The sequence below is a fragment of the Onthophagus taurus genome, unplaced genomic scaffold (genome assembly GCF_036711975.1).
Source record: "Onthophagus taurus isolate NC unplaced genomic scaffold, IU_Otau_3.0 ScKx7SY_15, whole genome shotgun sequence".
In the NCBI taxonomy this organism is placed as follows: domain Eukaryota; kingdom Metazoa; phylum Arthropoda; class Insecta; order Coleoptera; family Scarabaeidae; genus Onthophagus; species Onthophagus taurus.
The window spans coordinates 1,097,304-1,161,228 of NW_027248940.1; the positions used below are offsets into that span (position 1 = coordinate 1,097,304).

General features: G+C 31.3%; 1 protein-coding gene across 1 annotated transcript; it reads right to left on the reverse strand.

Annotated features, from left to right (window-relative positions):
* Positions 1-29,284: 29,284 nt before the first annotated feature.
* LOC111417960 (inter-alpha-trypsin inhibitor heavy chain H4-like) lies at positions 29,285-60,234 on the reverse strand. Its single transcript, XM_023050393.2, has 7 exons — positions 60,163-60,234; positions 59,218-60,109; positions 50,990-51,764; positions 29,996-30,334; positions 29,905-29,946; positions 29,630-29,851; positions 29,285-29,565 (listed from the first exon to the last, which is right to left on the reverse strand). Exons 2-7 carry the CDS (start codon positions 60,091-60,093, stop codon positions 29,363-29,365), a joined length of 2,457 nt encoding a protein of 818 aa, XP_022906161.2. The 5' UTR covers positions 60,094-60,109; positions 60,163-60,234; the 3' UTR covers positions 29,285-29,362.
* Positions 60,235-63,925: the final 3,691 nt, after the last annotated feature.

A 63,925-nucleotide genomic window follows, 5' to 3' on the forward strand; every position in this document is an offset into this window, starting at 1 on the left:
GTATCTGAATGAATGCAACAAACTTCAAGGGGTTATTCTTTAGTGAATTTTAAGGGTACTTTGATATATGAACCATGGGCGACTTCGGCTCCCCTAAGGAGCTACACCAATATTACACTAATATTTTTTGTATGCACATGATAAATACATTAGAAAAATTTTACATAGGTAGATGAAAGTGTCCTAAAATTTTCTTGTTTCTCTAAAATTTTTCAAAAAACGACTAATTTTTAAGAAAAAAAATAATAAAGCAAACACTGCCCGTTAAACAACGGGGTTATCGATCAAAAGTTGGAATGAATTTTTAATGAAAAAATCTTAGTAGGTTTTGCAATCTTTGTCAGAAATATTTTTGACGTTTAAATGTCAGTGTTTTTCAAATTAGTTTTTAAATAAAGTTCTATCACATTTACGCTCGTTCACTCGACGTTTCAAAATTTTAAATAATGGTTATTTATTGTATAAGTGTTTTAGCTCGAGCGTTTAATTTTCTTATGTGAATAAAATACATTTAAAACACGCATGCAATACAACGTTTTATCCACAATTACACTCGTTTAGAATCAGAATCGCCAAAATTTCATCTGATGTTATTAAAACATGATTAGACATTTCACTCTGACAGCGGCTGTCACCTCAAAAATCATTGCAATTAACTAAAAAAACATTGGAGGTGTTAATTGTTGCTATTTATTTTCGATTGTTTATCGACTCCATTTGTAACATATTTGTAAAAGTGTGAAAGTTGTAAAGGTTGTAAAGGTAAAGTTCGTGAAAAATGGATGAAAGTGATATGAATATTTATATATTAATATAAATGTTAATGTTAATATAAATAATAATAAATAGGATGTGATTGATTTAAGATTGTATTTTTCATTATTTCACTAGTGGATAAAGTGGTACTTTATACGGTTCATAAGTAGATAAAACTTCAATTATCCACAAACACCTTGTTTGTGGATAAAACAATAATAATAGTAAGAAAACCACTGACATTTAAACATCAAAAATATTTCTGACAAAGATTGCAAAGCCTACTAAGATTTTTTCAATAAAAATTCATTCCAACTTTCGATTAACTATTTTTGTTTGCTTAATTATTTTTTTTCTCAGAAATTATTAATTTTTCGAAGAACATCAGAGAGACAAAAAAGTTTTAGGATACTTTCATCTACCTATGTAAATTTTTTTTGAATGTATTTACCATCTGCATAAAAAAATCTAGGCATAAATTGAACGGGGATAACAAATAGGGTCAAAACGTGCCCTATTATGAGTTAAATATATTCCCCAAAAATTTTCCTAACGTTTATGGTTTTTGAGAAAAAAAATTAATCTAAAATTTTCCGCCATTTTTTAAGGGGCGTAGCTCCACAAGGAGTCGAAATCGCTCATAGTTTATATAAGAAAGTACCCTTAAATTGCCTAAAGAATCACTCCCTGAAGTTTGGACACGTTATTCAGATACACCTGTATATAAAGATCTCTTGTATAAATACAAAAAAAGAGAAATTTTGAAAAAAAGAAAATTTCACTATTTAAATCAAGTTTTTAAATAGAAAAATGTAGACGTATTAAAAAGTTCTAATGCAAAGTATTATGGGGTTGATTTTTTCAACCGCTTGTAAAAACATACAGGTGTTCCGCAACGATTGTACAAAACTACATCAGCGTATTCTATGATCAAAAATAAACAAAAAAAGCCTAATAAACATAGGTCCGAAAATGGACCATTTTCGAGATATTCAAAGATTTAGTTTCATAAGTTGATATTGTTAACATCATGAATTTAAATTTGTTTTTATAATAATTAAGTTACTATGATTACGATAAGTTGTCTAATCAAAAAAAAATAATAATACTTCACGGAATTACTATTTTACTATTTAATTTAATAAAACTAGAGATGGCGGATATGGTATATTGTTACGGACTAGCTGAAAGAAATGCGTCGTTAGCAGCTCGTCATTACGCGCAAAGGTTCCCGAACAGACGATTGCCTAATAGTCACACCTTTAGCAGACTATTTCTCAGATTAAAAGAAACGGGAAACGTAACCCACAGCCATTCCACGGAGAGTCATTACACAAGGCCGGTGGAATTAGAAGAAGCAGTTTTGAGAAGAGTCGATGAAAATGCCTCAACCAGCATTAGAAGAATTTCTGCACAAGAAAACATTAACAAAACAACCGTTCACCGCATTTTAAGGGAGCAGCTGCTTTATCCTTATCATTACAACACCGTTCAAGCTCTAACAGAAAATGATGGCGAAAAAAGAGAGATTTTTTGTAGGTGGGTCATACAGGAAGAGGTAGTAAATGTCGACTTTCCCATAAACATTGTATTTACGGATGAAGCAACATTTACTCAAAGCGGAATTTTTAATATTCATAATGCGCACGTTTGGAGCGATGAAAATCCCCATGCAATACTAGAAACTCATCATCAGTGGCGATTCAGTGTTAATGTATGGGCTGGAGTTATAGGTGATCAGTTATTAGGTCCATTTTCTCTTCCAAAGAGATTGACAGCCGATGCCTACATACATTTTTTACAAAATGACCTTACAGAGGCATTTGATGAATTACCTCAACAAATTCTAGAAGATTGCTACTTTATGCACGCGTTACTCGAGCATACTTAAATAACAGATTTGGCAATAAGTGGATTGGCCGAGGAGGGCCACCTCGTTCACCAGATTTAAATCCGTTAGATTTTTGGTTTTGGGGACATTTAAAACAAATTGTTTATTCTGAAGCCGTTCAGAATGTGCAGGATTTGACACAGTAAAACAAATTCCTGGTATCTTTGAACGCATTAGAAGTTCATTTAGAAAACGTATCCGTTTGTGTTTAGAAGTAAATGGTGCGCATATTGAACATTTATTATGACATGAATCTTTTCCAATTTGTTAAATATTCGTTGTTTTTATGCTGGTTGAACGATTTTCTTCGACAATCTTTGTTCTTGTTTTGTTAAATTATTAATGAACTGTATTAATTAACTTAATATTATCTTATTATTTATTAAACTTTATCTTAACCATCGTAACCATGGTAATCATATAATTACTGCATCTAAATCGTTAGAATTAATGATGTTTACAATAGGTCAGCTTATGAAACTAAAACTTTGAATATCTCGAAATTGATCCATTTTCGGACCTATGTTTATTAGACTTTTCTTGTCTGTTTTCGATCAGAGAATACGCTGATGCAGTATTGTACAATCGTTGCGGGACACCCTGTATAAGGATTATAAAAATCGTCAAAAAATGTCACCTTATTAGTTAATAGTTATCTGCCAAATTTCATCCTTCCAAATTCCTCCATAATGGATTTATTAAAGAAAAACCATTTTTTTCCCCTAATTTTAGAGGGCTGTAACTTGGAGGAAGAGTAGTATTGACCAAAAAGTTATATGAAAGACCCCTCTTAATTTTCGCTGAAAAATAGTAGAGAAAAAAAAATAGTAGTTAGTTTTTGAGAAAACAATATTTGAATTATAACTGTTGATATCCATGTTGCAAGTTTCGTTTAAATATTAAAATAATAAACAAATAAATATAACTTCTTATCTTGCGAAATTCAATTTATTTTAACGGAACCGGTTTCGACTAGTTTTACTTAGCCATCTTCAGCCGAATGGTCAATAAAATAAAATCAACATCACAAAGAGCAGACATATAAAAAACATTTTAAAAATATGAAATTACACTTTAAAATACAATATATAAATAATTAAACTGTAAAAAGACAAAAACTATTTTTTTATACACAAGTTCCTACACAAACGACATATAAAATAACACTAAAATGAATTACCTTTAAAACTTGTATGTTTTGCAAGATAAGAAGTTATATTTATTTGTTTATTATTTTAATATTTAACAATCTTTGAAGTTTTGATAACATTTTCTATGTTGCAATTTTCATCGATAACTTTCAAAATGCGCTATAAAATTAATTTCTTGAAGGATCCTTGTAGAAATATCACCAATTATTAATTAAAGTATCCTCTATTTAATGCAAAAAGCCGTTTTGAAAAATCACTTTTAGTTTCTGAGAAATAAATTTTTGAAATGATCGACAATTTTTTCGAATTTTGCAATTTTCGCCGATTAAGATTTAGAAATTCGTATAAAATCCAGTTCTTGGAATGTGAGTATGAAACTTTCCCAAAGTGTTAATAAAAGTGTCCTCTTTCCAATAAACAAACACGTTTTAAAAAATAACTTTTAGTTTTTGAGAAAACAATATTTGAAGTTTTGATAAAAATTTCGATGTTGCAATTTTCATCGATAACTTTCAATATTCGTTATAAAATTAATTTCTTGAAGGATCCTTCTGGAAATATCACCAATTATTAATTATAGTTTCCTCTTTTTAATGCAAGAAGCCGTTTTTAAAAATCACTTTTAGTTCTTGAGAAATAAATTTTTGAAATAATCGACAATTTTTTCGTATTTTGCAATTTTCGCCGATTAAGATTTAAAAATTCGTAAATAAATAAATTCATCGATAATAATCAAAGATGCAGAGTTGGATTTAAAAAATCATAACAACCTTATTTATAGGAATTAAGAAATTGTTTTTGATATCTTAAGTCTTCATTAAATTTCCTTTAAAATGTTTTTTATTTCAATTCAATATCTCAATTCGTTTTCGAGATACGACTTTTAAAAATTTTGTTTCATCGATAATAATCAAAGATGCAGAGTTGGAGTTAAAAAATCATAACAACCTTATTTATAGGAATTAAGAAATTGTTTTTGATATCTTAAGTCTTCATTAAATTTCCTTTAAAATGTTTTTTATTTCAATTCAATATCTCAATTCGTTTTCGAGATACGACTTTTAAAAATTTTGTTTCATCGATAATAATCAAAGACGCAGAGTTGGATTTAAAAAATCATAACAACCTTATTTATAGGAATTAAGAAATTGTTTTTGATATCTTAAGTCTTCATTAAATTTCCTTTAAAATATTTTTTATTTCAATTCAATATCTCAATTCGTTTTCGAGATACGACTTTTAAAAATTTTGTTTCATCGATAATAATCAAAGATGCAGAGTTGGAGTTAAAAAATCATAACAACCTTATTTATAGGAATTAAGAAATTGTTTTTGATACATTAAGTCTTCATTAAATTTGCTTTAAAATGTTTTTTATTTCAATTCAATATCTCAATTCGTTTTCGAGATACGACTTTTAAAAATTTTGTTTCATCGATAATAATCAAAGATGCAGAGTTGGATTTAAAAAATCATAACAACCTTATTTATAGGAATTAAGAAATTGTTTTTGATATCTTAAGTCTTCATTAAATTTCCTTTAAAATGTTTTTTATTTCAATTCAATATCTCAATTCGTTTTCGAGATACGACTTTTAAAAATTTTGTTTCATCGATAATAATCAAAGACGCAGAGTTGGATTTAAAAAATCATAACAACCTTATTTATAGGAATTAAGAAATTGTTTTTGATATCTTAAGTCTTCATTAAATTTCCTTTAAAATATTTTTTATTTCAATTCAATATCTCAATTCGTTTTCGAGATACGACTTTTAAAAATTTTGTTTCATCGATAATAATCAAAGACGCAGAGTTGGATTTAAAAAATCATAACAACCTTATTTATAGGAATTAAGAAATTGTTTTTGATATCTTAAGTCTTCATTAAATTTCCTTTAAAATGTTTTTTATTTCAATTCAATATCTCAATTCGTTTTCGAGATACGACTTTTAAAAATTTTGTTTCATCGATAATAATCAAAGATGCAGAGTTGGATTTAAAAAATCATAACAACCTTATTTATAGGAATTAAGAAATTATTTTTGATATCTTAAGTCTTCATTAAATTTCCTTTAAAATGTTTTTTATTTCAATTCAATATCTCAATTCGTTTTCGAGATACGACTTTTAAAAATTTTGTTTCATCGATAATAATCAAAGACGCAGAGTTGGATTTAAAAAATCATAACAACCTTATTTATAGGAATTAAGAAATTGTTTTTGATATCTTAAGTCTTCATTAAATTTCCTTTAAAATATTTTTTATTTCAATTCAATATCTCAATTCGTTTTCGAGATACGACTTTTAAAAATTTTGTTTCATCGATAATAATCAAAGACGCAGAGTTGGATTTAAAAAATCATAACAACCTTATTTATAGGAATTAAGAAATTGTTTTTGATATCTTAAGTCTTCATTAAATTTCCTTTAAAATGTTTTTTATTTCAATTCAATATCTCAATTCGTTTTCGAGATACGACTTTTAAAAATTTTGTTTCATCGATAATAATCAAAGATGCAGAGTTGGAGTTAAAAAATCATAACAACCTTATTTATAGGAATTAAGAAATTGTTTTTGGTATATAAAACCTTCATTAAATTTGTGATTCTCCTAAAACCTCAAAAACGCATCTTTACTTTAAAATTTTTTTTACAAAATCGTTTTGGTACCAAACTTTAATACATACATAAACATTTTTGGTGAAAGGGGAAGATTTAAGTTATAATTCAGTACAAGACTCACAGTTATGAAGTGGACAATTCCTTATAATTCAAGAGTTAATGGATTATTGAAAGAAACATTAAACTAAAGTATTAAACTAAGTTTTATATTAGTATTTCAGAGATTAATACATCAAATACACCATTAGCATTAAATCCATTACCAAGAAAACTATTAACTTTGTTGCATTTACAACGAAATTCTCTTAACCACATTGGATTTAATGCATTTGTGATTCACTCAGCAAAGCATTAACATGTCGAAAACGCTCGGTTTTTACCTCTTAGAAAAGTATTTTTTAAAATGTAAAATTTGGCCCATTTCGCGAGATTTACGAGGACTCCACCCAACAATTTTGGTTATTACTAACATAATATGGATGATATATCCTTTATTTCTGGAAATTATAGGTTGGTGTTAATTAATAAATTTTTTTTTTATTTTGGTTTAAATATTTTTGCAGATTTCAAGGCGGATGTTGCTAAATGCATGTTTAACGTGCAAGTTCTTGCAACGGCGGGGCTTGTTATATCCTATAACATCCAGGTATTTCGGAATCGCGATGCTTTATTTAAAATGATTAATCTATTAAGCCATGTTTCAAACAAAACTAATTTTCTTGGGAAAAACATGAAAACTTTATTGTATATTATTCATTACGCCGCATTTATTGCTGCGCATTGTTTGTGTTATTACGTTATGATTGAGAAAGGATGTGGTGAATTTTTGACCACTAAACATTGCTTTATAGTTGAGTATTATGCCCCGTTTCAGCTGAAACATTGGGGGGTCACGTTGATAATGTTATTTCAAATATACTGTATGAGCGTTATGATTAAAATGTTATTATTAGGCGTGTTGTTTTACGCGTATTCGTTCGAATTATTAATCACGACTACTGAAAATCTTATCGAGCTGATTTCGAAAGCAAATTTCACCAAAAGTAAGAAAAATAACTGCAAGCTTTTGCGACCTATCATCTTGTATCAACAAAGTATGTTCAGGTAATAATATTTACGATTATTTAACGTCTTTGTTAAAGGGTAATTAATGTTTTAGGGTGTTTCAAGTCACCAAACATTTTTTTATTAACTTTTTAGTCCCCGTAAAAATATTTGGTTCAATTTGTTTAGCGGGATCTATCACGGAATTCGCTTTGGTTTGAATTATCACTAATTTGATAATTCATAAATATATTAATATAAGTATATTTTAGAAAAAGAACTTAATAAGTATCTTCGTGATTGTAGCGAACTTCTTAGGGCTATTTATAAGTCATACAATTGGACAAAGATTTACTACAGCGGTAAGAATAATTTTATACAGGGTGTCTCACGTAACTGGTTCGTTAGAACTTTTTTAGGTTCCAGTCTTTGATTATATATAATATGGATTGAGCTAACTGAATATATCTACTAACAAAAATGTTGCTCAAGGTGAATAGACGCAGATGGAAAGCGATAATGTGAAAGTGTAACAAAGATAAATATATTATATGTCAGTACGCTTCTATATCTATCTCACTTCTATCAGTACACCCATTATATGGCAGTACGCTTCTATGTCTATCTCGGTTCGATCACCTTGCGCAAGCTATCTCTCTCGTTGGCTCAATCCATATTATATATAATCAAAGGTTCCAGTATTTGTACAGTTTTGAAATTTTGGTAGTATGCGTTGTTCAGTCGGAACTTTCAATCTAAAATATTTTCAAGATGGCTGCCACTTCTGGTCTACCCGGAATGCTATAATTTTTATTACACCTTTTAATTGTACGTAAAAAATTATGTTGACTTTCAAATTTCACCATGCTCTTTAAAACCCTATATCCCAGCCAACGTTCATTGAAAAAAAAGCTCTAAATTGGCACACGATTACTCTTCAGATGCTTTCAAATAGATTGTCATATATTGTATCAGAGTATCTTACACAGGGTGGTCAAAAATTGAATTACCGTTTCTCCATATTCAATGGAGAGAAAGTCGAAAATTTTAAATGGAACGCCCCATATTTTATTAGCCTACACGAAAAGGAATTTAATTCTCTACAATTTATCTATAAACATTCCTATACCTATTTATTGTAGTTTCTCTTATATTCGTAAATTTATCAGAAAATGCAAGAAACCGTTTGTATTTTTATTAGAAGGCCATGATATTTTGACAGTTTTTTATTTAATTTATTTCTATTATTATTTGTATTATTAACTACGATTGATAATCTTTTAGTTTACTAGCTTTTACTTACCAAAAATAACAAACAGAGGATCAAATAAATGAAACTATTAAAACAAAAAGTTAATGAAAAAAATTAGATTTAAATAAAAATATAAATTTATACTATAAATTTGTTATTACATTGAATTTGGAAATGCAATAAAATACGATAATAGTATATTATTCAACAAGCGTATAATGGCGGCTGTTACCCACGAAGATGAAGTTCGTGGGTAGATATACAGGGTGTCTCAGCGAGACCGGTCATTAGACGTTTCTGGGGTTCTGGCCAAACAAAAAATTTGAGAATGCAGACTTAAGTATTATCAATTACGTTTTCTTCATCTAAAATATTTTCAGATTTCTAATACTTCCGGTTATACCAGAAGTCGCCACCTACTTTATTTTTTTAAATGGAACACCCTGTATATTTTTACATACTTGGATTTGTCTGTTTTGAAGGTTTATAAATAACTTTACTTTTGCAATTTGATTCGGCTGTTCTCGAGTTATTCGAATTTTTCTAAAAAAATCTGCTCCAGCGGACATTTGTTAAAAAAAATCATAGAACACTCAATTTTTAAGATATCAATTTAGGATTCAGAACATGCTTAAACAACATGATGGAGTATGTTTTGGTACCGAGAACGGCTGTCTAGATCGTTTGGTCACTTTACTATGACACGTTAACTTTTCGAAATTTGGAAGCACCATAACTTAATTTTTTTAAATGGCACCCCCCATATTTTATTACTTAGTCGTCTTCGGCGTCTCATTTTACATCTTTTATATTCCATATGTCCTATGCCTAACATTAATAGTTTGAGAAATAATTAGGGTTTTTTGAAAAATGCTCACATATCATATCGATATTAACCTAGTGTGCCATGGAAAACAAATGTTTAATGACTTATTGATAAACGTCAAAGTCTGATTTACGTTGTTTGATGCTTGTGAGTCTGAAATCAGATAAAATGGATATTAATAACGTAAATAATGTTTATACAAATGAAGAAATCCATAATTTATTTTTTGTGCACGAAAAGTGCAACAAAGTTTTTAGTAGAACTAGCAGAATGTTTAATGAAAATTATCCACATTTATCACCGATGACAATAGGTAAATTTAGAAGAATAGAAGCATTTTTTGCATTTTGGACGAATTAATCACGTGTTACACTGAGCAAAAAATGTAATAGATAATGCAACGGAAGAGGTGAATACCTTGGCTTATTTCGAGCCCAGTCTCAACACCTCAATTCGAGCTGCCAAAGAAGATCTGGGAATCATACTACGAACTTTGTCGCGCTTTTCATGCATAAAAAATAAATTAAGAATTTCTTGATTTGTGTAAATATTACTTTCGTTATTGTTATCGATTTTAACTCTTTTCAGTACTAATATTAAGGGACATAACAGATAATTATTTGCTCACATGCATCAAGTGGCGTAAACAAGTGACTCTTTGACAAGAACTCATCGAGAAGGCTTGTTTTTCATGGCACACTAGGCTAAATATCCATATATGTGTGCATTTTTCAAAAAACCCTAATTATCTCCCAAACTATTAATGTTAGGTATGGGACATATGGGATATAAAAGATGTAGAATGAGACACCGAAGACGACTAAGAAATAAAATATGGGGGGTGCCACTTAAAAAAATGAAGTTATGGTACTTCCAAATTTTGAAAAGTTAACGTGCCATAGTAAAGTGACCAAACGTTCTAGACAGCAGTTCTCGGCACCAAAACATACTCCATCATGTTGCTGAAGCATGTTCTCAATCCTAAATTGATATCCCGAAAATCGAGTGTTCTCTGATTTTTTGAACAAATGTCTGCTGGAGCAGATTTTTCTGGAAAAATTCGAATAACTCGAGAACGGTCGAATCAAATTGCAAAAAGTAAAGTTATTTATAAACCTTGAAAACAGACAAATCCAAATATGTAAAAATATACAGGGTGTTCCATTTAAAAAAATAAAGTTGGTGGCGACTTCCGGTATAACCGGAAGTGCAAGAAATCTGAAAATATTTTAGACGAAGAGATCGTAATTGATAATACTTAAGTTTGAATTCTCAAATTTTTATTTTCGCCAGAACCCCAGAAACGTCTAATGACCGGTCTCGCTGAGACATCCTGTATATAGATAATTCAATAGTAGTAGATAAAATATAAATATTAAAATAATAAACAAATAAATATAACTTCTTATCTTGCAAAATTCAATTTATTTTAACGGAACCAGTTTCGACTAGTTTTACTTAGTCATCTTCAGCCGAATCTACAATTATATTTTAATTACAATTTAATAATTAAAAGTTAAAATTCTTATAGAACTTACGATCAATAAAAAATAAAAATCAACATCACAAAGAGCAGACATATAAATAACATTTTAAAAAATGTGCAATTACACTTTAAAATATAATATATAAATAAATAAACTGTAAAAAGACAAAACCACATAAGTTCTTACACAAACGATGTACAAAATAACACTAAAATGGATGACCTTTAAAACTTGTATGAAAAAACACATGCCAAGATAGAAACAGGTAAACGAAATGAAAATGCGGCGATTTCGAAAATAAAATCAAATATTTCTTAGACATTGAAAAAGCGGTGTAAACTTCATATCCAATTGATCATTTAACATGATGTAGTTTTTATTTTTACTGTGTTTTGCAATTTCTAATGCTTCCAAAAGATCTAAGCAAAAACCTTTATCACGTTTGTGAATAAGTTTTATATTTTCATAATTTATTTTGTGTCCGGTTTGTACTGTATGTTTATACACGTTAGAGTTGCATTCTATTATTCTGTTCTCTAGCTTTCGTCCTGTTTGTCCCACATATATGCTGTTACAATTATAACAATTGATAGAATAAACTCCACATTCCTTAAGTATGTTGTATTTATTAAAGTGAAAATTAGATAATAGATTCAGAATAATGAATGCAATGAAAAGACTTTTTTAAGCGATAAAGTGAAGTGATTGAAAGGAAGTGATCTGTATATTTTATTATGTGTATCTTTCGTAAACAAAGGATCATGTTGTGCTTTAATTTTGTTAATTAGATTGTTAATGATTCTTACAGGATAGTCATTACTTTTAGCCAATTCAAAAATGAAATTCAATTCCTTATTTTGATTTACTGTGGAAAGAGTCTATTAATGAGAAATCTAAAGCTTGCCATTTTATTCGAAAAAGGATGATTTGAATCGAATGGGATTATTGTAGAAATTGAAGATGGTTTTCTATAAACATCGAAATGTATTGTGTTATCGATTTTGATTATAGCTAAGTCCAAAAAGTTCAAGATGTTATCTCTTTCTAATTCCATGGTAAATTTTAAGTTATCGTGAAGTTGATTAATAATATGATTATGAAACTCGTTTAACGTGGTTAGATCTCCCTCCCAAACACAGAAAATATCATCAACATATCTTAACCATTTGACTATATGTTTTTTATGTGGGTTCAAGTTGTTTAGTATATATTCAGTTTCATAATGATCGAGGAATATATCTGCTAATATACCAGATAAGGGCATATCCAATTAAAGTCAACATATTTTTTTACGTACAATTAAAAGGTGCAATAAAAACTATAGCATTCCATTTAAAATAACGAAGTTGAGGTCTACTTCCGGTAGACCGGAAGAGGTGGCCATCTTGAAAATATTTTAGATCGAAAGTTCCGAATGAACAACCCATGCTACCAAAATTTCAAATCTCTACGAATAGTGGAACCTGAAAAAGTTCTAACGAACCAGTTACGTGAGACACCTGTATACAAATACATAAATATACAGTATGTCCACGGAAAAGGTGTTGAATAGGAAAAACTTTTTTATTTTTAATTTTATCGAAAAAAATTAATTTTGGTAAAAAATTTTGCTAGTTCTTAGAGTAAGATTGGGATAGACACATTTAACATATTTTATATGCGGTGTTCAGAAAATTGAAAAAACTTAAAATGGTACAGGAGTAAAGTGCTTTTATTACAGAAGGTAAGAAAATAAGTTACTAGGAATAGTTGCTCAAAAGTAAAAGGTAGTCTCTAATACCAATTTTCGAAAAAATCGGCTTATTTTTATTTATATGTGCTCATTTTTGTACTAGTAGGCGTTGATAGTGACAAGCTTTATTGACACTTAGCTTTTATACTTTATTAACTGTAGTATTGTCAGCTTAAAATACTTACATTACATTACATAGAATACATATCGGGTAGGCGGACCAACCAACCTTGCACCGCGACCCTAAGGATCTATTGTACCTCGATAGATATCGTTATTAAATTTCACCGTGCAGTCCAATGCTCTTAACGAACATTAATACCTTGCTCGGCGAAAGGTCATTCAGATCTTTTGAGGAGATAAACTGCGGCCCAAAAATCGAGAATCTGATACGGTTAACGGCAGGGCAGTGGCATAAAACATGCTCAACCGTCTCTGCTTCCTCCGCACATAGTCGGCTAAACCCAACAAGTTGAGGTGTGCTTTTAATCGGCAGTGCCCAGTAAAAACACCCATTAGAACTTTTATGCTCTTTAAGGGCAAGTTCTAAAATATTCCCGGGTTTGACAGTGGCGATGTTAATAAACACCTTAGCATGTCTCATTCCAGGAGAACTGGTCCACAATAGGCAAAGTCTCTCTTCAGCCCTTCAGTCCAATCCTATATTTGGCCATCGCAAATGATACACCAACTGCTGGTTCCGGCCCCACAAACGCTTCAGCGCTGCCATCTCGTGCTAGCTTATCTGCCGCTTCATTGCCAGCAACCACAGAGTGACCCGGGACCCAGATCAGAGAGACTCTGTTATCACAACTCAGTGTGTTTAATGTTCTCTTACAATCATTAACCAGAGCCGACGCCGTTTTCACGGCTTGCAGCGCCTGAAGAGCGGCTTGACTGTCTGAGAAGATTCGTACTGTCATGTTCTTCACCCCTCTTTCAAGAAGGATTTTAGCACCCATGTCAATAGCAAATACTTCCGCCTGGAATACAGTACAGTACGTATCCAGGCTGTAGGCTTGCTTAATTCGAGGTGTCTGGCAGTATACTCCTGCTCCTACCCCTTCAGGCGTTTTTGATCCATCTGTGTACAAGCAAATGTCTGCCCGAACCAGAGAATTTTCATTTTCGATCCAGGACTGCCGCTCAGGCAGTACAATCTGGTATCGAGCATTAATCACCGATAGTGATACCGCCAAATCTGACGGTATTGATAGCACAGTATCAGTACTTATAATGTCTTCCGCAGCCCATTGGTAGGACATGTCGGAACAGTTTTGAGCATATTGCTTAAATCTGTAAATGGTTATTCTAGCCACTTTCTCTATATGCAAATGCAGAGGAGATAGGCCAAGCAGAACCTCCATTGCTAGAGTTGGCGTTGTGCCTATCGTACCAGAGATTGCCAATCCAGCTACTCGTTGAATTCGTGAAAGTTTACTGATAACTGAAGTCTGTCGAACTTTCCTATACCAGGCTGCTGCTCCGTATGTGATCATAGGTCTAACCACAGTCACATAGAGCCAGTACAGTCTTTCAGGGGTAAGACCCCAGTTTTTTCCACAAAGACTGCGACAAGTCCACAAGGATAGTCTAGCTTTGTGCAAAACTCCCTGCAATGACAGGGTTTTGTCTAGGATTACTCCTAGATATTTGACTTCCTTTGAGAAAGGAATTTCTTCACCTTGGATAGTTGGGCGGATTAGTCCATCCAACTTTCGCTTCCTGGCGAAGGGCACAACAATTGTCTTTTGCGGGTTTATTGAGAGGTTCTCTCCCTTACACCAAGCGCAAGTGGTATCTAGGGTCACCTGGAGGACTTTAGATATCCTCGGCAAACAGGTTCCTTTGACCATAACGACAATGTCATCAGTATAAGCTTGTATTTCCACACCAACGGCTTCGACTATCGCAATCAGATCGTCAACTAGGAGGGACCAAAGCAGGGGAGATAACACCCCTCCCTGCGGGCAGCCACCTCCCGGCCTGAAGCTTATCGTATCACCGTGGAGTGAAGTAGAAACTATTCTACTATCTAGCATATTGCGGATCCAACCCGCTATAGTTGCTTCCAGTCCCCTGTCAAGAGCAGCTCTTTCAAGAGATTGTGGTATTTCTCTATATCCAGAAACGCACAAACCAAGATTTCTTTATCTTGCAGCGTCCTGGATACTCTACCAACTAAGTTGTGTAGAGCCAATTCTGCTGATTTTCCCGCTTGATAAGCATACTGGTGGCGACTCAGTGGACCAGATACCAATGGCACCGTACGGATATACCGTTCCAGAACTTTTTCAAGGGTTTTCAGCAGAAATGACGTTAGGCTGATGGGTCGAAAGGCATTAGAAGTAGGGACCGAACAGTCCATTCTGCCGGCACATATTTCCAGGCGACACTCGCTCTGAAAATTTTTACCAAAATTGGCAACAACAAAGACCTCCCCTGCTGTAACAAAGCAGGAAAGATATTGTCTTCTCCAGGCGATTTGAACGGCTTAAACGTTTGAATTGCCTGGTCCACGGATGTGTAAGTGACGACTTTTCTAGCCACACTCCAATCCGTATTTGAGGGGGGCTTTGCCTTGCAGGAATAGCCCGCTGTGGCATTATCGGCCCTCATCATCAGGCTTCCTGGGAAGTGAGTCTGCATGAGAAGCTCCAACGAGGCTCTGCTAGAGTCCGTAAAACTACCGTCAGGCCGCCTAAGTGAGCCCAGGGGTAGTGCCGGATCTCTAGCGAGAATCTTGTGAATTCTTGCACTGCTGGGTGTGTCTTTCACTCCCTCACAGAACCTCCTCCAAGACTCTCTTTTTGCCTTACGTATGTTTTTGGTGTAATTCGTTAGAGCCTGTTTATTAGGGTGTCCCTTAAATTTCAATTTCTATATATTTTTACGCATACCTTCTAAAAACTTTCGTATTGACCTAATATAGTCTAGAAATAAATATTAGCCCGATTTATAAACGATAACCCGTGCCGACTTGAGTTTTTAACTTGTCCATACATGTTGCGCAGGTGCAGCGCTGCGACCTGTTACTGCGAGTTTCAATTGTCATTTCATACGTGATTTCTAACATTATTAGTGCGTTGTTGTTTATTGTGTGAAGATGTCTGTGGAATTACGAAGTGATAAACAAAATATTTACCTTATCGGACTGCCAAGCCACCAGATAAATGGTGCAAAATTATCATCTAATCGACAAGTTCTCACCGTTTTATTTTACAATATTCGTGAAGTCAAGCTGACTGTTAGTGAAAGTGCGAATCTTGTTATAAGAGAGTGCATTATATTTTGGGAAAAAGCCCAAAAAAATTCCTACGAAGGCATTTCCTAACTGCGTGAAGAAACTTGTTGATTTATATCATGTTTGGAGGGAGCTGCAAAAAAACTGTAAGAAAACTCAGGTGACGATCAAAAACCGTGAAAATAATTTTGTAAAAGACCTTGATAACTTATTTGATATTGCACATGCTGATGCCTTCGACAGAATGAAAATAGAGGAAGACAAAGAATTTTTAAGGAAACAGAGAGAGCCAGGTCGGCCGGGATGCTTAGGTGGAATTGACAAAAAAATGGCGGAGAAAGAAGAACGAGTTAGGCAAAGACAATTGAAAGAAGAGGAAAGAAAGGTAAAACAAAGAAAGTTATTGGCTGTTGCATCTACTTCTTCGATAGATAGCTTGGAATGTCTTGAGAATTCGGATGAGGAACAGATTTCGAACTCTGAACTTAGTACTCAGATTCCTTGCCCTGAAAAAAGTTCTAAAAGAGGCACGAAAAGTTTCATAACTCCTAAACTGGTAGCAGCTTTAGATCGATGCCAATTAAGCATAAGGGACTCAGTTTACATTCTCCATGCGGTTGTAGAAGCGCTTGGTCTGAACAGCGATGATTTCCCTATTAACAAATCCTCTATTCAGCGAATTCGTACTCAGGCGAGAAAATCCAGGGCAGAAGCAATAAAAACTGACTTCCAGAATAATTTGCCTGACGTAGTCACAGTCCATTGGGATGGAAAACTATTACCTGGATTGGATGTACGAAGTTCAAAAGAAGAACGCTTGCCAATTATTGCTTCATTTGACGATAGAGAACAGCTTCTTGCAGTACCAAAATTAGAGATTTCTTCTGGAAAACATCAAGCTAAAGCCATTTCAACTGTACTCTTTGACTGGAACCTCCATGATAAACTTTAGATAATGTGCTGCGATACAACAGCTTCAAATACTGACCGTTTCAGAGGAGCTTGTGCTGTTTTGGAGCAGACTTTAGAAAGGGAATTGCTGCTTTTTGCTTGTCGTCATCATATTTATGAGTTGGTCCTTAAGCTGTTTTTGAAACCAAGGTAAAGCATATTACAAGTAGCCCAGATATTCCAATTTTCAAAAAGTTAAGAGATAATTGGAAAAATATTAACACCGATAACATTGAGCCACCTCTGAATTTCGTTAAAGCACATATTGCTGAGACAAACATTACATATTTGTTAACTTTTTATAAGACTGAACTGGAAAAACCTTTTATTAGAGACGATTATTGGTTGAACTATGCGTTGTGTTCTTAGGAGGAGATACAGAGAATAAACTAAAACTCAGCCCCCCCGGAGCTTTGCATCAAGCGCGATGGATGGCGAGAGCGATCTATTCTATAAAAATATGTTTGCTTCAATCGCAACTTAAAATTACTGCAAAGGACAAAAATGCTCTACAAAATGTTTGCTTATTTATCGTCACCTTGTATACTAAACCTTGGCTCGAATGCACAGTGGCAATTAAAGCACCTAACCAAGACTTGTGCTTTTTGAAAGCTCTAAAAGAATATGAAAAAGTAGACGCGACAAGTTCCAAGGCATCCATAAGCAAGTTTGTTCATTATTTATGGTATTTGGGTGAAGAAACAGTCATGTTATCACTGTTTGATGAAGAAGTTGATTCCAAAACCAAGACAAAAATGATAAATAATTTAAACAGAGACGAAAGTTCACATTCCGCTAAAGGCTATGTCCCATCGAAGGAACACAAATACCATGTGGTGGTATTGGCGTCACATCCAACAACAACTTGCAGGTTATTCCTCCGGCTGTAGGCAATTATGTCTCGCACAACATTTTCCGTTCCGGGGAAGTATGCCGAGCAGATGACAATTTCTGTCCAGCCCTTCTCACCTCGGATTCTCAGAACCGCAGCCACACAATCGCGGTCGCTATGCTCTGAGATAAAATACTTATTATTATATTAAAATACTTACTTTGCAGCAACAAATTTACTTGGTGCAATGTTATGGGAAACGCTAAAAATGTTATCGTCGAGGAATTTAATGAAAAATTCCCCAATATGTATGTTTCTGAGACTACTTGCCGTAAAATAATTTTGAAGTTTTTAAGCACTGAGTCATTATTGCGAATATCTAAAGAAAAGAAGAGATACGCTGAAAATAATGCAAGCACTTTGTTGGTATTACATTCAGTAGAAGAACACCCGAAATTATCATTAAGAAGAAGAGCTAAAAATGTCTAATTTGTTAAATAGTCGCAAGATACATCAATACAAGCCAGTTTTTAATCATGTTTTGGAAGTCGACGATGAAGCAAAACACATATGTGGAAGAGTTTTGCACTCTTTAAGAACGTTTTGGAGTCTAACCACAGCAATTCCAGACTTTTGTTTATAGCATGGCATCATTTTAGTGCGATTTCTGATATTTTCTTGAAATTTAGACTCGTCCAGAATAGTTCCCAACATTTGGTAATAGATTTATGTTTTTCCAGTATCATAACTAAAGATAAATATAATGGGAATGTTGCTTACATGCAGTCGGGATCTTCAAATATCAAACACCACATCATTTTATGGAGAAGAGTTTTGAACTCTTCAAGAACGTTTTGAAGTCTAACCAGAGCAATTCCAGACTTTTGTGTATAGCATGGCATCAATTCGGTGCAATTTCTGATATTTTCATGAAATTCAGGAAAGTTCCTGGCATTTGGTAATGATTTTACGTTTTTCCAGTATCATGGCAAAACTTCTTCATGCAATCTAGAATCCTCTCAGTATATTTACCGACTTTGTCTTACCGTTTTGAATTCGATTAACTTAATTTCTGAAATGTTTGTGATGTTTAGACTTTGACTAAACCAATTTCAAACTTTTTTTGGTGTTAGGTCCTTGTAGGTCCAGATTAGCTTTTTTAGTCTGAAGTCTAACCGGAATATTTCGACTTTTGGTTGCAATAACGCATCCATCCAATACAATTTGATACAATTTCTTGAATTATGGAAACTTGTTAGTGGCAGTTGGCAGTGTGGAAAGAGCATTTCATAAGAAAATAATGTTTTCTGATGAATCAACTTTTTCGACCAATGGTATTGTGGCTTCGCAACATGCACGATATTGAAGTGACTCTAATCCGCATTTCCAGACCACTGGATTGAGAGACAAGGACCAGTTCAGTGGCCTCCTAGGAGTCTAGATTTAACATTAATGGATTTTTTCCTATTGGGCCGATTGAAACAAATTGTTTATCGCGCACCTCAATTAAATGCCACTGCTGATCAATTAAAGGATGCGATTAGAGATGCTGTTGCTTCAATATCTTTACGTGAGGTTAGAAAAAGTTTTGATGAAATACTTGTTGAAAGTAGGCCGATTTTTTCGAAAATTGGTATTAGAGACTACGTTTTACTTTTGAACAACTTTGCCTAGTAACTTATTTCCTTATCTTCTCAAATAAATGCACTTTACTTAATTACTCTTGTACCATTTAAAGTTTTTTCAATTTTCTGAACACCGCGTATAAAATATGTTAAATGCTTCTATCCCAATCTTACTCTAAGAACTAGCCAAATTTTTTATCAATATTAACTTTTTTCGATAAAATTAAAATTAAAAAGGTTTTTCCTATTCAACACCTTTTTCGTGGACATACTGTATATATGTATATATATAGGTTAGTAATATATCAGAAACAATTTATAACATGAACTGGTACGACGCGGACGTCTCAACACGAAGAGATGTGGTGACTATGTTGTGTATCAGCCAAAAAACGCTCACTATGGAATTACCCCTGTTTGGGAACTTGTCACACATAGCAGCGGCAAATGTAAGTTGTGCGTAGATGATTCGAAAATAATAGAATTAAAACTTACTTTGAAGGAGTACAAGAAGGTTTATGTATTTTACCACTGGATCCTGACAGTTGCGAGACAAAAAACTTAGTTGTTAAGATTTGAGATGAACTAAAAAAATCGTCACGTCGAAATTTGCCGTATTAAAGAAATTATTTTGAACACAACAAACACTGATTAAATTTGCTTTAAAATGCTTTTTATTTCATATTAATATCTCAACTCGTTCTTGAGCTACGACCCCACAAATAAAATTTTATCAATTTAACCTCAACACCCGCATGGTTGCATTAAAAAAATCGTATCACCTAAAATTATGGCAACGAAAAAATTATTTTTTGTGCATTGAAACTACATTAAATTTGTGATAAAATGATGTTTATTATAACTTGATATCTCATTTACTTTTTGAGATATGCTTTTATTAAAATTACTATATAAATAAACCTTAATTGATTCGTAGAGATGCACTAAAAAAAATGATCACGTCTAAATTTGTAAAAACAAAATAATTATATTCATCACAATAAATATTGATTAAATTTGCTTCGAAATGCTTTTTATTTCATATTAATACCTCAACTCGTTCTTGAGATACGATACCACAAATAAAATTTTTATCAATTTAATCTCAACACCCGCATCATTGAATTAATAAAATCGTATCACCCAAAATTATGGAAACGAAGGAATTATATTTTGTGCGTTGAAACTACATTAAATTTATGATAAAATGATGTTTATTTCAACTCGATATCTCATTTACTTTTTGAGATATGATTTTATTAAAATTATTATATAAATAACCCTTACATTAATTCGTAGAGATGCACTAAAAACATCATCACGTCTAAGTTTGTAAAAACGAAATAATGATATTCAACACAATAAATATTTATTAAATTTGCTTCAAAATGTTTTTTATTTCATATTAATATATCAAGTCGTTCTTGAGATTCGACCCCACAAATAAATTTTTTATCAATTTTACCTCAACACCCGCATGGATGAATTAAAAAAATCGTATCACCCAAAATTATGGGAACGAAGAAATTATTTTTTGTGCGTTGAAACTACATTAAATTTGTGATAAAATGGTGTTTATTTCAACTCGATATCTCATTTACTTTTTGAAATATGATTTTATTAAAATTACTCTATAAATAAACTTTAATTGATTCGTAGAGATGCACTAAAAAAATCAGCACGTCTAAATTTGTTAAAACAAAATAATGATGTTCATAACAATAAATATTGATTAAATTTGCTTCAAAATGCTTTTTATTTCATATTAATATCTCAACTCGTTCTTGAGATACGATGCCACAAATAAAATTATTATCAATTTAACCTCAACACCCGCATGGTTGAATCAAAAAAATCGTATCACCCAAAATTATGGGAACGAAGAAATTATGTTTTGTACGTTGAAACTACATTAAATTTGTGATAAAATGGTGTTTATTTCAACTCGATATCTCATTTACTTTTTGAGATATTCTTTTATTAAAATTACTATTTAAATAATCCTTACATTGATTCGTAGAGCACTAAAAAAATCGTCACGTCTAAATTTGTAAAAACAAAATAATGATGTTCATCACAATAAATAATGATTAAATTTGCTTCAAAATGCTTTTTATTTCATATTAATATCTCAACTCGTTCTTGAGATACGATGCCACAAATAAAATTATTATCAATTTAACCTCAACACCCGCATGGTTGAATGAAAAAAATCGTATCACCCAAAATTATGGGAACGAAGAAATTATGTTTTGTACGTTGAAACTACATTAAATTTGTGATAAAATGGTGTTTATTTCAACTCGATATCTCATTTACTTTTTGAGATATGATTTTATTAAAATTACTATATAAATAAACTTTAATTGATTCGTAGAGATGCACTAAAAAAATCAGCACGTCTAAATTTGTAAAAACAAAATAATGATGTTCATCACAATTAATATTGATTAAATTTGCTTCAAAATGTTTTTTATTTCATATTAATATCTCAATTCGTTCTTGTGATACGACCCCACAAATAAAATGTTTATCAATTTAACCCCATCACACGTATAGTTGATTTAAAAAAATCGTATCACCCAAAATTATGACATCGAAGAAATTATCTTTTGTGCATTGAAACTACATTAAATTTGTGATAAAATGGTGTTTATTTCAACTCGATATCTCATTTACTTTTTGAGATATGCTTTTATTAAGATTACTATATAAATAACCCTTACATTAATTCGTAGAGACACACTAAAAAAATGATCACGTCTAAATTTGTAAAAACAAAATAATGATATTCATCACAATAAATATTGATTAAATTTGCTTCGAAATGCTTTTTATTTCATACTAATATCTCAACTCATTCTTGAGATACGACCCCACAAATAAAATTTTATCAATTTAACCTCAACACTCGCATAGTTGATTTAAAAAATCGTATCACCCAAAATTATGGCATTGAAGAAATTATTTTTTGTGCATTGAAACTACATTAAATTTGTGATTAAATGGTGTTTATTATAACTTGATATCTCATTTATTTTTTGAGATATGCTTTAATTAAAGTTACTATTTAAATAATCCTTACATTGATTCGTAAAGATGCACTAAAAAAATCAGCACGTCTAAATTTGTAAAAACAAAATAATGATGTTCATAACAATAAATATTGATTAAATTTGCTTCAAAATGTTTTTTATTTCATATTAATATCTCAACTCGTTCTTGAGATACGACCCCACAAATAAAATTTTATCAATTTAACCTCAACACCCGCATAGTTGAATTAAAAAAATCGTATCACCCAAAATTACGGCAATGAAGAAATTATTTTTTGTGCGTTGAAACTACATTAAATTTATGATAAAATGATGTTTATTATAACTTGATATCTCATTTACTTTTTGAGATATGCTTTTATTAAAATTACTAAATAAATAAACCTTCATTGATTCGTAAAGATGAACTAAAAAAATCATGACGTCTAAATTTGTAAAAACAAAATAATGATATTCATCACAATAAACATTGATTAATTTAGCTTCAAAATGCTTTTTATTTCATATTAAAATCTCAATTCGTTCTTGAGATACGACCCCACAAATAAAATTTTTTCAATTTAACCTCAACACCCGCATGGTTGATTTAAAAAAATCGTATCATCCAATATTATAGGAACGAAGAAATTACATTTTGTGCATTGAAACTACATTAAATTTGTGATAAAATGGTGTTTATTTCAACTCGATATCTCATTTACTTTTTGAGATATGATTTTATTAGAATTACTATATAAATAAACTTTAATTGATTCGTAGAGATGCACTAAAAAAATCAGCACGTCTAAATTTGTAAAAACAAAATAATGATGTTCATCACAATTAATATTGATTAAATTTGCTTCAAAATGCTTTTTATTTCATATTAATATCTCAACTCGTTCTTGAGATACGACCCCACAAATAAAATTTTATCAATTTAACCTCAACACCCGCATAGTTGAATTAAAAAAATCGTATCACCCAAAATTATGGCAATGAAGAAATTATTTTTTTGTGCGTTGAAACTACATTAAATTTGTGATAAAATGGTGTTTATTTCAACTTGATATCTCATTTACTTTTTGAGATATGCTGTTATTAAAATTACTATATAAATAATAACCCGTACATTGATTCGTAGAGATGCACTACAAAAATCAGCACGTCTAGATTTGTAGAAACAAAATAATGATATTCATAACAATAAATATTGATTAAATTTGCTTCAGAATGTTTTTTATTTGATGTTAATATCTCGATTCGTTCTTCAGATACAACCCCACAAATAAAACTTTTATCAATTTTACCTCAACACCCACATGATTGAATTAAAAAAATCGTATCACCCAAAATTATGGGAACGAAAAAAATTATCATCACGTCTAAATTTGTAAAAACAAAATAATGATATTCATCATTAGAGTCCGGAATTTTATGCACAAAATTTATGCAAAATATGCGCATAATATATATGCAGTAAATATAAGAAAATATGCAAATTTCATATAAAAATATGCAAAGGTTATGTCAAAATATGCATGCATTTTGTACTAGTGTTAAAATAGTATATTAATTTATATATAAAGTCGGTATTTTTTTAATAGGTTCAATTCAAAAAAACATCTAAAGATTTAAAAACTCTATTTTATTAAAATTAAAAAAAATACAACTAAATAAAATATATACCCCTGTCACATCTACAGATGTAATGGGTACATATTTCAAGTTACTAATTAAATTTGGCTCAATATTAATCTGATGGCTTAAATATCCACTAATTATATGTATTAGCCGCCTTTGATAACAATACATAACCGTGACTTTTTTCTAATACTTCATAAAACTTTTTATTAATAATTTGTCCTACTTTACCATTTACTTTTTTAACACCAGTCTCAAATTCCTGTATTAATCCAACAGACTCATTTAGTGACATTGCTTGTGTTTCTAAATTTAAAATAATCCTACTGACAAACTCATAATTACTTTGAATAAACACTAATTCTGAACCTAATAGTGCTTTGCATTTTTTAATTGCTTGATTATTTTCCTCCTCAAATCAATGATTAATTCCTTTATAGACGTAAAATGTATGGCATAAAATATTGCAGCATTTAACCAGGTACCCCACCGTGTAATGACACGCTCTGGTGGTAGATTAACATTAGGCAATTTTTCCTTATATAGTTGGATCCTCAGGGGAGACTTCAAAAATATTTTTTTTACATTGTTAATTAGCAATGTAAAAAAATATTTTCCATTTACGTCTGGAAATTGATTCTTAATTTCCTCTGCTACTCTATTCAAACCATGAGCTAAGCACGTCACATGAATTAAATTGGGGTACAACCTTTTAAGTTGTTGACCTGCTTTAACCATATATGTGGCAGCATCCGAAAGCAAAAGCAATATTTTTCAATTGGTACAATTTCCAGAAGAAAAAAATTCATTAACGCTTCATTTACGAAACGTAAAATTGTAAGATGGTTAGTTTTGTCCAATTGTTTGCAAACAATTAAATATGATTTACCAGCAAATGAACTACTTAAAACACCTATCAGCAAGTTCACAATATATCTTTCACAACAATCGGTAGTTTCGTCAACTATTAAATATACGTAGTGGTTTTTGACTACTTCTTTGATAGTCCTAATTATTTTAACATACTCATCATTTACGTAGCCCTTGCGCAAAGTACTTTCATCCGGTACAGTACGCCCAGAATACTGTTCTAAAAATTTTTTTATTTCAGGATTTTGCAATTTTTGAAATGGAATGTTGGCTGCCAAGAAGGCTTTACATAATCCTGCATTAAATATTTGCTGCTCATTTTTGGTTGTTTCTGGTTGAATAGCTTGCTTCAAAGATTGTTGAGCCATTTTAGTTTGATTAAGTTGGTGAGTTTTTTTCTTATATAAATCGGTAGCAACGTGTTACGTGATCTGAGATTTGCGATCACAAGCAACCTGCAACAAAAGCTTAAGAGTTAAGAGTAAGAAACAAACATTTTGGAATCGATAAAAGCGTGAGTTAAGTTACAGGTGTAAATAATGGAAACGTTCTCAGTTCTTTAATTGGTCAGTGGTTATAGGAGTACGTTTCCATTATTTACACCCGTAACTACAATTCAAACTGGTAGAATGGATTATAATTTTAATCTAGACAACGAATATAAGAAAAAAGAGTTGACCATAATATGAATTAAACCTCAAGTAATAAATAAGGAATCGACGTTGTACTTTCAAAACTTATAATACTGTAAAATATATGAAAATATGCAATATATGCAAAAATATGCGAAAAACTTAGAAATATGCAAAATCTCAAATTAATATTCACGCAATTCGTCTAGATCTGAAAGCATTTAATCGTACTATCAGCGGTAAACAATATGCAATTTGCATAAATTCCGGACTCTATTCATCACAATAAATATTGATTAAATTTGCTTCAAAATACTTTTTATTTCATATTAATATCTCAACTCGTTCTTGAGATACGATACCACAAATAAAATTTGTATCTATTTAACTTCAACACCCGCATGGTTAAATTAAAAAAATCGTATCATCCACAATTATGGGAACGAAGGAATTATTTTTTGTGTGTTGAAACTACATTAAATTTGTGATAAAATGGTGTTTATTTCAACTCGATATCTCATTTACTTTTTGAGATATGCTTTTATTAAAATTGCTATATAAATAACACTTACATTGATTTGTAGAGATGCATTAAAAAAATCATCACGTCTAAATTTGTAAAAACAAAATAATTATGTTCATAACAATAAATATTGATTAAATTTGCTTTAAAATGTTTTGTATTTCATATTAATATCTCAATTCGTTCATGAGATACGACACCACAAATAAAATTTTTATCAATTTAACCTCAACACCCGGATGGTTGAATTAAGAAAGTTATATCACCTATAATTATGGGAACGAAGAAATTATTTTTTGTGTGTTGAAACTACATTAAATATATGATAAAATGATGATTATTTCAACCTGATATTTCATTTACTTTTTGAAATATGATTTTATTAAAATTACTATATAAATAAAACTCACATTGATTCGTAGAGATGCACTAAAAAAATCATCACGTCTAGATTTGCAGAAACAAAATATTGATATTCATCACAATAAATATTGATTAAATTTGCTTCAAAATGTTTTTTATTTCATATTAATATCTCAATTCGTTCATGAGATACGACACCACAAATAAAATTTTTATCAATTTAACCTCAACACCCTCATGGTTGCATTAAACAAAATCGTATCATCTAAACTTATAGGAACGAAGAAATTATTTTTTGTGAGTTGAAACTACATTAAATTTGTGATAAAATGATGTTTATTTCAACTTGATATCTCATTTGTTTTTTGAGATATGATTTTATTAAAATTACTATATAAATAAACTTTAATTGATTCGTAGAGATGCACTAAAAAAAATGATCACGTCTAAATTTGTAAAAACAAAATAATTATATTCATCACACTAAATATTGATTAAATTTGCTTCAAAATGTTTTTTATTTCATATTAATATCTCAATTCGTTCTTGTGATACGACCCCACAAATAAAATGTTTATCAATTTAACCCCATCACACGTATAGTTGATTTAAAAAAATTGTATCACCCAAAATTATGGCGTCGAAGAAATTATTTTTTGTGCATTAAAACTACATTAAATTTGTGATAAAATGGTGTTTATTTCAACTTGATATCTCATTTACTTTTTGAGATATGCTGTTATTAAAATTACTATATAAATAACCATTACATTAAAAACAAAATAATGATGTTCATCACAATAAATATTGATTAAATTTGCTTCAAAATGTTTTTTATTTCATATTAATATCTCAATTCGTTCTTGTGATACGACTCCACAAATAAAATGTTTATCAATCAATTGAACCCCATCACACGTATAGTTGAATTAAAAAAATCGTATCACCTAAAATTATGGGAACGAAGAAATTATGTTTTGTGCATTGAAACTACATTAAATTTGTGATTAAATGGTGTTTAGTTAAACCTGATATCTCATTTACTTTTTGATATATGCTTTTATTAAAATTACTATATAAATAACCCTTACATTGATTTATAGAGATGCACATAAAAAATCACCACGTCTAAATTTGTAGAAACAAAATAGTGATACTCATCACAATAGATATTGATTAAATTTGCTTCAAAATGCTTTTTATTTCACATTAATATCTCAATTCGTTCTTGAGATACGACCCCACAAATAAAAATTTTTTCAATTTAACCTCAACACCGTCATGGTTGAATTAAAAAAATCGTATCATCTAAACTTATAGGAACGAAGAAATTATTTTTTGTGAGTTGAAACTACATTAAATTTGTGATAAAATGGTGTTTATTTCAACTTGATATCTCATTTGTTTTTTGAGATATGATTTTATTAAAATTACTATATAAATAACCCTTACATTGATTTATAGAGATGCACATAAAAAATCACCACGTCTAAATTTGTAGAAACAAAATAGTGATACTCATCACAATAGATATTGATTAAATTTGCTTCAAAATGCTTTTTATTTCACATTAATATCTCAATTCGTTCTTGAGATACGACCCCACAAATAAAATTTTTTCAATTTAACCTCAACACCCTCATGGTTGAATTAAAAAAATCGTATCATCTAAACTTATAGGAACGAAGAAATTATTTTTTGTGAGTTGAAACTACTTTAAATTTGTGATAAAATGGTGTTTATTTCAACTTGATATCTCATTTGTTTTTTGAGATATGATTTTATTAAAATTACTATATAAATAACCCTTACATTGATTTATAGAGATGCACATAAAAAATCATCACGTCTAAATTTGTAGAAACAAAATAGTGATACTCATCATAATAGATATTGATTAAATTTGCTTCAAAATGCTTTTTATTTCACATTAATATCTCAATTCGTTCTTGAGATACGACCCCACAAATAAAAATTTTTTCAATTTAACCTCAACACCCTCATGGTTGAATTAAAAAAATCGTATCATCTAAACTTATAGGAACGAAGAAATTATTTTTTGTGAGTTGAAACTACTTTAAATTTGTGATAAAATGGTGTTTATTTCAACTTGATATCTCATTTACTTTTTGAGATATGCTTTTATTAAAATTACTATATAAATAAACCTTAATTGATTCGTAAAGATGCACTAAAAAAATCATGACGTCTAAATTTGTAGAAACAAAATAATGATATTCATCACAATAAACATTGATTAATTTAGCTTCAAAATGCTTTTTATTTCATATTAAAATCTCAATTCATTCTTGAGATACGACCCCACAAATAAAATTTTTTCAATTTAACCTCAACACCCTCATGGTTGAATTAAAGAAATCGTATCATCTAAACTTATAGGAACGAAGAAATTATTTTTTGTGAGTTGACACTACATTAAATTTGTGATAAAATGATGTTTATTACAACTTGATATCTCATTTACTTTTTGAGATATGCTTTTATTAAAATTACTATATAAATAAACCTTAATTGATTCGTAGAGATGCACTAAAATAGTCATGACGTCTAAATTTATAAAAACAAAATAATGATACTCATCATAATAAATAATAATTAAATTTGATTCAAAATGCTTTTTATTTCACATTAATATCTCAACTCGTTCTTGAGATACGACCCCATAAATAAAATTTTCATCAATTTAACCTCAACACCCTCATGGTTGAATTAAAAAAATCGTATTATCTAAACTTATAGGAACGAAGAAATTATTTTCTGTGAGTTGAAACTACATTAAATTTGTGATAAAATGATGTTTATTTCAACTTGATATCTCATTCATTTTTTGAGATATGATTTTATTAAAATTTGTATTTTTATGAGTTAGTTATTGGACAACATATCGCTGCATATCCGTTCAAATCGCATTGGTATTGTCCAAAAATTTGCATGTCCGTTAAATGTTGCAACATATTTGGACATTCGTGGATGTATTTGCAATGACCACTTCCATTAAGTGGTGTTAGTGGGCATGATAGTCCATCGGCACTATGCATGGTTACGTCAAGTTTGTATGAACCTTAACATGTAATAATAAATTTAATAAGTTTTATTGTGTCTATAAAAATAATTTAATTATTTACCTTTATCTGTTATTAGTGTATTGTTTCGTAAAACATTGTTAATCCAAGGCATCTTGGTTTTAAGGTCATTAATATTCTGGACCTTATTGTTGGAAGGCTGATAATGGGTGTAATGGTTATCATAGGCAATTAGTCTTCTTTTGCTAACAATGTTGTCTGGTGCGGCAGAAAATAAAGATTTTGTTGCTGATGGACGTGAATAACTCGAGATACCTGAGAGACCTTAACAGAAGAAATAGGTTAATCATTTTCAAGCTTTCAATAACCCTTTTTACCTCGTCTACTTCCAGCTGGTTGAAATATTGCATGTCTGTAATCTTAAAATAAAAAATAAATTTATTATTTTTACTATTTTACATCTCTTACTCCCTCCGCTGAAATAGCTATTTTGCACTAAGCGATTCGCCACAGGTTCATCTACTCCCGCATCCTCCAAATTAACACTATTCGTCGAATTCGGCTTCACAACCACCATCGAACTCACCGGAGTTACAAAGCTGTATTTCAATGCTATGTTGAGCGCTTTATTTCTGATTTCTTCGGAGTTGTTTTTGCTTATTTCCTTCTCTTGAAGTAATTGTTGCACGGTCAAGTAAGCCCACATTCGTTCCAATTTTCCGATGGGTTTTTTGATTTCCGGTATGAAATCAATCCGTCCTTTCGTGGTTAAAGCTGATATTATTGGAGGAGTTTCGAAGTTTTTATCTACAACAAAAATGAATTAAGGGATCTACTTAATAAACTAATAAATATAGAACAACTATTTATAATAATGAAATAAAGTACACACTTTTAGCTTCAAAATGATGTATAATTCATGATTGTAGATATACTGTTTCATGAGATATCGAAAATTTTATATCACAAAATTTTTTGAAAATTTGTTGATTTTAACTTACATTGAATCAAGTTGAGAAATATTTTCCTCATAAACTAATGAATTTAGAAGAAAAATGTATAAGAGTAAACTAAAGTACATACTTTTAGCTTGAAAATTTTGAATCATTTATGATTTTATCTATATTGATTCGTGAGATATCGAAAATTTTATATCACAAAATTTTTTGAAAATTTGTTAATTTTAACTTACATTAAATCAAGTTGAGAAATAGTTTCCTCATAAACTAATGAGTTTAGAAGAAAAATGTATAGGAGTAAACTAAAGTACATACTTTTAGCTTAAATATGTTGTATCATTTATGATTTTATCTATTTTGATTCGTGAGATATCAAAAATTTTATATCACAAAATTTTTTGAAAATTTGTTAATTTTAACTTACATTTAATCAGTTTGAGAAATATTTTCCTCATAAACTAATGAGTTTAGAAGAAAAATGTATAGGAGTAAACTAAAGTACATACTTTTAGCTTAAATATGTTGTAACATTTATGATTTTATCTATTTTGATTCGTGAGATATCGAAAATTTTATATCACAAAATTTTTTAAAAACTTGTTAATTTTAACTTACATTTAATCAATTTGAGAAATATTTTCCTCATAAACTAATGAGTTTAGAAGAAAAATGTATAAGAGTAAACTAAAGTACATACTTTTAGCTTGAAAATGTTATATCATTTATGATTTTATCTATTTCGATTCGTGAGATATCGGAAATTTTATATCACAACATTTTTTGAAAATTTGTCAATTTTAACTTACATTGAATCAATTTGAGAAATATTTTCCTCATAAACTAACGAGTTTAGAAGAAAAATGTATAGGAGTAAACTAAACTACATACCTTTAGCTTGAAAATGTTGTATCATTTATGATTATATCTAGATTGACTCGTGAGATATCGAAAATTTTATATCACAACATTTTTTGAAAATGTGTTAATTTTAACTTACATTGAATCAATTTGAGAAATATTTTCCTCATAAACTAATGAGATTAGAAGAAAAATGTATAGGAGTAAACTAAAGTACATACTTTTAGCTTAAATACGTTGTATCATTTATGATTTTATCTATTTTGATTCGTGAGATATCGAAAATTTTATATCACAAAATTTTTTGAAAATTTGTTAATTTTAACTTACATTGAATCAATTTTAGAAATATTTTCCTCATAAACTAATGAGTTTAGAAGAAAAATGTATAGGAGTAAACTAAAGTACATACTTTTAGCTTAAATATGTTGTATCATTTATGATTTTATCTATTTCGATTCGTGAGATATCGGAAATTTTATATCACAACATTTTTTGAAAATTTGTTAATTTTATCTTACATTGAATCAATTTGAGAAACATTTTCCTCATAAACTAATGAGTTTAGAAGAAAAATGTATAGGAGTAAACTAAAGTACATACTTTTAGCTTAAATATGTTGTAACATATATGATTTTATCTATTTTGATTTGTGAGATATCGAAAATTTTATATCACAAAATTTTTTTTAAATTTGTTAATTTTAACTTACATTGAATCAAATTGAGAAATATTTTCCACATAAACTAATGAGTTTAGAAGAAAATTGTATAGGAGTAAACTAAAGTACATACTTTTAGCTCAAATATGTTGTATCATTTATGATTTTATCTATTTTGATTTGTGAGATATCGAAAATTTTATATCACAAAATTTTTTGAAAATTTGTTAATTTTAACTTACATTGAGTCAATTTGAGATACATTTTCCTCATAAACTAATGAGTTTAGAAAAAAAATGTATAGGAGTAAACTAAAGTACATACTTTTAGCTTAAATATGTTGTATCATTTATGATTTTATCTAGATTAATTCGTGAGATATCGAAAATTTTATATCACAAAATTTTTTGAAAATTTGTTAATTTTAACTTATATTGAATCAATTTGAGAAATATTTTCCTCATAAACTAATGAGATTAGAAGAAAAGTGTATAGGAGTAAACTAAAGTACATACTTTTAGCTTAAATATGTTGTATCATTTATGATTTTATCTATTTTGATTCGTGAGATATCGAAAATTTTATATCACAAAATTTTCTGAAAATTTGTTAATTTTAACTTACATTGAATCAATTTGAGAAATATTTTCCTCATAAACTAATGAGGTTAGAAGAAAAATGTATAGGAGTAAACTAAAGTACATACTTTTAGCTTAAATATGTTGTATCATTTATGATTTTATCTATTTTGATTCGTGAGATATCGAAAATTTTATGTCACAAAATTTTTTGAAAATTTGTTAATTTTAACTTACATTGAATCAATTTGAGAAATATTTTCCTCATAAACTAATGAGTTTAGAAGAAAAATGTATAGGAGTAAACTAAAGTACATACTTTTAGCTTAAATATGTTGCATCATTTATGATTTTATCTATTTCGATTCGTGAGATATCGGAAATTTTATATCACAACATTTTTTGAAAATTTGTTAATTTTATCTTACATTGAATCAATTTGAGAAACATTTTCCTCATAAACTAATGAGTTTAGAAGAAAAATGTATAGGAGTAAACTAAAGTACATACTTTTAGCTTAAATATGTTGTAACATATATGATTTTATCTATTTTGATTTGTGAGATATCGAAAATTTTATATCACAAAATTTTTTTTAAATTTGTTAATTTTAACTTACATTGAATCAAATTGAGAAATATTTTCCACATAAACTAATGAGTTTAGAAGAAAATTGTATAGGAGTAAACTAAAGTACATACTTTTAGCTTAAATATGTTGTATCATTTATGATTTTATCTATTTTGATTTGTGAGATATCGAAAATTTTATATCACAACATTTTTTGAAAATTTGTTAATTTTAACTTACATTGAGTCAATTTGAGATACATTTTCCTCATAAACTAATGAGTTTAGAAGAAAAATGTATAGGAGTAAACTAAAGTACATACTTTTAGCTTAAATATGTTGTATCATTTATGATTTTATCTATTTTGATTCGTGAGATATCGAAAATTTTATGTCACAAAATTTTTTGAAAATTTGTTAATTTTAACTTACATTGAATCAATTTGAGAAATATTTTCCTCATAAACTAATGAGTTTAGAAGAAAAATGTATAGGAGTAAACTAAAGTACATACTTTTAGCTTAAATATGTTGTATCATTTATGATTTTATCTATTTCGATTCGTGAGATATCGGAAATTTTATATCACAACATTTTTTGAAAATTTGTTAATTTTATCTTACATTGAATCAATTTGAGAAACATTTTCCTCATAAACTAATGAGTTTAGAAGAAAAATGTATAGGAGTAAACTAAAGTACATACTTTTAGCTTAAATATGTTGTATCATTTATGATTTTATCTAGATTAATTCGTGAGATATCGAAAATTTTATATCACAAAATTTTTTGAAAATTTGTTAATTTTAACTTATATTGAATCAATTTGAGAAATATTTTCCTCATAAACTAATGAGATTAGAAGAAAAGTGTATAGGAGTAAACTAAAGTACATACTTTTAGCTTAAATATGTTGTATCATTTATGATTTTATCTATTTTGATTCGTGAGATATCGAAAATTTTATATCACAAAATTTTCTGAAAATTTGTTAATTTTAACTTACATTGAATCAATTTGAGAAATATTTTCCTCATAAACTAATGAGGTTAGAAGAAAAATGTATAGGAGTAAACTAAAGTACATACTTTTAGCTTAAATATGTTGTATCATTTATGATTTTATCTATTTTGATTCGTGAGATATCGAAAATTTTATGTCACAAAATTTTTTGAAAATTTGTTAATTTTAACTTACATTGAATCAATTTGAGAAATATTTTCCTCATAAACTAATGAGTTTAGAAGAAAAATGTATAGGAGTAAACTAAAGTACATACTTTTAGCTTAAATATGTTGTATCATTTATGATTTTATCTATTTCGATTCGTGAGATATCGGAAATTTTATATCACAACATTTTTTGAAAATTTGTTAATTTTATCTTACATTGAATCAATTTGAGAAACATTTTCCTCATAAACTAATGAGTTTAGAAGAAAAATGTATAGGAGTAAACTAAAGTACATACTTTTAGCTTAAATATGTTGTAACATATATGATTTTATCTATTTTGATTTGTGAGATATCGAAAATTTTATATCACAAAATTTTTTTTAAATTTGTTAATTTTAACTTACATTGAATCAAATTGAGAAATATTTTCCACATAAACTAATGAGTTTAGAAGAAAATTGTATAGGAGTAAACTAAAGTACATACTTTTAGCTTAAATATGTTGTATCATTTATGATTTTATCTATTTTGATTCGTGAGATATCGAAAATTTTATATCACAAAATTTTTTGAAAATTTGTTAATTTTAACTTACATTGAATCAATTTGAGAAATATTTTCCTCATAAACTAATGAGTTTAGAAGAAAAATGTATAGGAGTAAACTAAAGTACATACTTTTAGCTTAAATATGTTGTATCATTTATGATTTTATCTATTTTGATTCGTGAGATATCGAAAATTTTATATCACAAAATTTTCTGAAAATTTGTTAATTTTAACTTACATTGAATCAATTTGAGAAATATTTTCCTCATAAACTAATGAGGTTAGAAGAAAAATGTATAGGAGTAAACTAAAGTACATACTTTTAGCTTAAATATGTTGTATCATTTATGATTTTATCTATTTTGATTCGTGAGATATCGAAAATTTTATGTCACAAAATTTTTTGAAAATTTGTTAATTTTAACTTACATTGAATCAATTTGAGAAATATTTTCCTCATAAACTAATGAGTTTAGAAGAAAAATGTATAGGAGTAAACTAAAGTACATACTTTTAGCTTAAATATGTTGTATCATTTATGATTTTATCTATTTCGATTCGTGAGATATCGGAAATTTTATATCACAACATTTTTTGAAAATTTGTTAATTTTATCTTACATTGAATCAATTTGAGAAACATTTTCCTCATAAACTAATGAGTTTAGAAGAAAAATGTATAGGAGTAAACTAAAGTACATACTTTTAGCTTAAATATGTTGTAACATATATGATTTTATCTATTTTGATTTGTGAGATATCGAAAATTTTATATCACAAAATTTTTTTTAAATTTGTTAATTTTAACTTACATTGAATCAAATTGAGAAATATTTTCCACATAAACTAATGAGTTTAGAAGAAAATTGTATAGGAGTAAACTAAAGTACATACTTTTAGCTTAAATATGTTGTATCATTTATGATTTTATCTATTTTGATTCGTGAGATATCGAAAATTTTATATCACAAAATTTTTTGAAAATTTGTTAATTTTAACTTACATTGAATCAATTTGAGAAATATTTTCCTCATAAACTAATGAGTTTAGAAGAAAAATGTATAGGAGTAAACTAAAGTACATACTTTTAGCTTAAATATGTTGTATCATTTATGATTTTATCTATTTTGATTCGTGAGATATCGAAAATTTTATATCACTAAATTTTTTTTAAATTTGTTAATTTTAACTTACATTGAATCAATTTGAGAAATATTTTCCACATAAACGAATGAGTTTAGAAGAAAAATGTATAGGAGTAAACTAAAGTACATACTTTTAGCTTAAATATGTTGTATCATTTATGATTTTATCTATTTTGATTCGTGAGATATCGAAAATTTTATGTCACAAAATTTTTTGAAAATTTGTTAATTTTAACTTACATTGAATCAATTTGAGAAATATTTTCCTCATAAACTAATGAGTTTAGAAGAAAAATGTATAGGAGTAAACTAAAGTACATACTTTTAGCTTAAATATGTTGTATCATTTATGATTTTATCTATTTCGATTCGTGAGATATCGGAAATTTTATATCACAACATTTTTTGAAAATTTGTTAATTTTATCTTACATTGAATCAATTTGAGAAACATTTTCCTCATAAACTAATGAGTTTAGAAGAAAAATGTATAGGAGTAAACTAAAGTACATACTTTTAGCTTAAATATGTTGTATCATTTATGATTTTATCTATTTCGATTCGTGAGATATCGGAAATTTTATATCACAACATTTTTTGAAAATTTGTTAATTTTATCTTACATTGAATCAATTTGAGAAACATTTTCCTCATAAACTAATGAGTTTAGAAGAAAAATGTATAGGAGTAAACTAAAGTACATACTTTTAGCTTAAATATGTTGTAACATATATGATTTTATCTATTTTGATTTGTGAGATATCGAAAATTTTATATCACAAAATTTTTTTTAAATTTGTTAATTTTAACTTACATTGAATCAAATTGAGAAATATTTTCCACATAAACTAATGAGTTTAGAAGAAAATTGTATAGGAGTAAACTAAAGTACATACTTTTAGCTTAAATATGTTGTATCATTTATGATTTTATCTATTTTGATTCGTGAGATATCGAAAATTTTATATCACAAAATTTTTTGAAAATTTGTTAATTTTAACTTACATTGAATCAAGTTGAGAAATATTTTCCTCATAAATTAATGAGTTTAGAAGAAAAATGTATGGAAGTAAACTAAAGTACATAGTTTTAGCTTGAAAATGTTGTATTATTTATGATTTTATCTATATTGATTCATGAGATATCGAAAATTTTATATCAGGGTATATGAAGCTTTAATATTTATTAAGTTTAATTGAGACAAATTAAGAATTTCTTTCCTGCCAAACTGATGAAATTACAACAATAATTTGTGAAAGTAAAATAAAGAACAAACTTTCAGCTTTAAATTGCTGTATCATTCATGATTCCAGCAACATTGTTTCATGAGATATTGATAATTTTATATTATGATGTTTTTTAAAGATTTGGTGTTTTTGACAGAAGTTTAGTCAATTTGGCAAGAAAAATATCGCAAGGTAATTGAAGCTTTCGACCAGTATTGTAACCCAAGAAAAAATTTGTTGAAAAATACTTAACCGATCTAAAAAAGTTATCAAAGGATTGTGAATTTGAACAACAAGAGGAATCACTAATAAGAGATAAGATGATAATAGAAATTAGAGATATTAATCTGCAAGAAAAAATGTTGAGAGAAACAACGTTAACGTTAAATGAAGCTGCAGAATTTTGTCGGGCTCATGAAGCAAGTAGTGAAAGTACTTTGAGAAGAAAAGAACGAGGAAATTAATGTAATAAAGAAAAAACAAGATATTTCAAAGTAGTTTGTAGAAAAAGGATGAACGAAGGCAGGAAGGGTAATGAAAGGAGAGACCATTAGAAACTATAAAAAGGAAAAGAAGAAGATACACCAAATTGAAGATTCTGATAGTACTAGTGATGAGTTGTATCTTGAGGAATTGTCGTTGATTGGTGAGATGAGGAATGTCCAGAATAAGAAAACGTGGACATATCCATTGAAAATTAACAAAAAGAAGATTGAGTTTAAACTGGATACTGGTGCCGATGTAAACGTGTTGCCTAAAGTAGTGTATGAAAAAGTTGAACTACAAGAAAAGATGGATAGTTTAAATTGCAAATTAATGGGATTTGGTGGAAATTTAATAAAAGCTGTGGGTGTCGTTGGACTGAAATGTCATGATAAAAAAGGAAAATGTACAAAACTGAAGTTTGTGATCGTAAAAGAAATAAATACTCCAATACTTGAGTTAGATGCTTGTGTTCAGTTGAACTTAATTAGATCCTCCAGTCCTTCGGTTTTAGTAAATTTTCTCTTTTGCTCTAGATTGGAATTTTCTTCAAACAGCTTTTTAAAGTGGGACTTATTTTTTAAAATGTCGTTCACTTGTGTCCTTCCAACTCCAAATTTTTTAGACAACTTTGTAGATTTATTACTGAATTTTTCACTTTCTGCAATAATATTAATTTTGCCTTTAAGAGATAAACGTTTTCTTTTTAGCGACATGTTGATAGACGTAGGCACTGTAGAGCGTCGGCTAACTCAAAATCCACCCGGGATTAGCTTTTTAAACATAAATAACAGGTTATAACCTCTATAAAAAACAAAGGTTATTGTTAAAAATAATTTATGACCGGTATTGACAGGTAAAAGTGCAGGTAATTTTTGCCGAAATTTTTTTAAAGGGTGGCCGTGACCGTTATGGGGGAGTGCCGTTATTGGGAGGGTTATTCGTCCGTAATTATTCCAGGAATTTGAAAATTGGATATTTTTAGAGATGACCGTTTTTTAGAGGTGGTCGAAAATAGAGGGTTTACTGTAATTAATAAGTTAAGCGCGGGGATGTGCTATATGTGTGTTGGCAGCATTGGGAACCAACTTCATGACACATTATCCTATAAGTTGTGAGAGTTTTATTAGTGAAAAGACTAATATATGACATACACCAATATTATTATAACAAAGTAACAAAGCCGCAAGCGACCACGGCTATTATGTCTTACACAGTGCAGACTGTAGAAGCTACGTTAATATCTCATTAACAAAGTGAATTCTGGTGCCTCGGCCGCAAACGACCTCGGCTAATACTTCCCTAACAGTATAGATTGTAACAGCTACACTAATATTATTATAACAAAGTGGATTCCAGTGCCTCGGCCGCAAGCGACCTCGGCTATTATTTCTTATACGGTGTAAATTGTAGGAGCTACGCTAATGTCTCTTTAACAAAGTGAATTCCGCTGCGTCGACCGCAAGCGACCTCGGCTAGTACTTCCCTAACGATGTAGATTTTAGCAGCTACACTAATATTATTATAACAAAGTAGATTCCACTGCCTCGGTCGTAAGCGACCTCGGCTATCATTTCTTTAACCGTGCAGATTCTAAGAATATCATAAGTACGCTAATATCGTATTAACAAAGTGGATTCTACTGCCTCGGCCGCAAGCGACCTCGGCTATTATTTCTTATACGGTGCAGATTGTAGGAGCTACGCTAATATCTCATTAACAAAGTGAGTTCTGCTGCCTCGGCCGCAAACGACCTCGTCTAATACTTCCCTAACGGTATAGATTGTAACAGCTACACTAATATTATTATAACAAAGTGGATTACATTGGTTCGGCCGCAAGCGACCTCGGCTATTATTTCTTATACCGTGTAAATTGTAGGAGCTACGCTAATGTCTCTTTAATAAAGTGAATTCCACTGCCTCGGCCGCAAGCGACCTCGGCTAGTACTTTCCTAACGATATAGATTGTAGCAGCTACACTAATATTATTATAACAAAGTAGATTCCAGTGCCTCGGCAGCAAGCGACCTCGGCTACTGTACTCTATTTAACAGTGTAGATTGTAGCAGCTACACTAATATTACTATAAGAAAGTAGATTCCACTGCCTCGGCCGCAAGCGACCTCGGCTATTATTTTTTATACTGTGTAAATTGTAGAAACTACGCTAATGTCTCTTTAACAAAGTGAATTCCACTGCCTCGGCCTCAAGCGATCTCGGCTAGTACTTTCCTAACGATATAGATTGTAGCAGCTACACTAATATTACTATAAGAAAGTAGATTCCACTGCCTCGGCCGCAAGCGACCTCGGCTATTATTTTTTATACTGTGTAAATTGTAGAAACTACGCTAATGTCTCTTTAACAAAGTGAATTCCACTGCCTCGGCCTCAAGCGATCTCGGCTAGTACTTTCCTAACGATATAGATTGTAGCAGCTACACTAATATTACTATAAGAAAGTAGATTCCACTGCCTCGGCCGCAAGCGACCTCGGCTATTATTTTTTATACTGTGTAAATTGTAGAAACTACGCTAATGTCTCTTTAACAAAGTGAATTCCACTGCCTCGGCCGCAAGCGACCTCGGCTAGTACTTTCCTAACGATATAGATTGTAGCAGCTACACTAATATTATTATAACAAAGTAGATTCCAGTGAATCGGCCGCAAGCGACCTCGGCTACTGTACTGTATTTAACAGTGTAGATTGTAGCAGCTACACTAATATTACTATAACAAAGTAGATTCCACTGCCTCGGCCGCAAGCGACCCCGGCTATTATTTTTTATACTGTGTAAATTGTAGAAACTACGCTAATGTCTCTTTAACAAAGTGAATTCCACTGCCTCGGCCGCAAGCGATCTCGGCTAGTACTTTCCTAACGATATAGATTGTAGCAGCTACACTAATATTACTATAAGAAAGTAGATTCCACTGCCTCGGCCGCAAGCGACCTCGGCTATTATTTTTTATACTGTGTAAATTGTAGAAACTACGCTAATGTCTCTTTAACAAAGTGAATTCCACTGCCTCGGCCTCAAGCGATCTCGGCTAGTACTTTCCTAACGATATAGATTGTAGCAGCTACACTAATATTACTATAAGAAAGTAGATTCCACTGCCTCGGCCGCAAGCGACCTCGGCTATTATTTTTTATACTGTGTAAATTGTAGAAACTACGCTAATGTCTCTTTAACAAAGTGAATTCCACTGCCTCGGCCGCAAGCGACCTCGGCTAGTACTTTCCTAACGATATAGATTGTAGCAGCTACACTAATATTATTATAACAAAGTAGATTCCAGTGAATCGGCCGCAAGCGACCTCGGCTACTGTACTGTATTTAACAGTGTAGATTGTAGCAGCTACACTAATATTACTATAACAAAGTAGATTCCACTGCCTCGGCCGCAAGCGACCCCGGCTATTATTTTTTATACTGTGTAAATTGTAGAAACTACGCTAATGACTCTTTAACAAAGTGAATTCCACTGCCTCGGCCGCAAGCGACCTCGGCTAGTACTTTCCTAACGATATAGATTGTAGCAGCTACACTAATATTATTATAACAAAGTAGATTCCAGTGCCTCGGCCGCAAGCGACCTCGGCTACTGTATTCTATTTAACAGTGTAGACTGTAGCAGCTACACTAATATTACTATAAGAAAGTAGATTCCACTGCCTCGGCCGCAAGCGACCTCGGCTATTATTTCTTATACCGTGTAAATTGTAGGAGCTACGCTAATGTCTCTTTAATAAAGTGAATTCCACTGCCTCGACCGCAAGCGACGTCGGCTAGTACTTTCCTAACGATATAGATTGTAGCAGCTACACTAATATTATTATAACAAAGTAGATTCCAGTGCCTCGGCCGCAAGCGACCTCGGCTACTGTACTGTATTTAACAGTGTAGATTGTAGCAGCTACACTAATATTACTATAACAAAGTAGATTCCACTGCCTCGGCCGCAAGCGACCTCGGCTATTATTTTTTATACTGTGTAAATTGTAGAAACTACGCTAATGTCTCTTTAACAAAGTGAATTCCACTGCCTCGGCCTCAAGCGATCTCGGCTAGTACTTTCCTAACGATATAGATTGTAGCAGCTACACTAATATTACTATAAGAAAGTAGATTCCACTGCCTCGGCCGCAAGCGACCTCGGCTATTATTTTTTATACTGTGTAAATTGTAGAAACTACGCTAATGTCTCTTTAACAAAGTGAATTCCACTGCCTCGGCCTCAAGCGATCTCGGCTAGTACTTTCCTAACGATATAGATTGTAGCAGCTACACTAATATTACTATAAGAAAGTAGATTCCACTGCCTCGGCCGCAAGCGACCTCGGCTATTATTTCTTATACGGTGCAGATTGTAGGAGCTACGCTAATATCTCATTAACAAAGTGAGTTCTGCTGCCTCGGCCGCAAACGACCTCGTCTAATACTTCCCTAACGGTATAGATTGTAACAGCTACACTAATATTATTATAACAAAGTGGATTACATTGGTTCGGCCGCAAGCGACCTCGGCTATTATTTCTTATACCGTGTAAATTGTAGGAGCTACGCTAATGTCTCTTTAATAAAGTGAATTCCACTGCCTCGGCCGCAAGCGACCTCGGCTAGTACTTTCCTAACGATATAGATTGTAGCAGCTACACTAATATTATTATAACAAAGTAGATTCCAGTGCCTCGGCAGCAAGCGACCTCGGCTACTGTACTCTATTTAACAGTGTAGATTGTAGCAGCTACACTAATATTACTATAAGAAAGTAGATTCCACTGCCTCGGCCGCAAGCGACCTCGGCTATTATTTTTTATACTGTGTAAATTGTAGAAACTACGCTAATGTCTCTTTAACAAAGTGAATTCCACTGCCTCGGCCTCAAGCGATCTCGGCTAGTACTTTCCTAACGATATAGATTGTAGCAGCTACACTAATATTACTATAAGAAAGTAGATTCCACTGCCTCGGCCGCAAGCGACCTCGGCTATTATTTTTTATACTGTGTAAATTGTAGAAACTACGCTAATGTCTCTTTAACAAAGTGAATTCCACTGCCTCGGCCTCAAGCGATCTCGGCTAGTACTTTCCTAACGATATAGATTGTAGCAGCTACACTAATATTACTATAAGAAAGTAGATTCCACTGCCTCGGCCGCAAGCGACCTCGGCTATTATTTTTTATACTGTGTAAATTGTAGAAACTACGCTAATGTCTCTTTAACAAAGTGAATTCCACTGCCTCGGCCGCAAGCGACCTCGGCTAGTACTTTCCTAACGATATAGATTGTAGCAGCTACACTAATATTATTATAACAAAGTAGATTCCAGTGAATCGGCCGCAAGCGACCTCGGCTACTGTACTGTATTTAACAGTGTAGATTGTAGCAGCTACACTAATATTACTATAACAAAGTAGATTCCACTGCCTCGGCCGCAAGCGACCCCGGCTATTATTTTTTATACTGTGTAAATTGTAGAAACTACGCTAATGTCTCTTTAACAAAGTGAATTCCACTGCCTCGGCCGCAAGCGATCTCGGCTAGTACTTTCCTAACGATATAGATTGTAGCAGCTACACTAATATTACTATAAGAAAGTAGATTCCACTGCCTCGGCCGCAAGCGACCTCGGCTATTATTTTTTATACTGTGTAAATTGTAGAAACTACGCTAATGTCTCTTTAACAAAGTGAATTCCACTGCCTCGGCCTCAAGCGATCTCGGCTAGTACTTTCCTAACGATATAGATTGTAGCAGCTACACTAATATTACTATAAGAAAGTAGATTCCACTGCCTCGGCCGCAAGCGACCTCGGCTATTATTTTTTATACTGTGTAAATTGTAGAAACTACGCTAATGTCTCTTTAACAAAGTGAATTCCACTGCCTCGGCCGCAAGCGACCTCGGCTAGTACTTTCCTAACGATATAGATTGTAGCAGCTACACTAATATTATTATAACAAAGTAGATTCCAGTGAATCGGCCGCAAGCGACCTCGGCTACTGTACTGTATTTAACAGTGTAGATTGTAGCAGCTACACTAATATTACTATAACAAAGTAGATTCCACTGCCTCGGCCGCAAGCGACCCCGGCTATTATTTTTTATACTGTGTAAATTGTAGAAACTACGCTAATGACTCTTTAACAAAGTGAATTCCACTGCCTCGGCCGCAAGCGACCTCGGCTAGTACTTTCCTAACGATATAGATTGTAGCAGCTACACTAATATTATTATAACAAAGTAGATTCCAGTGCCTCGGCCGCAAGCGACCTCGGCTACTGTATTCTATTTAACAGTGTAGACTGTAGCAGCTACACTAATATTACTATAAGAAAGTAGATTCCACTGCCTCGGCCGCAAGCGACCTCGGCTATTATTTCTTATACCGTGTAAATTGTAGGAGCTACGCTAATGTCTCTTTAATAAAGTGAATTCCACTGCCTCGACCGCAAGCGACGTCGGCTAGTACTTTCCTAACGATATAGATTGTAGCAGCTACACTAATATTATTATAACAAAGTAGATTCCAGTGCCTCGGCCGCAAGCGACCTCGGCTACTGTACTGTATTTAACAGTGTAGATTGTAGCAGCTACACTAATATTACTATAACAAAGTAGATTCCACTGCCTCGGCCGCAAGCGACCTCGGCTATTATTTTTTATACTGTGTAAATTGTAGAAACTACGCTAATGTCTCTTTAACAAAGTGAATTCCACTGCCTCGGCCTCAAGCGATCTCGGCTAGTACTTTCCTAACGATATAGATTGTAGCAGCTACACTAATATTACTATAAGAAAGTAGATTCCACTGCCTCGGCCGCAAGCGACCTCGGCTATTATTTTTTATACTGTGTAAATTGTAGAAACTACGCTAATGTCTCTTTAACAAAGTGAATTCCACTGCCTCGGCCTCAAGCGATCTCGGCTAGTACTTTCCTAACGATATAGATTGTAGCAGCTACACTAATATTACTATAAGAAAGTAGATTCCACTGCCTCGGCCGCAAGCGACCTCGGCTATTATTTTTTATACTGTGTAAATTGTAGAAACTACGCTAATGTCTCTTTAACAAAGTGAATTCCACTGCCTCGGCCGCAAGCGACCTCGGCTAGTACTTTCCTAACGATATAGATTGTAGCAGCTACACTAATATTATTATAACAAAGTAGATTCCAGTGAATCGGCCGCAAGCGACCTCGGCTACTGTACTGTATTTAACAGTGTAGATTGTAGCAGCTACACTAATATTACTATAACAAAGTAGATTCCACTGCCTCGGCCGCAAGCGACCCCGGCTATTATTTTTTATACTGTGTAAATTGTAGAAACTACGCTAATGACTCTTTAACAAAGTGAATTCCACTGCCTCGGCCGCAAGCGACCTCGGCTAGTACTTTCCTAACGATATAGATTGTAGCAGCTACACTAATATTATTATAACAAAGTAGATTCCAGTGCCTCGGCCGCAAGCGACCTCGGCTACTGTATTCTATTTAACAGTGTAGACTGTAGCAGCTACACTAATATTACTATAAGAAAGTAGATTCCACTGCCTCGGCCGCAAGCGACCTCGGCTATTATTTCTTATACCGTGTAAATTGTAGGAGCTACGCTAATGTCTCTTTAATAAAGTGAATTCCACTGCCTCGACCGCAAGCGACGTCGGCTAGTACTTTCCTAACGATATAGATTGTAGCAGCTACACTAATATTATTATAACAAAGTAGATTCCAGTGCCTCGGCCGCAAGCGACCTCGGCTACTGTACTGTATTTAACAGTGTAGATTGTAGCAGCTACACTAATATTACTATAACAAAGTAGATTCCACTGCCTCGGCCGCAAGCGACCTCGGCTATTATTTTTTATACTGTGTAAATTGTAGAAACTACGCTAATGTCTCTTTAACAAAGTGAATTCCACTGCCTCGGCCTCAAGCGATCTCGGCTAGTACTTTCCTAACGATATAGATTGTAGCAGCTACACTAATATTACTATAAGAAAGTAGATTCCACTGCCTCGGCCGCAAGCGACCTCGGCTATTATTTTTTATACTGTGTAAATTGTAGAAACTACGCTAATGTCTCTTTAACAAAGTGAATTCCACTGCCTCGGCCTCAAGCGATCTCGGCTAGTACTTTCCTAACGATATAGATTGTAGCAGCTACACTAATATTACTATAAGAAAGTAGATTCCACTGCCTCGGCCGCAAGCGACCTCGGCTATTATTTTTTATACTGTGTAAATTGTAGAAACTACGCTAATGTCTCTTTAACAAAGTGAATTCCACTGCCTCGGCCGCAAGCGACCTCGGCTAGTACTTTCCTAACGATATAGATTGTAGCAGCTACACTAATATTATTATAACAAAGTAGATTCCAGTGAATCGGCCGCAAGCGACCTCGGCTACTGTACTGTATTTAACAGTGTAGATTGTAGCAGCTACACTAATATTACTATAACAAAGTAGATTCCACTGCCTCGGCCGCAAGCGACCCCGGCTATTATTTTTTATACTGTGTAAATTGTAGAAACTACGCTAATGACTCTTTAACAAAGTGAATTCCACTGCCTCGGCCGCAAGCGACCTCGGCTAGTACTTTCCTAACGATATAGATTGTAGCAGCTACACTAATATTATTATAACAAAGTAGATTCCAGTGCCTCGGCCGCAAGCGACCTCGGCTACTGTATTCTATTTAACAGTGTAGACTGTAGCAGCTACACTAATATTACTATAAGAAAGTAGATTCCACTGCCTCGGCCGCAAGCGACCTCGGCTATTATTTCTTATACCGTGTAAATTGTAGGAGCTACGCTAATGTCTCTTTAATAAAGTGAATTCCACTGCCTCGACCGCAAGCGACGTCGGCTAGTACTTTCCTAACGATATAGATTGTAGCAGCTACACTAATATTATTATAACAAAGTAGATTCCAGTGCCTCGGCCGCAAGCGACCTCGGCTACTGTACTGTATTTAACAGTGTAGATTGTAGCAGCTACACTAATATTACTATAACAAAGTAGATTCCACTGCCTCGGCCGCAAGCGACCTCGGCTATTATTTTTTATACTGTGTAAATTGTAGAAACTACGCTAATGTCTCTTTAACAAAGTGAATTCCACTGCCTCGGCCTCAAGCGATCTCGGCTAGTACTTTCCTAACGATATAGATTGTAGCAGCTACACTAATATTACTATAAGAAAGTAGATTCCACTGCCTCGGCCGCAAGCGACCTCGGCTATTATTTTTTATACTGTGTAAATTGTAGAAACTACGCTAATGTCTCTTTAACAAAGTGAATTCCACTGCCTCGGCCTCAAGCGATCTCGGCTAGTACTTTCCTAACGATATAGATTGTAGCAGCTACACTAATATTACTATAAGAAAGTAGATTCCACTGCCTCGGCCGCAAGCGACCTCGGCTATTATTTTTTATACTGTGTAAATTGTAGAAACTACGCTAATGTCTCTTTAACAAAGTGAATTCCACTGCCTCGGCCGCAAGCGACCTCGGCTAGTACTTTCCTAACGATATAGATTGTAGCAGCTACACTAATATTATTATAACAAAGTAGATTCCAGTGAATCGGCCGCAAGCGACCTCGGCTACTGTACTGTATTTAACAGTGTAGATTGTAGCAGCTACACTAATATTACTATAACAAAGTAGATTCCACTGCCTCGGCCGCAAGCGACCCCGGCTATTATTTTTTATACTGTGTAAATTGTAGAAACTACGCTAATGACTCTTTAACAAAGTGAATTCCACTGCCTCGGCCGCAAGCGACCTCGGCTAGTACTTTCCTAACGATATAGATTGTAGCAGCTACACTAATATTATTATAACAAAGTAGATTCCAGTGCCTCGGCCGCAAGCGACCTCGGCTACTGTATTCTATTTAACAGTGTAGACTGTAGCAGCTACACTAATATTACTATAAGAAAGTAGATTCCACTGCCTCGGCCGCAAGCGACCTCGGCTATTATTTCTTATACCGTGTAAATTGTAGGAGCTACGCTAATGTCTCTTTAATAAAGTGAATTCCACTGCCTCGACCGCAAGCGACGTCGGCTAGTACTTTCCTAACGATATAGATTGTAGCAGCTACACTAATATTATTATAACAAAGTAGATTCCAGTGCCTCGGCCGCAAGCGACCTCGGCTACTGTACTGTATTTAACAGTGTAGATTGTAGCAGCTACACTAATATTACTATAACAAAGTAGATTCCACTGCCTCGGCCGCAAGCGACCTCGGCTATTATTTTTTATACTGTGTAAATTGTAGAAACTACGCTAATGTCTCTTTAACAAAGTGAATTCCACTGCCTCGGCCTCAAGCGATCTCGGCTAGTACTTTCCTAACGATATAGATTGTAGCAGCTACACTAATATTACTATAAGAAAGTAGATTCCACTGCCTCGGCCGCAAGCGACCTCGGCTATTATTTTTTATACTGTGTAAATTGTAGAAACTACGCTAATGTCTCTTTAACAAAGTGAATTCCACTGCCTCGGCCTCAAGCGATCTCGGCTAGTACTTTCCTAACGATATAGATTGTAGCAGCTACACTAATATTACTATAAGAAAGTAGATTCCACTGCCTCGGCCGCAAGCGACCTCGGCTATTATTTTTTATACTGTGTAAATTGTAGAAACTACGCTAATGTCTCTTTAACAAAGTGAATTCCACTGCCTCGGCCGCAAGCGACCTCGGCTAGTACTTTCCTAACGATATAGATTGTAGCAGCTACACTAATATTATTATAACAAAGTAGATTCCAGTGAATCGGCCGCAAGCGACCTCGGCTACTGTACTGTATTTAACAGTGTAGATTGTAGCAGCTACACTAATATTACTATAACAAAGTAGATTCCACTGCCTCGGCCGCAAGCGACCCCGGCTATTATTTTTTATACTGTGTAAATTGTAGAAACTACGCTAATGACTCTTTAACAAAGTGAATTCCACTGCCTCGGCCGCAAGCGACCTCGGCTAGTACTTTCCTAACGATATAGATTGTAGCAGCTACACTAATATTATTATAACAAAGTAGATTCCAGTGCCTCGGCCGCAAGCGACCTCGGCTACTGTATTCTATTTAACAGTGTAGACTGTAGCAGCTACACTAATATTACTATAAGAAAGTAGATTCCACTGCCTCGGCCGCAAGCGACCTCGGCTATTATTTCTTATACCGTGTAAATTGTAGGAGCTACGCTAATGTCTCTTTAATAAAGTGAATTCCACTGCCTCGACCGCAAGCGACGTCGGCTAGTACTTTCCTAACGATATAGATTGTAGCAGCTACACTAATATTATTATAACAAAGTAGATTCCAGTGCCTCGGCCGCAAGCGACCTCGGCTACTGTACTGTATTTAACAGTGTAGATTGTAGCAGCTACACTAATATTACTATAACAAAGTAGATTCCACTGCCTCGGCCGCAAGCGACCTCGGCTATTATTTTTTATACTGTGTAAATTGTAGAAACTACGCTAATGTCTCTTTAACAAAGTGAATTCCACTGCCTCGGCCTCAAGCGATCTCGGCTAGTACTTTCCTAACGATATAGATTGTAGCAGCTACACTAATATTACTATAAGAAAGTAGATTCCACTGCCTCGGCCGCAAGCGACCTCGGCTATTATTTTTTATACTGTGTAAATTGTAGAAACTACGCTAATGTCTCTTTAACAAAGTGAATTCCACTGCCTCGGCCTCAAGCGATCTCGGCTAGTACTTTCCTAACGATATAGATTGTAGCAGCTACACTAATATTACTATAAGAAAGTAGATTCCACTGCCTCGGCCGCAAGCGACCTCGGCTATTATTTTTTATACTGTGTAAATTGTAGAAACTACGCTAATGTCTCTTTAACAAAGTGAATTCCACTGCCTCGGCCGCAAGCGACCTCGGCTAGTACTTTCCTAACGATATAGATTGTAGCAGCTACACTAATATTATTATAACAAAGTAGATTCCAGTGAATCGGCCGCAAGCGACCTCGGCTACTGTACTGTATTTAACAGTGTAGATTGTAGCAGCTACACTAATATTACTATAACAAAGTAGATTCCACTGCCTCGGCCGCAAGCGACCCCGGCTATTATTTTTTATACTGTGTAAATTGTAGAAACTACGCTAATGACTCTTTAACAAAGTGAATTCCACTGCCTCGGCCGCAAGCGACCTCGGCTAGTACTTTCCTAACGATATAGATTGTAGCAGCTACACTAATATTATTATAACAAAGTAGATTCCAGTGCCTCGGCCGCAAGCGACCTCGGCTACTGTACTGTATTTAACAGTGTAGATTGTAGCAGCTACACTAATATTACTATAACAAAGTAGATTCCACTGCCTCGGCCGCAAGCGACCTCGGCTATTATTTTTTATACTGTGTAAATTGTAGAAACTACGCTAATGTCTCTTTAACAAAGTGAATTCCACTGCCTCGGCCGCAAGCGACCTCGGCTAGTACTTCCCTAACGATGTAGATTGTAGCAGCTACACTAATATTATTAAAACAAAGTAGATTCCAGTGCCTCGTCCGCAAGCGACGTCGGTTACTGTACTGTATTTAACAGTGTAGATTGTAGCAGCTACACTAATATTATTATAACAAAATGGATTCCACTGCCTCGGCCGCAAGCGACCTCGGCTACTGTACTGTATTTAACAGTGTAGATTGTAGCAGCTACACTAATATTATTATAACAAAATGGATTCCACTGCCTCGACCGCAAGCGACCTCGGCTAGTACTTCCCAAACGATATAGATTGTAGCAGCTACACTAATATTATTATAATAAAGTAGATTGCAGTGCCTCGGCCGCAAGCGACCTCGGCTGCTGTACTGTATTTAACAATGTAGATTGTAGCAGCTACACTAATATTACTATAACAAAGTAGATTCCACTGCCTCGGTCGTAAGCGACCTCGGCTATCATTTCTTTAGCCGTGCAGATTCTAAGAATATCATAAGTACGCTAATTTCGTATTAACAAAGTGGATTCTACTGCCTCGGCCGCAAGCGACCTCGGCTATTATTTCTTAAACGGTGCAGATTGTAGGAGCTACGCTAATATCTCGTTATCAAGGTAAATTCTGCTGCCTCGGCCGCAAGCGACTTCGGCTAGTACGTTCCTAACGGTATACATTGTAACAAGTACACTTTACTATAACAAAGTCAAATCGATTGCGTTTTAATTTAAATGATAAAAAAAATTATTACCTATTTTTCCTGTAACAACAATCTCACTTCCATTAAACATAATCGGAAATATAGTTTTCGTAACTTCTTTCGCCTCCGAAACGTATTTAAACGTAACATTATTCATAATCGGCGAAGAAATTGACCGATAAAAATCTTGCAATTGAATGGAAGCATCTCCACCTTCATAAATGTGCCTCGAAAAGCCATTATTTTTTAAACTTATTTTTTGTAGAACCTTTTTTTCCGCTTGCCTCCCAAACGACAAGCAATAAATGGGAGTTTTATATTTATTATTATTAGTCACGCCTTCAATAATATCATCATCATCTCTTTTTCCAACAGTCGCCTCACCATCTGTTAAAAAAACGATAATCGGTTGAGGCTCATTCGGGTCCCCTTCCAACCGATTAATCAAGTTCAACGCAAACATCAACGCATCGTAGATATTCGTCAAAGAGGACGGCCAAAGACCAGAAATGATCGATTCAGCTTTCTGAATGTTCGCTTGAGTTACATCGTTACTCGGAGGAAGATACACATCTAGATTTTCTGAGTAAGTTATTTTTGTGTCATCTAAATTTAAAAGGTGCACTTTTGTACTAAATTCTATCAATGCAAATTTATCATTTGGATGTAATTCGTTTAGAATCTTTCTCATAGCTGATTTTAATTGATCGATTTTTGTGCCGTACATACTTCCGCTTGTGTCTAACACAAAGATTACGTTTTTTCGTAATGGTTCCATTTCGGGGGGTGCAAAGAAGTGGATGAAGTAACCATCTTCTAATAAAACCTAAAAGAATAAGACGTATACATATATATAAAAATAGTATTTGTCAAAGACATGTTGGGTACAATTTGCACCATTTAAAAAAATACTAGCCGAGGTCACTTGTGGCCGAGGTAGTAGAGTCTAGTTTCTTAAAGAAATATTGACGTAAAATATGATGTAGGTAAAACTAGAAACTTTTTGAGAAATACTAAAATGTTTAATTCAATTCAAGCAAACATGTTTCGAAACTAATGTTTCATCTTCAGTACTTAGAATATTATACAAAATAATGGAAAAATATTTTGTTAGTAGGTGGGGTTTAGGAATAAATTTTGATAATTTTTTATATGTAAATTAAGTTGAAAGAAATTTAAATCCAAGTTTTAAATCGACGAAAATTGTTAAATTCGAAAAAATTGTTGATCATTTCATAAATTTATTTCTCAAGAACTAAAAGTGATTTTTCAAAACGATGCATTTAAAAGACGATACTTTAATTAATAATTGGTGATATTTCCACAAGGATCCTTCAAGAAATTATTTTTTTAGCGATTTTTGAAAATTATCAATGAAAATTATAACTTCAAAAATTTTTTCAAAACTTCAAATATTGTTTTCTCAAAAACTAAAAGTTATTTTTCAAAACGTGTTGGTTCATTGGAAAGAGGACACTCTTATTAACACTTTGGGAAATTTTCAAAGTCATATTCCAAGAAATGAATTTTATACGAATTTTTAAAACTTAATCGGCGACATTGCAAAATTCGAAAAAATTGTCGATCATTTCAAGAATTTATTTCTCAAGAACTGAAAGTGATTTTTTAAAACGGCTTTTTGCATTAAAAGGAGGATACTTTAATTAATAATTGGTGATATTTCCACAAGGATCCTTCAAGGAATGAATTTTATAGCGAATTTTACAAGTTATCGATGAAAATTGCAACATCGAAAATTTTATCAAAACTTCAAATATTGTTTTCTCAAAATCTAAAAGTTATTTTTCAAAACATGTTGGTTCATTGGAAAGAGCACACTCTCATTAACACTTTGGGAAATTTTCAAACTCATATTCCAAGAAATAGATTTTATACGAATTTTTAAAACTTAATCGGCGAACATTGCAAAATTCGAGAAAATTGTCGATCATTTCAAAAATTTATTTCTCAAGAACTGAAAGTGATTTTTTAAAACGGCTTTTTGCATTAAAAAGAGGATACTTTAATTAATAATTGGTGATATTTCCACAAGGATCCTTCCAGAAATGAATTTTATAGCAAATTTTGAAAATTATCAATGAAAATTATAACTTCAAATATTGTTTTCTCAAAAACTAAAAGTTATTTTTCAAAACATGTTGGTTCATTGGAAAGAGGACACTTTCATTAACAGTTTGAGTAATTTTCAAACTCATATTCCAAGAAATGGATTTTATACGAATTTTTAAAACTTAATCGGCGAAAATTGAAAAATTCAAAAAAATTGTCGATCATTTCAAAAATGTATTTCTCAAAAACTAAAAGTGATTTTTCAAAACGGCTTTTTGCATTAAAAAGAGGATACTTTAATTAATAATTGGTGATATTTCCACAAGGATTCTTTAAGAAATGAATTTTATAGCGAATTTTGAAAGTTATCGATAAAAATTGTAACATCAAAAATTCTATCAAAACTTCAAATATTGTTTTTTCAAAAACTAAAAGTTATTTTTCAAAACGTGTTGGTTCATTGGAAAGAGGACATTTTTATTAACAGTTTGACAAATTTTCAAACTCATATTCCAAGAAATTGATTTTATACGAATATTTAAAACTTAATCGGCGAAAATTGTAAAATTCTAGAAAATTATCGACCATTTCAAACATTTATTTCTCAAAAACTAAAAGTCATTTTTCAAAACGGCTTGTTGCATTAAAAAGAGGATACTTTACTTAATAATTGGTGGTATTTTCACAAGGATCCTTCGAGCAATTAATTTTATAACGAATTTTGAAAGTTATCGATGAAAATTGCAACATCGAAAATTTTATCAAAACTTCAAATATTGTTTTCTCAAAACCTAAAAGTTATTTTTCAAAACTTGTTGGTTCATTGGAAAGAGGACACTTTCATTAACAGTTTGAGAAATTTTCAAACTCATATTCCAAGAAATGGATTTTATACGAATTTCTAAATCTTAATCGGCGAAAATTACAAAATTCAAAAAAATTGTCGTCCATTTCAAAAATATATTTCTCAAGAACTGAGAGTAATTTTTCAAAACGGCTCGTTGCATAAAAAAGAGGATACTATAATTAATAATTGGTGATATTTCCACAAAGATCCTTCAAGGAATGAATTTTATAGCGAATTTTGCAAGTTATCTATGAAAATTGCAACATCGAAAATTCTATCAAAACTTCAAATATTGTTTTTTCAAAACCTAAAAGTTATTTTTCAAAACGTGCTGGTTCATTGGAAAGAGGACACTTTCATTAACAGTTTGAGAAATTTTCAAACTCATATTCCAAAAAATTGATTTTATACGAATTTTTAAAACTTAATCGGCGAAAATTGAAAAATTCAAAAAAATTGTCGGTCATTTCAAAAATGTATTTCTCAAAAACTAAAAGTGATTTTTCAAAACGGCTTTTTGCATTAAAAAGAGGATACTTTAATTAATAATTGGTGATATTTCCACAAGGATCCTTTAAGAAATGAATTTTATAGCGAATTTTGAAAGTTATCGATAAAAATTGCAACATCGAATATTTTATCAAAACTTCAAACATTGTTTTCTCAAAAACTAAAACTTATTTTTCAAAACGTGTTGGTTCATTGGAAAGAAGACACTTTTATTAACACTTCGGGAAATTTTCATAATCATTTTCCAAGAAATAGATTTTATACGAATTTTTAAAACTTAATCGGCGAAAATTGCAAAATTCAAAAAAATTGTCGATCATTTCAAAAATGTATTTCTCAAAAACTAAAAGTGATTTTTCAAAACGGCTTCTGCATGAAAAAGAGAATACTTTAATTAATAATTGGTGATATTTCCACAAGGATCCTTTAAGAAATGAATTTTATAGCGAATTTTGAAAGTTATCGATAAAAATTGCAACATCGAATAATTTATCAAAACTTCAAACATTGTTTTCTCAAAAACTAAAACTTATTTTTCAAAACGTGTTGGTTCATTGGAAAGAAGACACTTTTATTAACACTTCGGGAAATTTTCATAATCATTTTCCAAGAAATAGATTTTATACGAATTTTTAAAACTTAATCGGCAAAAATTGCAAAATTCGAGAAAGTAGTCGATCACTAAAAAAATTTATTTCTCAAAATCTGAAAGCGATTTTTCAAAACGGGTTGTTGCATTAAAAAGAGGATACTTTAATTAATAATTGGTGATATTTCCACAAGGATCCTTCGAGAAACTATTTTTATAGCTAATTTTGAAAGTTATCGATGAAAATTGTAATATCGAATATTTTATCAAAACTTCAAACATTGATTTCTCAAAAACTAAAAGTTATTTCTCAAAACATGTTGGTGCATTGGAAAGAGGACACTCTTATTAAGACTTTGCGAAATTTTCAAACTTATATTCTAAGAAATAGATTTTAAACGAATTTTTAAAACTTAATCGGCAAAAATTGCAAAATTAAAAAAAATTGTCCATCATTTCAAAAATGTATTTCTCAAAAACCAAAAGTGCTTTTTCAAAACGGCTTGTTACATTAAAAAGAGGATACTTTAATTAATAATTGGTGATATTTCCACAAGTATCCTTTAAGAAATGAATTTATAGCGAATTTTGAAAGTTATCAATAAAAATTGCAACATCGAATATTTTATCAAAACTTCAAATATTGTTTTCTCAAAACCTAAAAGTTGTTTTTCAAAACGTGTTGGTTCATTGGAAAGAGGACACTTTCATTGACAGTTTGAGAAATTTTCAAACTCATATTCCAAGAAATTGATTTTATACGAATTTTTAAAACTTAATCGGCGAAAATTGCAAAATTCAAAAAAATTGTCGGTCATTTAAAATTGTATTTCTCAAAAACTAAAACTGATTTTTCAAAACGGCTTTTTGCATTAAAAAGAGGATACTTTAATTAATAATTGGTGATATTTCCACAAGGAACCTTTAAGAAATGAATTTTATAGCGAATTTTGAAAGTTATCGATAAAAATTGCAACATCGAATATTTTATCAAAACTTCAAACATTGTTTTCTCAAAAACTAAAACTTATTTTTCAAAACGTGTTGGTTCATTGGAAAGAAGACACTTTTATTAACACTTCGGGAAATTTTCATAATCATTTTCCAAGAAATAGATTTTATACGAATTTTTAAAACTTAATCGGCGACATTGCAAAATTCGAAAAAATTGTCGATCATTTCAAAAATTTATTTCTCAAGAACTGAAAGTGATTTTTCAAAACGGCTTGTTGCATTAAAAAGAGGATACTTTAATTAATAATTGGTAATATTTCCACAAGGATCCTTCAAGAAATTAATTTTATAGCGAATTTTGAAAGTTATCGATGAAAATTGCAACATCGAAAATTTTATCCAAACTTCAAATATTGTTTTCTCAAAAACTAAAAGTTATTTTTCAAAACGTGTTGGTTCATTGGAAAAAAGACACTTTTATTAACACTTTGGGAAATTTTCATACTCATTTTCCAAGAAATGGATTTTATATGAATTTTTAAAACTTAATAGGCGAAAATTGCAAAATTCGAGAAAGTTGTCGATCACTTAAAAATTTATTTCTCAAAATCTAAAGGCCCCAAAGCAGGGGGCAAACTTATTTCTAAGACTTGTGCATACTATTTTATAAATACCTAAGTGTTACAATCAAAATAAACTGAATGAAGAACTGTATTTCGTGCTTTTTGAGAAAAATTACAGAAACAGGAAAAGCTGATCGTAATTTCGATATTTCTCTATAGGCTTTGGTCGTAAGTACTATCTTTCTATTGTAAAAGTACAAACTGTATGTAAAAAATAAGACGAAATTTTTGCGTTTCTCTTTTTGCGAGTGAATTTTGTATTGTCATTTTTGATTAAACAAACCGTTTTTCAATTCAAATATCCAATAAAAATTGCAGCATTCCGTTTAAAATAACGAAGTTGTAGGCTACTTCCGGTACACTAGATGTGGCAGCCATCTTGAAATTATTTTAAATCGAAAGATTGGGATGAATAGCTCCTATACGTAAAATCTCAGAAACGTATGAACATGAAACCTAAAAATTTCTAACGGTCTAGTTGCGCGGAATTTTTTGTACAAGAAAAAGCTGTGCTCTCACATATAGAAGATCATAATTTTTGGTAATTTCTCCACCGATTCTCATCCTGCGTACCTTATTGTCTTCTAAAAAGAGCAAACTTTACGTAGAAGGTAAAAAAGAATTTTTCTGCGACTCTACACGGATATTGAATGAATTTTTGGTTCACATTTTGTCTAAAAAAATCCTTTTTTCACATATTATGGGCCATTGTTTTAAAACTACCGAACCGATTGGAATAAGCATTAATACCATTTATTGGCTATACAATACTCTTTAATTTGATGAATAGCACCACCAGATCGGTCATCTCTAACTCAAGATATGCTGCAAATAGTCAAAGTACCTCTAAAAAAAAATCATAGCTCCAAAACGTATCCATAGAAAAAATTTTAAATGTGATTTTTGAGTTTAGGGGACCAAACTACATAAGAAAAATACAGTGGCGTCAGATGTACAGGGTGGTTCAAATTCGATGTCCGAATAGGCTAACTCGAAAACTATAAGAGTTAGAAGAAAAGTAGCTGACATGTCATGATCTCGTTTTTCGAGAAACTGCTAATGCTGAAAACCTCATAGCGCTATCGTCTTTTGTTTTTCCGCTAGAGGCCAAAATTGAAAATATCGTAAAACTCGCAAATGTAATTATCTTGGTTATTATTATAGGTGGAGTATTATAACTAAGACATTATATGGACACTTTTTTACAGAGAATTTGATGACGTAGTCAAAAAAATTTTGTCGGTTTTAGATTTTGAGATATTATTACAATTTTCGTTTTTTTAAATGGAAACAACAACTGATTATTCGCTTAATAAATTCGTTATTTTTTTCTGATTACAAAAATATAGGGTTTGACCGGTCTATTTCTTATTGTTTTAGAATAAAACTAAAAATAAACTTTTCTTGTCCAAGAAATTAAATTTACAGTTTCCTGTAATTTACAGTTTCCTGTAAATTTAATTCTATAATTAAAAATTAAAAAAACATATTTCTTATATTTGAAACAAATATATTTGTTAAACTGTTTAATTTATATATGTTTTACACAAAAGTTGGAATAGATTGCATTATTTCACATTTTTTTATTAATATTTAATATTATTTTTAAATGACTTAATAAATTATCGATAGATGGCGCTCATGTTTTTTTAAATTCAAATAAACATAGCAACATTTGTTTGTATTCAAAAATTTTCTGAAGTGTCACTTTAAAAATCCTGTTTTTAAGATCAATTACGAAAGTTTTGAAAAGTTTGACATGTTAAAATGTTACATATTAAAAAATTATTTGTTTTTAAATACCAGAAGTTATCTTCGTATTTAATTGTTAACTTTTTAGATTTTACCAACCGCTCCGTAACTTACAGGAAACTGTAAATTTAATTTCCTCGACGACACTAGATGGAAATTTTATAAAAAAAGTTTATTTTTAGCTTTATTCTAAAACAATAAGAAATAGACCTGTCGAACCCTATATTTTTGTAATCAGAAAAAAATAACGAATTTAATAAGCGAATAATCAGTGGTCGTTTCCATTTAAAAAAACGAAAATTCTCATGATATCTCAAAATCTAAAACCGACAAAAATTTTTTGACTACGTCATCAAATTCTCTGTAAAAAAGTGTCCATATAATGTCGTAGTTATAATACTCCACCTATAATAATAACCAAGATAATTGCACTTATTGGTTTTACGATATTTTCAATTTTGGCCTCTAGGGGAAAAACAAAAGACGATAGCGCTATGAGCTTTTCGGCATTAGCAGTTTCTCGGAAAACGAGATCATGACATGTAAGCTACTTTTTTTCTAACTCTTATAGTTTCCGAGTTAGCCTATTCGGACATCGAATTTGAACCACCCTGTACATTTTATGATTTTTTTTTTGTAGACTAGTGTAATAAGAAATGGTTGGAAAATTTTCTTTTCGAATCTGAACCAAGAGGCGACCATATAAGATGCCGTTGAAATTAGATCGATTGAATATCCCGATCACGCATTTTTTTCAGTTTAAAATCTATGGCTGAAATCTATGGCCAACTTCACACGCGTCAATTACACTGGTATATCTTTAACATAGTAAATCCTTCTGCCTCAGCCGCAAGCGACCTCGGCTACGATCTATTTAGTTATTACACACTACACATTTCCTACTATATATATATACATATATGTGTGTACTTACTTCTCCACCATTTTGAGTTCTTTCGACATCATACTGCACAATAAATTGTCCTGATAATCCCTGTTTTTCAGGATGCTTCATTAACTTCGCAAATTCTTTTTGTTTTCGTACGTTGGGGTTAAAATAAATTTTGGCACAAGTTTCATTAACCCTTTCAATATTTGCGTGGGGATCCAACTCCTCATTAAATTCGATAATTTCGTTCCCGGATCGAATCGGAGCAACTCGCACCATCCTCAACGGCAAACTCTCCTGGATTTCGACCTCAAGATTTTTAACGGGTTGCCTCGGGTTTATGTTAACGACCAATTCGTATATGTTATTTTTTCGCTCGAGTAACTCCTCGTAGGTTAAATAAAAAGTTGCTTTACTCGACGGTTCCAGATTTACCGAAACCGTGAAGCGATTTGAATCTCGCGAAACGACGTGAGCCGCAGTTTGGCCCATCTCGAGGGCGTTTTCGTAAATTTTTTTGGCTTCTTCTTTTTCTTTGACGTAAGCGGGGTAATCTTGGCCGTTTATGTTCATAATAAATTTAGAGATGAAAGCTTTTTCGGGGAGGATCACCGTGAATATTGCTTCTTGCGCGGAATTCGCATCGTTTCGAACTTTGCTAGTGATTAAAGTTTGAGCGTATCGATTTGTTACGTTTGATTCGATTCTCATCGAATAAATTTTAGGGACATTCTTTTCCTCATCAGGAATGACGTCATCGTCAAAGAAATCTTTATCGGCGCTTCGAATTAAACGCGATTTTGATTGTAAAGATTGTTCCAAAGAGTTTGAAGTAATTATTAAGTCGGATTTGAATGGATCGAGGTTGAAACTTGATGATGTTGTTATGAACGCAAAAAATAACAATAATTTTCGTTTCATTGTGACCACTAAATATCTAAAAGTTAATCTAAAACTTAATCAAAATCAAGTTAACACGAATCTACTCACCACTGTGGTTATTTTATTATTATTAGGTGTTTATCGAGATGTTGTTCTTAAATACGTTGGAGACCAAAAAAATAAATAGATTATCTACACCACACATAAAACGTTAGAGTTAACGATTCTCGGTATCGAGTTCAACAAAGTTATCGCTGTTTGTGTTACATCTAAATAAAATTTATTAATAACGTCAAAATACCTACAAGAATTAATTCAAGATGTGAGATTTACACCAAATTAAAGCTTAAATCTTCCTCTTTAAGAAAATGTATCACTCGTTGTTTCAATTTGAAATCAATCCCACCAAAAAAAATTTTAAAGAAAATCTTGCACATTTAGATTTATGATATTTAAAAAATCGCTCATGACATAAATATGAGAGTTAAGAAATAATTTTTGTACCAAATTATAGCTTAAATCTTCCTCTTTCAGGAAATGTTAAAGTTATTGTTTTAGCACCAAAAAGATTTTGTAAAAAAATTTTAACGTAATCATGCGTTTTTGAGGTTTTAGGAGAATCATAAAAAATAACGATGAAATTCAAAAAATCGTGGATGCTTTATTTTTGAAAATAATAAAATGAGTTTTTTGCCAAATTAAAGCTTAATCCTTCCTCTTTAAGAAAATGTATAACTCGTTGTTTCAATTTGAAATCGATCCCATCAAAAAAAAATTTAAAGAAAATACTGCGTATTTAGGTTTAAACAGAAACATTTAAAGAATGATTTTTAAAAAATCGCTCATGACATAATTATGAGAGTTAAGAAATAATTTTTGTACCAAATTATAGCTTAAATCTTCCTCTTTCAGGAAATGTTAAAGTTATTGTTTTAGCACCAAAAAGATTTTGTAAAAAAATTTTAACGTAATCATGCGTTTTTGAGGTTTTAGGAGAATCATAAAAAATAACGATGAAATTCAAAAAATCGTGGATGCTTTATTTTTGAAAATAATAAAATGAGTTTTTTGCCAAATTAAAGCTTAAACCTTCCTCTTTAAGAAAATGTATAACTCGTTGTTTCAATTTGAAATCGATCCCATCAAAAAAAATTTAAAAAAAATATTGCGCATTTAGGTTTAAACGGAAACATCTAAAAAATGATGATTTTTAAAAAATCGCTCATGCCATCATTATGAGAGTTAAGAAATAATTTTTGTACCAAATTATAGCTTAAATCTTCCTCTTTCAGGAAATGTTACAGTTATTATTTTAGCACCAAAAAGATTTTGTAAAAAAATTTTAATGTAATGATGCGTTTTTGAGGTTTTAGGAGAATCACAAAAAATAACGATGAAATTCAAAAAATCGTGGATGCTTTCTTTTTGAAAATAATAAAATGAGTTTTTTGCCAAATTAAAGCTTAATCCTTCCTCTTTAAGAAAATGTATCACTCGTTATTTCAATTTGAAATCGATCCCATCAAAAAAAAATTTAAAGAAAATATTGCGCATTTAGATTTAATCGGAAACATCTAAAAAATGATGATTTTTAAAAAATCGCTCATGACATAAATATGAGAGTTAAGAAATAATTTTTGTACCAAATTATAACTTAAATCTTCCTCTTTCAGGAAATGTTAAAGTTATTGTTTTAGCACCAAACAAATTTTGTAAAAAAATTTTAACGTAATCATGCGTTTTTGAGGTTTTAGGAGAATCATAAAAAATAGCGATGAAATTCAAAAAATCATGGATGCTTTATTTTTGAAAATAATAAAATGAGTTTTTTGCCAAATTAAAGCTTAGCCCTTCCTCTTTAAGAAAATGTATAACTCGTTGTTTCAATTTGAAATCGATCCCATCAAAAAAAAATTTAAAGAAAATATTGCGCATTTATGTTTAAACAGAAACATCTAAAAAATGATGATTTTTAAAAAATCGCTCTTGACATAAATATGAGAGTTAAGAAATAATTTTTGTACCAAATTATAGCTTAAATCTTCCTCTTTCAGGAAATATTAAAGTTATTGTTTTAACACCAAAAAGATTTTGTATAAAAATTTTCACGTAATCATGTGTTTTTGGGGTTTTAGGAGAATCACAAAAAATAACGATGAAATTCAAAAAATCGTGGATGCTTTATTTTTGAAAATAATAAAATGAGTTTTTTGCCAAATTAAAGCTTAAACCTTCCTCTTTAAAAAAATGTATAACTCGTTGTTTCAATTTGAAATCGATGCCATCAAAAAAAATTTAAAGAAAATATTGCGCATTTAGGTTTAAACGGAAACATCTAAAAAATGATGATTTTTAAAAAATCGCTCATGACATAAATATTAGAGTTAACAAATAATTTTTGTACCAAATTATAGCTTAAATCTTCCTCTTTCAGGAAATGTTAAAGTTATTGTTTTAGCACCAAAAAGATTTTGTAAAAAAATTTTAACGTAATGATGCGTTTTTGAGGTTTTAGGAGAATCACAAAAAATAACGATGAAATTCAAAAAATCGTGGGTGCTTTATTTTTGAAAATAATAAAATGAGTTTTTTGCCAAATTAAAGCTTAAACCTTCCTCTTTAAAAAAATATATAACTCGTTGTTTCAATTTGAAATCGATCCTATCAAAAAAAATTTAAAGAAAATATTGCGCATTTAGGTTTAAACGGAAACATCTAAAAAATGATGATTTTTAAAAAATCGCTCATGCCATAATTATGAGAGTTAAGAAATAATTTTTGTACCAAATTATAGCTTAAATCTTCCTCTTTCAGGAAATGTTAAAGTTATTGTTTTAGCACCAAAAAGATTTTGTAAAAAAATTTTAACGTAATCATGCGTTTTTGAGGTTTTAGGAGAATCATAAAAAATAACGATGAAATTCAAAAAATCGTGGATGCTTTATTTTTGAAAATAATAAAATGAGTTTTTTGCCAAATTAAAGCTTAATCCTTCCTCTTTAAGAAAATGTATAACTCGTTGTTTCAATTTGAAATCGATCCCATCAAAAAAAAATTTAAAGAAAATATTGCGCATTTAGGTTTAATCGAAAACATCTAAAAAATGATGATTTTTAAAAAATCGCTCATGACATAATTATGAGAGTTAAGAAATAATTTTTGTACCAAATTATAGCTTAAATCTTCCTCTTTCAGGAAATGTTAAAGTTATTGTTTTAGCACCAAAAAGATTTTGTAAAAAAATTTTAACGTAATGATGCGTTTTCGAGGTTTTAGGAGAATCACAAAAAATAACGATGAAATTCAAAAAATCGTGGATGCTTTATTTTTGAAAATAATAAAATGAGTTTTTTGCCAAATTAAAGCTTAATCCTTCCTCCTTTAGAAAATGTATAACTCGTTGTTTCAATTTGAAATAGATCGCATCAAAAAAAAATTTAAAGAATATATTGCGCATTTAGGTTTAAACGGAAACATCTAAAAAATGATGATTTTTAAAAAATCGCTCATGACATAATTATGAGAGTAAAGAAATAATTTATGTACCAAATTATAGCTTAAATCTTCCTCTTTCAGGAAATGTTAAAGTTATTGTTTTAGAATCAAAAAGATTTTGTAAAAAAATTTTAATGTAATCATGCGTTTTTGAGGTTTTAGGACAATCATAAAAAATAACGATGAAATTCAAAAAATCGTGGATGCTTTATTTTTGAAAATAATAAAATGAGTTTTTTGCCAAATTAAAGCTTAATCCTTCCTCTTTAAGAAAATGTATAACTCGTTGTTTCAATTTGAAATCGATCCCATCAAAAAAAATTTAAAGAAAATATTGCGCATTTAGGTTTAATCGAAAACATCTAAAAAATGATGA

Coding starts and splice junctions, on each gene's coding strand:
- LOC111417960 (XM_023050393.2), bottom strand. CDS start 60,093: ATGAAACGAAAATTATTGTTATTTTTTGCGTTCATAACAACATCATCA. Junction 30,335..50,989: donor TGTTGTTACAGGAAAAATAG/GTAATAATTTTT, acceptor TTTTTGTTGTAG/ATAAAAACTTCGAAACTCCT. Junction 29,566..29,629: donor TACACTAATAACAGATAAAG/GTAAATAATTAA, acceptor TTACATGTTAAG/GTTCATACAAACTTGACGTA.